Source organism: Vicia villosa, linkage group LG2 (genome assembly GCF_029867415.1).
Source record: "Vicia villosa cultivar HV-30 ecotype Madison, WI linkage group LG2, Vvil1.0, whole genome shotgun sequence".
NCBI classification, from domain to species: domain Eukaryota; kingdom Viridiplantae; phylum Streptophyta; class Magnoliopsida; order Fabales; family Fabaceae; genus Vicia; species Vicia villosa.
This window is the reverse complement of record NC_081181.1, coordinates 199,384,153-199,444,516: the sequence shown is the minus strand read 5'-3', so window position 1 is coordinate 199,444,516 and position 60,364 is coordinate 199,384,153. Positions and strand designations below refer to the sequence as shown.

General features: G+C 33.0%; 1 protein-coding gene and 1 long non-coding RNA gene across 4 annotated transcripts; one reads left to right on the top strand and one right to left on the bottom strand.

The window, feature by feature from the left end:
* Positions 1–18,656: 18,656 nt before the first annotated feature.
* LOC131653550 (protein HIRA-like) lies at positions 18,657–24,213 on the bottom strand. 2 transcript variants are annotated; one of them, XM_058923723.1, is made up of 10 exons: positions 23,799–24,213; positions 23,092–23,367; positions 22,669–22,920; positions 21,997–22,394; positions 20,876–21,887; positions 20,348–20,558; positions 19,982–20,222; positions 19,689–19,811; positions 19,308–19,425; positions 18,657–19,174 (listed from the first exon to the last, which is right to left on the bottom strand). In XM_058923723.1, the coding sequence occupies exons 1-10, from the start codon at positions 23,904–23,906 to the stop codon at positions 18,935–18,937; spliced, it is 2,979 nt and encodes a 992-aa protein (XP_058779706.1). In that variant the 5' UTR covers positions 23,907–24,213; the 3' UTR covers positions 18,657–18,934. The 2 variants fall into 2 exon arrangements, with proteins under 2 accessions (XP_058779706.1, XP_058779707.1); XM_058923724.1 differs by lacking the exon at positions 23,799–24,213 and having other exon boundaries at positions 22,669–22,923; positions 23,092–23,229.
* A 13,548-nt stretch (positions 24,214–37,761) lies between these two features.
* On the top strand, positions 37,762–39,564 carry LOC131647913 (uncharacterized). Of its 2 annotated transcripts, XR_009297996.1 has the most exons (4): positions 37,762–37,892; positions 38,035–38,250; positions 38,779–38,862; positions 39,197–39,564. It is a non-coding gene; the product is annotated as an uncharacterized LOC131647913 (long non-coding RNA). The 2 variants fall into 2 exon arrangements; XR_009297995.1 differs by lacking the exon at positions 39,197–39,564 and having other exon boundaries at positions 37,815–37,892; positions 38,779–39,163.
* Positions 39,565–60,364: the final 20,800 nt, after the last annotated feature.

Genomic DNA, 60,364 nt, shown 5'->3' with positions numbered 1-60,364 from the left:
GAATGAAAAGATGTGTCATAATGAGAACTTCTCACAAAGTGAAAAGTGTGTGAATAAATAAGAGAAGAAAAAGGGTATGCTAGAGTTAGATACTAGCACTTCTTTGTGATAAGTGCTAAATAATTGTGAATTTTAGTGTGAATAATTAGCACTCATCGGTTTAATTCGTTTGCTTTTCATCAATAAACCTAAACTTTAGTGTATATTTGGTATAGTTTACGTTATAGTGTATACATTGCATTATCATGTAAATATCATTGAGTTTTATTGTTTTTATCTCATTTTTTGTACGTATTCAATGATATTTAGTCATTGTAATATAGAGAATTGAATAAGTTTTCCAACGCTTTTGACCGGCCGTAAATCGGAGTTACGGTTCTTGAGTTATGGTGAAAACAAGAAATGATTTTTCTCATTGTTATCAAATTCGCCAGGTGAGCTCGGAGAAAATTTGGTTGTTTTTGTGCTGCATTTTGGGTAAGTGACAATTCTTCGGGCGAAATATTTGGATGTCCAGAGAATTTGTTTGGGCAGAAACTTTTATATAGAGTTTTAGAACACATTTTTAGGTTATAGTGTTAGGGGTTTTTTGTTTTCCAACTCCATCATACTCATTCTTTGGTAGAGAGGCTTAGAAAATAACAATGGAGGTTGCATCTTGATGATATGGAGTTGGAGATGCATCAATGCTTGAGACATCAACATGGGTGTTTGTTCTTCTTCTCTCTTCTCTTTGTATTCTTCATTGTTGTGGATTGTATGTAAGTTTACTTTGATTTTATGTATACCTATTGATCATGGAGTTGTATAGTATCTAATTTACAAATCTAATTGATGTTTATCCTTGTTTTTGCTTTGTGTTGGGATTTGAGTTGCTATAGACATATACTCTTCAAATCTTGTTCTTGGATGATTATCTATTAGGTTCTAGACTCTAAAAAAATATTTAGATCTAATATTCACATGGGTATCAATTCTTAATGCTTCGTGTTGTTTAGTTGCGTGAGACATCGGCGATGAGATAATGCGGTATAAATATCATCAGTGCTCTAGACATGGACACTGATGTGAGGGATACGTGATGATATTGACGAGTGATTTAGGTTGCGTACAATTGGTCAGTATGTTTAAGTAATTTACAGTTAGAAGAAATACAATCCTGGCGAGTTCTCTCCTCTCCAAAGAATATATTTATTTATTTTCTCGTATGTTTTACTTTTTGCATTTTACGTTTTTAAAATAATTCAAACCAAGCTTAGAAACATAGTGACTATTGACCGACATTCTTTCCCTCACACTAATCCCAATGGAGAGGATAAAGACAAATACTTACTGTTGCTTGCTGCTATACTGCATCAGCACCTTGTTTTCTCAACTGGAAGTCCTTACCAAACAGTTAGCTAGGGCCACCATTGTTCCAATAATTGTTTGTCTAATTCAAACGATGTGATATGATTTTTATGTTGAAGATCATGCAAATTTCAAATATGTACCAGAGGGATATGAATAAGTGGTGCATTATGCTGGAAATTTCTCACAAGGTAATCCTATTTCTAATAACTATTTCTCAGATGATGTCAAAAGGTTTATTAGTTTGTCATGTCAATGCTTATTGATAACTATTGCAAATAAAAACATATGTAGAAAATCTCTCAAGAAGAAATTGAAGATTAGTCTTTGTAGTTTAAAACATTGACAGTTGGTCTCTGTTGTGTGTTTGTAACCAGTTTGATTATAGTGGATTAAGTCCTTGTTTGAGAAGGAAAAATCACCTTGATGGGTGGACTGGATTAACTTCTTTAACAGTGAACCATGATAAAAATAATTGTGTCATTTATTTTTGTTCTTGTGTTCTTTATTTTTTCTTGGGAAGAATTTATTTTAAATCATGAAACTCAATTCAAACCCCCATTTCTTGTGTTTCCCAACCTTCATCGATCTATGTGCTCGCAGTGTGACAATTAGTTGGTTATGTTCTTGAAAATTGATGAATTGGTTTTGAAGATAACTACTTTGTAGTCAAATGACCTGAGGATGTTGAGAGTTCTCTTTGACATGGGGAGTTGAGTTTAATTGTCAAGTAAATATTATGATGATGGCAACTGATCAAGAATATATCTCAAGCCTTATTAGACAGAAGATTCAAGTTTCAGTTAAAGTGCTAAGGCATTATTGTATCGTGCAAGGAAACTTGAATATAAGAAGTTATGAAAGTGTGAAAGCTCGCTTGATCCTGTCTTAGGGTATTCGAGTGATCAATTAAAATGTAAAAAAGGTCAAGAGTAAGTCTTGAAGTACTATGAAAATACACAAAAAGCACATAAAAAATTTTAAACCCTCTTTGTAAAATATTTGTTTGAAGGTTTATGAGCAAAGCTCGTGTAAAAGCTATGTTTTTTGGTTCTTGAGCTTAGCTAGTGTAAAAGCTATATTTGTATTTATTGAAGGTCCGTGCGAAAATCCTGTAAAAATTTCAAGTGAGTTTAGTGGAATTCTCAAGAGGAAACTCATGAGGGAAATGGTAGGGAAAACGGTTAGGCCGAAACATTATAAATATGTAGTACACTCTTTATATCTCTTATCGCTTTTAAAATTTCAAGTGAGTTTAGTGGAATTCTCAAGAGGAAACTCATGAGGGAAATGGTAGGGAAAACGGTTAGGCCGAAACATTATAAATATGTAGTACACTCTTTATATCTCTTATCGCTTTTATTTTCGTTGTTTATGTTATTCTTGTTATGTATATCTCCTCATATCCATCTTTTCTCTTTATTTTTGCAGAAATATCTATGGGTGTTAATTGAATTGAATAAAAGTATCTTAAAGAAAAAAATTTAATAAATTGGTTTCAATTTTGAATCAACACAATTCACCCCCTTGTGTTTGAAATCACTTGGTCAACACCTAGAGGTATTGTGGCTGATTTTCATAATGCCAATAGGGTGTTGAGCAAGCGACATAGAGATGCTGTTTTTTACAATGATCGCAGTATATTTCTAGCACGCGTTCAACATGGTAGGGCAATGAACTATACTGCACGAATTGAGGGTGAGATGACCATTTATTTCTTTATGGGTTGATTTTCTTTATTGTTAGGCAAGGATGTTGTGCCTTAGGAATAAGCATATCATGTCCGCCATTGGAGTGCAACAAGGCTCCCCATTAAGGTCTCTATTTTTTCTCTTGTGTTACACCTTCTTATTCATAAGACTAGAACTAATTGCAAACTTTTTCTTCATGCTTGGTATCTTAATAATGTGACCATCATATGAGATTTAGTGTAGGTGTCTAAATCCATTGACATCAATTAGGTGTCTGGTCAGGGATTGGGCGTTGAATTGAATATTCATAAGAATGATATTTTTTGGCCTTCATGAGATGATAGTGAACTTCAATGTGGTGGCATAGGTCGGGATGGTGTTCCCTTAATAATAAGAGGTCGGTGGTGGAGATAAAATTGATCAGTTGTTAGTGTAGATGGAAGTTTATTGAGGAGTTTTCCATGAAGAGAGTTTTTAGAGATGTTGAGTTAATGCATCTTCTCCCACGGTTATTGGATCCACATAGTGAGATTTTTCTAGTTTGATCATGTATGTGTATCACCAAACTTTTTTGTCCTAAGAATGTTTCCACCTATTCACGTGGAGGAAACATCTATTTGATTTGATAAAGAGTTGCTGAAGGAAGTTGAAGACATCATGCTTGGTAGAGGTCCTTTCATCAGGGACTTTCAATAGAGGGTGATTTCTTTACATATTAGGTTTAGAGGATTAGGTTTGTACTCATCATTATAGGTTTCCTTGTACATTTGTGTTGCTTATAAGTTCATATCTTAGTGTTACAAGATCATATGTTGAGAGACAATGAAAGACATGATATGAACTCCGATTTTGTCAGAGTTTTGGATGGTCTTAGTGGTATTATTCTAGATTTTAACATTAGCAATTTTACAAGCAAAACATCATTCCCCTTAAAGCCCAACATGTTTTTGCGAGTACCCTTTTTAGTAAAAGTGTTCATGACATGAGAGTTAAGTTTGACTAAATCACATAACAGAAAACAAATTTTTATTGCTTAGCTAGTGTAAATGCTATATTTGTAGTTGTTAAGGGTTCATGGGCAAATATTATAAAAAGCTCGAATGGGTTTAGTGGGATTCTCAAGAGGAAACTCTTAGGGACAATAGTAAGGCAAATGGTAATGCCGAAACTGTATAAATATGTAATGTACTCTTTATATCTCTTCTCTCTGTTATTTTCGTTGATTATGTTATTTATGTTGCACAACTCTCTTATTCTCCATCTTTTTTCTTTATTTTTGCGGCAATATCTATGAGTGTTAATTGAATTGAATAAAATTATCTTAAAGAATTTTTTTGTAATAAATTGGTTTTCATTTTGAATTAACACAATTCACCCTCCCTTGTGTTTGAAATCAATTGGTCAACACTTAGAGGTGTTATGGTTGTTTTTCATAGTTCCAAATGGGTGTTGAGCAAGCGCCAAGGAGATGCTTCTTTGACTATGCTCGTAGTATATTTCTAGAAAGCTTTCAACATGGTAGAGCGATCAGGTATAGTTCATGAATTAAGGGCGAGATGACCATTTATTTCTTTGTGGGTTGATTTTTTTGTCAGGTATGGATGTGTTACCTCAAGGATGGACATATTATTTCATCCATTATAGTGCAACAAGACGCTCCATTAGGGCCTCTCCTTTTTCTCTTGTGTTACACCCTCTTATTCATAAGATTAAAGATAAATGAAAACTTTTTATTCATGCCTGATATCTTAATAATGTGACCATCATATGGGATTCAGAGGAGGAGACTTAAGCCATTGACATGATTTGGGAGATTTGTCAAGAATTGAGCCTTGAATTGAATATGATTAAGAATGATATTTTTTTGGCCTTCGTGAGATGAAATTGAACTTCAATATGGTGGCGGAGGCCGGAGGAGATGTTCCCTTGTTTAATAAGAGGTCGGTGTTGAGGATGAAATTTATCTATTGTTATTTATGATTGAAGTTTATCAAGGACTTGTCCATGAAGAGAGTTTTTTGGGTTTTGGGTTTAATGTATCTTCTTCCATAACTATGGGAATCACATAGTGAGATTCCTCTACTTTGGTCGTGTATGGGTATCACCAAACTTTTTTTTTGCCTAAGAACGTCTCCACCAATTCACATGGAGGAAACATCTATTCAGTTTGATAAAGAGTAATGGAAGAAAGTTAAAGATATCATGGTTGGTGGAGGTTCTTTCATCGGGGACTTTCAATAGAGGGTGTCTTCTTTACCTATTAGAATTGGGGGATTAGATTTGTACTCATCATTATATGTTTCTTAGTACATTGTTGTTGTTTATAGGGTCCTATCTCTGCTGTTACCATATTATATATTGAGAGAAAATGAACGATATGATATGAACTCATATTTGGTTAGAGTTTTGGATGGTCTTATGTGGTATGATTTTAGGCTTTGACCTTGGCAATTTCACTAGCGAAAACATCATTCCCCCTAAAGCCCAGTATACTTTGGCGAGTACCCTTTTTAGTAAAAGTGTTCAGGACATGGAAGTAAAGTTTGACATGACCACATAACAAGAAACAATTTTTGGTTGTTTGCAAGCACTACATGCTCAGAATTTTATCCTAGCTATTCCAATTGATGAACTAGGCCTGTCAACAATAAAGTACAATACTATTCTTAGATATTTTCTTATTATTCCCTTATTTTCTAGTGACGGGGTTTGTCCTATTTGTTGTAAGGTGTGCTTAGATATATTTGGGAGCATAGTTTGTTGTAGGGAGATTTTCGGCTTCAAAAACCAATATGACTTTATTGAGGATATCATGTTTAATATATTTCAACGGACGAGAGTATCTATGAAGAAATAGGCACCCGTGAATTTCTAGAGAGATCCATGGAAGAGATGATCGCCACTTAGACCAACATAACTTTTGGTGTACAAGTCGGTAGAGAAATATATACATGCGTAGACTTCACTAGAGATTCCCCACGTGTGAAACTGAGAATGTAATTTTTAGTGGGACAAACAATCCTCAAAATTGTTTCAAATAAAGTCGTCAAATATAAAAAGATATTATGACAATTAAAATGCTTTCATGACACTTGCATTTAATACTTTTGGCTTCCTAGCACAAGAGACAATGAATCTTTTACAGAGAGTTCAAAAATTCATACAAGAAAATATTGTGTCTCATAAGTGACAAATGTAATGTTTAACATGATTGATTTTGTTATAAAAAAAAATACTAGTGCAATTCGTTGCACGTCTGCCTTCCATTTTATGTAATTTTTATTATTTCAACTATACATTAAAATTCAAGTTAACTGTAACATTTGTAATAATTTATAAACAAAAGTCAAATATTTCAAACTTATTTAAAAAGTTTAAATTTGTGTATTTTTTTAAAATATATTTTATGGGAAGATGTAAAAGCAATTTTAATTGATTGTTGTTTATAAGAAAAGGAAAAAACAAATTAAATATAATTCATGTTTAATTTTACCTTAAAAAATGGGTTTTTTTAAAAGAATAGAATACTTAAATAAAATAAAATTGATATTTTTTATTTATAACTTGTAACAAAAAAAAATGTGTATTTTTTGCTTATAAATTATTACAAAAGGAGTAAATGATAAAATAATTTTATCAATATAAATTTAAATAAATATTAACTAACTTTACACTATTTAATAATACAATTTTAAAATATTTGTATTTAATTGAGAAAATAATATTTTGTTTTCATGAATCAAATTATCTTGGTTTTATGAAAAAATGAATTATCTTTCTATATATCAATAAAATTATTCCTTCAAACAATTTGGTATGGAAGGGTGTTCACTCATACTCTCTCCTATCTTTAACATAAAAAAAAAATGTTTTTTAAATTTAATATATCTAATGTATTTAATAAATTTAAATAAATTATATTGAAGATCAGAAGGAGTATAATTTAATATGGCTTGTACGGACCAAGCTCAGACAAAATAATTACGAATAAATAAGTCTGAAGAAACACAATAATGTAATCTGATTTTACAAGTTCGAGTTAATGTCCAACCAAAAATCCATGTGGGAGTTAGATTTCTAAATGAACAATAATTGAAACAAAATTAAATAAATGATCATAATACTTTTGGAAGAAAATAAATGCCTGGAGCAAAGAGACAGAACCTCCCATCTTTTTTGAAGATACATCTTCCCTTAAAATAGGGGATACAAACTGTACCCCAAACTCATCAATATTAACAAAATAAAAAGAAATAAATATCTGATATAGGTTTGGGTCCGGATATTATAGCAAACGTAAACAGGTACGGGTGTCACTACTCACTCCATTACTTGAATATGGCTATACATACATACCAACTTATTGAATACAATATTTTATAGTATTATCAGGCAAAATACTTTTTTTCTTCGGAAAGTTTACTTCAAAGTTTATTTGGTCTCTCAATTTAAAAAATATTTATATTAGTCTTTTAATTCTTCAAAATATTTTATTGTAGTCTTTTTAGTCTAATTAGCGACGAATTTAGCGGTTGATTTTGAGTTTTTCCGTCGCTAACTAGACAAAAATACTAAAATAAAATATTTTGAAGAGTTAAGAGACTAATATAAACATTTTTTAAGTTAAGGGATCAATATAAACACTTTAAGTTAAGGGACCAAAATGAACCTTAAATAAATTTACGGAACTAAAAATAGTATTTTGTCTATTAATTACTGAATTAAAAATGTGCTTTATCTATTAGAATTGGGAGAAGAAGTGAGACTATTGTGATTGAAAAAGTGTGTATCTTAATAATAGATTTAGCCATATCCTTAAATTTTAAGGAAAATGTGTTAGAGGAGAATATGGGCTCGAATGGTTATGAATGAGAGTTTAATGGAACTTTTTTTAAAAGAATAATTTAAAAAAAAATTAAACTAGAGTTTAATAAAAATAGTTTGGCGTAGTTGAATTTTTATGCAAAATGTATGAAATTAAATTGATCTTGGTATACACTTAAACCATAAATAAAATGAACAAAAGATGGATAGACTAAATCAATCAATGATTTAACTGACCTAAATTCAGTTTGCACGAAATGTGTAAATAAAAAAAATTCAATTGAATAAAGATTGTACTATTACAGTTTTCATATTTAATCAAAAGTAAGAATGTTTAGGATCTTAATCTAACACATACCTAATTTTTATACATAAAATCACTATAAATGCAGTAAACCCTAACAACATGTAATTTATAAGAAAACATTAAATCTAAACATACAATTCTAAGCAAAATATAAAAGAGAGTGAATGAGAGATAATACGTCAGATTTATAGTAGTTTAACATACCCGTCCTTGATTTGTGCCTACTCCTCTCTCCAATCTGGACTTCATCCTTCCAAATCCATGAATTCTGCTACAAGCATATATTCCACAACCATTACTCCTAAATCCCACAGTTTCTTTGTATGAACCTTGATTTGTCTCAAGATAATAGAGACTTAAGCTCTTTCTGTAGAAGATTTCACATAGCTCTACCAAAGCAATCTTGAAGAAAAGATACTCCTTCTTTTTCTCAAATGGATTGTCAACCTTAGCCACAGCTACACAAAGATGTCAGCCTAAAATCTTTAATTTTTCACAAAACATTAATCACAAAACATTAATCATAAAACAAACATCATCACACATATCTGACATCCTAGGTTGAGAAGTTAATCCAAACTACAATGGTAGAAGTTATAGGTTAAAGATGAAGAGAAATTTTGGTTGCAAACTTAAAATAAAACTCAAAATGCATTTTGAACATTTAAGAGAAAAGTGGGTTGTATGTTATAAATAATAAAATCTTATGAGTGGAGTTTTGGAAAATGATTTTTATACATGTTGGAGATAAGACACATAAATGAGAGAAAATACACACTTGATCTTAGTCAAGAGCAAATAGTATGAGTCGAGTCAAAAGAAAGAATGATTTAAATCAATAATTAAAAACTAAGAAAAACTGCTTCTACGAATCGAACCAAGCTTTTCATGATTTAAGTCATGTGATTAGAGTCAGACAGATCAATGATTTGAATCAAGATTACATGACTAAAGTCCAAAACTTTCAATCATTATTTGATTTGAGTAGAGGCTTTTTATGATTTGAGTCAAAACCTCTATAATTTAAGCCATGCCTTTGTGTGATTTGAATCAAACACTCCAAAGCAAAATCCTGTTTTTTTTAGAAGCCATATTTGATTCGAGTCACCTTTTTCATGATTCGAATTAAAGACTTGAAAGCAAATTCTAAATTATCACAATTAACTTGATTCGATTCATCCAATTCCCTTATTCGAATCACACTTCAAAATATTCAAATTTTACTAAAAATAAAGTGTTGATATGAATCCAGACTTGACACGATTTGAATCATGCTCTTACGTGTTTCTTGATCAAATCCTCTAATTAATTGACTAGAAAATGTGAAAAACCTATTTAGCACTAAACCTTATACTGTGCAACTATGCGAGGAAACTCGGTTATGACAAATAACCCAAAGTTATGAGGGATATTATGAGTATTTTTGGCCTTTGGATACTCCTGATTGTCAGAGACTTGACTCAGCCTTAGTCTAGTATTGATCATTACTATTTAGTATGTGGACTAGATTTGAGTCGTGAAATGGACTTGGCCTTTCCGTAATAGTCCCATGTTTTAAGAGAGTATTTGTTTCAAGGATTGATAAAAGACTCCCAGGAATAAGTTACCAGGGAATAAAAATACGAAGATTTAACTCCCATGTATTTTTTTAAATTGTATTTGGCATATAATTTGATGTTCCTTGGAAAATGAGTAGTTATATTATTTTTCAAAGAAAAAATATGTGAAATTTCATGGGAATGAACATTTCCACCTTCTTCTCATGGAAATAAAACCATAAAAATTATGGAAGTTATTTTATTTCAAGGAACTTTTATTCTTCGGAATAATTTTTTCAACCTTGTAACAAACATGGGAATAACTATTTTCCACCCATGTATTCTCGGGAATATAATTTCTAGACTTGAAACAAACGCCCCCTAAACTTCTAGTATGAGGGATTGGAAAGAGGAAATTTTGACGTTTATTGTTTTAGATTTAGTTTAAGGCTCATTCTAAGGGGGCACGTGCACGTCATGGGCCTTCGACAATGGGGTTCACGTCTAACCGTAACCATACGAGAATCAAGATAGGATAATGAATCCTTAGGTTAATCAAACAATACAAGAAAAATAAATATTTTACATGGATAAAAAATTGCTAGCAACATAGTCAAAGTCTCTAATATTGAAGGAAGCAAATAACCTTCATAAAGTTGGTTGTCGTAAAATTTATGTTATAGGGGTAATACCTCTAACAGTTTTATGAGAAGTTTGTTGCGAGTGGTATCCTTCATCAACTTTCTAATCAAAAGCAGAACTTGAATTGACATATTATGTCAGAGATAAAACGGTGCAACTTTGCGAGAAGTGAGTTATAAGGGGTAACCCCAAGTGAATTGATATATTATGTGAAGGATTACCCTGACATATATTTGAGTAGAAAAACTTGACAAGGGGTAACACTTGGCAGCTTTCTAAAATAAATAATTTTTGTATATTTATATTTTTACTTAAATATATAATAAAATTATTTATAATAATATAATATTAAAAAAATAATGAATTAATATTTTATTTAATTTGTAAAAAAAATTGAGATAGAATTTATATGATATTAATATTGAAACTTCCACATAAAAAATAATAAGAAAATTCAAAAAATATATTCTAAAATTAAAATATTCAATTATTAGTTATTATATAATAAAAAGTGACAATCAATCATCTGAAATATCATACTAACTCGTCTATCTATCTACTATGTGCTCTTTGTCTGTCAACTGCTCCAAGTCAGTCAACTCATCCATATCCACCAATTGCTTCAGATGTTTTGTTCATTTGTGATAAAAAAATGCTAAAACTCGCAAAATTTGTTCCATCTCTCTGTCTTTTCATATCCTTCATTTATGTATTATGTGCTCCCACACTATCCAATATTTTTTAACCATTATTGTCATTTTAAGAATAAGTAATGGTGGATGTTATGGCTCTATGTCATGTGCGGGTTAAAATCTTTGAGGTTTTGATGATAACAAATGAAGAATGCAAAGTTATTCATAAGCATAATCAAATAAGAAACTATCAAAAAGAAAATTTGATCAAGTTTTAATTGATGAATAAGTGATTTCAAACACAAGAGGGGTGAATTGTGTTATTTAGAAATCAGGTTTATTTTAAAAAAATTGTTCTTAAAAATATTTCAATAGAGATAATACAGGGTAGAAAAAGAAGAAGATAAAAGTAAATAGCATAAAACAAAAAGACACAGATAAAGAGTGCATCAGAGATTTATATAGATTCAACTACTACTTGGCCTACTCATATCCCCAAGAGATTCCTCTTGGGAGTTCCACTAATAATGAATCTTAAGCTTTTAAAGATTTATCCACAAACCTTTTACTTTAATAAGAGATTTTACACTGGCTAATCTTCAAACCAAACAAAGTTTTTCACAAACTGAGCTCACAAACCAAATAGAGATTTTAACTAGATGATCTCGAGAACCAGACAAAAATTTTAACATGTAAATCTCCAAAACCAAATAAGAATATTAATCAAGAAAATCACACCATCGAATAAGAACAAATGCAGCACCCCACCAATATAACCAAATTCTATGGGTGTTTAAATCCAAATAAAAACCGCAAACCTATCCAAAAAAATTGCAAAAAATATAAGTTTATTGGATGTGTTTTGATGTCTTTTTGTGAAAACCGCTTCGTTTGAAACGGATTTCGGATTAATTTTTCAAAATCGATCCAAACCAAATTGAATCGCGTGTGTATATTTTTATACATATTTATTTTTTATTAGTATGATATGTGACGTGAATTTATTATTAGATGATTACTATTTTTTAAATAATATTTATTAACTTGGTTTAATCTATTTATTTTTATTAGTACAACCATAATCGATCACTCTCTTTTTCTAATATTAACTTTTATTATACTACATGTTATATATTATGTCAAACCCATGATTTATTAGTATTTATATAATATCAATAACAAAATAATTTGTAATTTGGATATCCAAAAACCGATCCAAATTAAATTATAAGTAAATTTATCTTTGGATTGGATGAGTTTTTGCCTTAAAACCGATCCAAACCGAATCGCGAACACCCCTACCAAATTCTCACAAGTATTTTCCACCATTTTGGCCTTAAGACAACGCTGTGAAGAAATAGAAAAGATAAATTAGGAGAGAGTATAAGTGAAAAAAAATAGATATAGATTCAATTTCTAGTGTCAAAAATGAAATGAGGAGAAAATATATATTTACATGAGAAAAGATTTCTTGAAAAGAAAAAAGATTCATAGACTTTTTAATGATCTAACTGATTAAATCCTGGGGTTAGTTGGCTAGGCTCTGTTTGGCATGTCTATTTTTGAGCTTATAGCTTATAAGCTCATACAATAATAAAAGACCTGTTTGATAACGGTCTTTTCATCACGGGCTTATAGTTTATTTTCCAGACGCTATTTTAAATAGCATTATAGCTTATAGCTTATCATTTTTTCTTCCATTTTTACCCTTATTATTTTAATTAAAATCCATTTTTACCCTTTATAATTTATTTTAATTTAAAATAAAATATTTACATATTAAATGTCTCTTATGTTATTTTAATTAATCAACTAGTTGAACCGTTAATTTTTCCAAATACTTCAATTAGCGTATCAGTTGTAAGTCATCAGCCATAAGCTATCAGCTAGCTTATTAGTCAACTGCTATTTTTACCAAACAGGGCCTAGATAAGCTAATTATAGAAAGTTTTCAAAAAGTGTTTGTGACTGCAACTTATATGTTTGAATGTTGATAAATTGAACATAAACTTTAATTGAAACAATACAAAACTGTTTTGGAAGAAGAAAACAGATAACATATGTAAGAAATGACATTAAAGTAAATGCTTTTATATTAAAAAGAACTTAAGGAATTTAAACAGAGGACACAGACTCGTGGATTTTTTTCATAAATTGTTTCCCTCCGTGACTTTGATACTTGTGTTCTATAGAGAATACTTGATAAATTTTGTGACCCCGATTACATGAATGAGCCTTCATTATATATTATTACGATGATAAGCAACAACAATGGTTATTTCTATAGAACTTGACACGTATCTTCTTGTGTGGGGATTCACTTTTCTAGTTTGCTTCCACACGTCTCCAATTTTTAAGCTGTTGCAAACCCACTATCACTTTGATATCTGCCTTTGAACTCCTAACTTCCTATATCGAGAGTTTTTGATTGATTTCTATAGTGTTATCGAGACATCATTTATTTAAGTGGATCTTAGGATTTTCGAGGTTTTGGACATATTTTGAAGAGAGTGTGATCCTAATCTTGTGGATCTGTTCCTGAGACTCTTGCAAGCCAAGCTTAATAAGTCAACCAAACCATCTTGATCGACGTATCTCTATTGTCGAAGACTATGTCTCTTTATACTTAGTTAATTTCCAAACGTGGTTACCATCATTCTCTATCGAAACCTTTTGCTAGAATTTTCAGGCTAACACCACCATAGTCACTTCAAATTGATGCAATGCTTAATACTTTTTTCGTTTTGGATAATCTTGGCTAGTTTTCAAAAAGCAGTAAATGCGTATCTTTTCAAAGATAAGAGTAATGTACATGTATAGAAAGATTATTCATCTATAACTACAAAGGCGTGGAATGTTCCACCAAATCTTTTGGTTATGGATGGGCCAAAAAGATCCATGTACAAAAGTTGTAAGGGTCGATTCGTAGAAATAATATTTTTTTCTTTAAAAGAATCCTTAACTTGTTTACCTTTTTAGCATGCATCACATAACATATTATTATTTAATTGTGAGTTTAGAAGACCGATTACTCTTTTCTTTTAGACCAACTTATTTAAGTGGTCCGTGTGGATGCGAGCTATTATCCTATGCCATAGCCATGGTTCATCCTTGTTACTCGAAAGAAAACATCATTTGGAGGAATTTTGTTTAAATTCACTGTGAGGTATTTCTACTTCTTAAATTATTAATGGTGGTTTGATTTTGATTTGATAACATTGCATCCAAAATAATTAAAGGTTACATGTTTACCTTTGTTACATAATAGACTAATAATTAGTAAACTATGCTTTAAACCATCAACGAAAAAAACCTCCTTAATTATTGGGGAACTTACCAATGGAACCAATACCAATGTTTTTCCTTTGTTGTTGTCACGATATGATATAAAACCTACCTTTCTAGGAGTGAAAGAAGAAAATGTAGATTGGTCTTCAATCATATGCTTTGAACAACCACTATTAAGGTACCACTTAGCATTTGATATTGTAAAGCGGTATTTCATAAAACATTTAGGTCTTAACTTTAGGAACCCAAATTATGTTGGGTCCTCTAATGTTAGTTTGATCAATGTTTTTATAGGGTTTCTTTTGATAATCATAATTACAAGAAATATACATGTTTCTCATTTTCAATCTTGATGCTCTTTATGGAAATGAGAAGGACGATAACCATGTTTAATTTCACGTCTCTTCTTAATGAAACAAAACAATGCAATATGTTTCTGATGTTTTCTGTTTGCAGTTTATATAAAGTATGTAGCTTGTGTTTTGTTATTTTGTGGTTTTATTCCATGTCTCCTGGTTTACTGTGCAGAGGGTGTTTTAGCTAAAATTTGCTAAAGAGGAAGATTATAAGGTCTTTAGTGTTGTGAATGGCAACGGTTTTGGTAAAATATGTTACATTTAATAAAAATATGTATCATTGACAGATGTTGGACAAGATATTGTGACATCCTAAACAATTGTTATAGCAGGAACTGAATTGCTGTTATTTGTCTTGATATATTTGATTTGATTTTGTGAGATTCTCAATGAATATATCTCACTGATTTGAGAAGGTCAAGAAGATTATATCTGGAACAATTGATTTGATCTCCAATTATGCATAAGTTTTTAAAATTGGATATTAAGACAATTTAGGAAACTTGTGATGTTTTGCTCCAGGATTCAAGGATGTTTTTCTTCATAATTGGTGCAGCCCTCAGCTTGGGATGTTTCTCCAATCTCAATCATTGTTGCCATTAGTAAGGTCAGTCATTATGCTATTATGTTTCTCATTCAGTTTGTTGTGCATATGGTCCCTCAATAAAATCCATGGTGTTACCCAGCAGTCATTCAACACATATATTCTTTTTCCATTACTAACTCACCACACTACCATATTTCTAAGCAATGAACAATTGTTGACTATGTTTTTCCAAAAACTGGACTCATGCATTTTAGCCTCTCCAATACCAGTTTATGAGTTTGATCTTCGATATTTAGCTCTTAACACCTTGCACCAAAGGTCTTTCTCTACCTCGCTAATTTTCCAACTTATTTTAGCTAGACAAGCTTTATTCATATTTTTCAACTTCCTCAAACATAACCCACCTTCCCTTTTTGGTTGGTTTAGCAAGGTCTTCCCGTTTTACAATGTGAACATGTCTCTTACCTTCTAAAACTCCTCGTATAAATTGCCTCTAAACTTTCTGAATCTCTTTTAAATGGCTTTTTAGGACCATATTACTCATCATAAAGCAATTAGGTATGGCTTCTAGAACTGCTTTAGATAAGGTAGTTCTTCTTGTCATAGATAATTGCTTAGACTTCCATAGGGTAAGCTTTCTATTGACCTTGTCAATCAGGTATTGGTAATCGCCAACTCTAGGACTCCTTCCTATGACAAGAATAGCAAGATAAAGCCCTAAGTTACTAATTTCTCTAAGGCCCTCCACTTGCAAAATTAGATTCCTATTCAGGGATTCATTATTTTTGAAAGAAAAAATACTAGGCTTGTCATAACTTATCCTTTGTGTTGATATTACGCGGAATTTGTCTAACACTCCTTTGATAAACCTCATTTGCTTTTCAGAAGCTTTACCAAACAATAATAAGTCATCTGCAAACATCAAATGTGAAATTTTAGGATCATTCCTACCAGCCTTCATGCACTCCCACTTGCCATCCTCAACTGCCTCCAAAATCATGTGAGATAATTTCTCCATGCAAAACACAAACAAGTAAGGTGAGATTGGATCTCCTTGCCTTAAATATTTTTTGTGGAAAAATAACCACCTTTCTGACCCTTCCATAAGATAGATACTTTCACAGTTGTAACTGAATCCATGATAACTTGCCTCAACTTATCCGAAATAGTAATCTCCATGAGAACCTTACTCACAAATCTCTGATTCATCATATCTTAAACTTTGGCAAGATTCACTTTCATCACAAAATATCCTGATTTTCCTCTACACCTATTCATACAGTCAACCGTCTCCTGAGCCACTACAATATCATCTTGAATACTTCTATCAGAGATGTATTCAGTTTGGTAAAGGGATATTATCTTGTTTATAGCCATCTTGAGCCTATTCACAATGGTTTTGCTCAACACTTTATAGATAATGTTGCACAATCCTATAAGCCTAAATTGATTCACCATTTGAGGGTTTGTAACTTTTAGAATCAGACATGTATTAGTATAATTTAGCTCTTCAATACTAGCTTTAGGAATCAGACATGTGTCAATATAATTTAGCTCTTCATTACTAGCTGAGTTGCTCCTCGGGGCTTGAACATAGTTACATGCATACATTAGGTCCTTGCCAACCCCCCCCCCCCCCCCCCCCCGAATTAGCCATGGCACCCCCAAAAATGCATGAAAGGACCAAAATGTCCATCCAAAATCATTTATCACATTTTTTCAAATCTGTGCATAGCACCGGTTTTTCCAAATTCTTGGGAGATACCGAAAATTTGAGGACCTTATCAAAAATTTCGTGAATACTTGTAAGTTTTCGATATTTTTATGCATTTTCCGATACTTTTTACCAGAAATTTTGAAATTTACAGTATTTTGTACCGGGAATTTCAAAATTTCCGGTAACTTTATAAATTCTTAAAAATATCGTAAATTTTGAAATTTTCGGTATTTTGTTCAATACCGAAAATTTTGAAATATTTGGAATTTCTTATACTTTTAATTTCTGTTGAAGAGAAGAACGTTAGGTCATTCTGTTGATATATCTACGGAATATAGAAAATCTTTTTTTTCGTTTTTCTAATTTAATTGTATCTAATTCGACTTTATTTGTATTACGCAGACATTATGGCCGACCAGGAGGATTGCACAGCATGCATCAACAGCAAAACATAAGTTTCATATTCAAACAAAATAAGACCCCCAAAAACCATCGGTTGTATGATGAAATTAGATTCAGTGCAGATCAGCTACAAAGTTTTACTAATAACTTATGTTAAATGTAATTTAAAACAACTAAAACTTTTTAGCTGTTTTGCACTGAATCTATTTTCATCATACAACATATGGTAATGTGTTGGTCGACTATGCTCCGGGAGAGTTCAGTTATCTTGGATAACGTCAACGAAGTTATGTTTTACAGTTGATGTTGGTTAGGCTTTTTTGGGGGCTTTATTTTGTTTGAATATGGATTAGAACTACTAGTCTCATCGATGTCAGTTTGAGACACTTTTGATGTCTGTGTTTTTATTAGGTTGATGTAATTTTATTTTTATTATGTTTGACACTATTTGTAAGATTTATAAGATGTTTTCTTTTCGTGTACTATATATACGATTACATTTACATTACACTACTATGATATAGTGTGGAAAAATCATGATGCTTATGTGTGAACATCTTTTTTATTGCATAATTTTTTTTGGCTAGTACATGTTTCGAGTAGATAACAAACACCAAATGACAAATAACAAACAAACATAATTAACAAACATCAGATGACAAACAACAAACAAGCATAAACAGTACTCCGAACACATGAAAACCAAGGCACTACCGGAAGACTCTAGACGAATCAAACACTTCATTATGTTAGCAAAATCTCAACCGTTTAAAAAACAAAAAATTGAAACATCCCGGAAATTTAGGAATATTGAAATTTCCGGTATATCGGAAATTTGAAAATTCCGGTATACCTGAAATTTCAATATTCCGGTATACCGGGAATTTCAAATAAACTAAATTTCTGGTATGTTGTACCGGAAATTTAAAATTAACTGAATTTCCAGTATTTCGTACCGGATATTTTGTGATGCATACCAGAAATTTGTTTCGGAAATTCTTTGTTTTTCACATTTTTTAATCAGGGAAAAATTGAATTAAGAAAATTGAGGGGTGGCAAGTTAATTTCTCCAAGATTTTTGGTAAAATCTAGTTGGAAATCCATCAGGGCCTAGTGATTTCCAAGGGGCCATCTCAAATATTGCTTGTTTTATCCCTTCTGATTCAGTTGTTCCACCATATGGCTCTCAGTGCTAGGAAGAATGATTTTGGTTTGATGCCAATCTTCCACCTCCATATGTAGTAATTTAGACTTTTTTTATAGTTTTTTTAAGAACAACTTATCATGTTCCAAATGTACAAGAAAAACAGCACAATCAACCATTAAACAAAAATTAACAATAAACATTGGATACAACTATGAAAAAAAAAAACTCCAGTTTATTTTCCTTTATTCAACATTTTACAAGAAGCAATTTCCAAGTTGATGGAAGAAGGTGGAGATGTGACATTTAGTGCAATTTCTGCTATTCCTTTGGAGTGTGTGTTAGTGCTTTCAAGACGGCTTTTATTGCTTTCTATAAAGGGTGCTTAACCATCCTATATTGATACACATGGTTAGAGAGCCTTCTTCCTTTTCTCATGCATCTTGTTTGAACATTTTCGAGTTGATTTTCTTCTACTACATCAGAAAGAATACTTCTAATCCAGTTTTGCTTGAGCACTGTCCTCCTTACCGGCTGCTAGTGAACTGCTCTCGATTGGTTTGGTTGCTGGTGGAGATGACTTTCGGAAAACGAGATTCAATTGGTCTTGATTTGTATCAACTATGTCATACTCAGATAACAGGTCCATGAATTCATTAAGCAATCTCTGGACTTTTCTGTTTGACGCCATCGATGGAAGAATGTCTTCTCTAAGGAGCTTGTGTTTCTTCATTCCCTGCAAAGATCAAGCAAAAAGAGTGAGATCATGAAGCAAGTGCAAGGTTTGACCCATCACGTAGGTTTTGCGGGTCGATTAAGATTCCAGCATCGTGCTAAAGAAATGTGTTAAGTTGGAGCTTAAAGCTTACAAGGACCAAAGGATTCCAAGCTAAATTATTTGAATCTGAAGATGGTTCCTCAGCCATCCCTGTTGGAGGTCCAAGGAAACTCTCACAGACTTCCCGTAATCGAGATTCATCAGCTTCTCTGCAATCATTTCATAATCATTATTTAGTCTGCAATAATCCATAATCATAAAGACAACAAGATATGCATGTATATGTAATTACAACAAAGTAATGAAACTATTAATTGTAACAATCTTTTGAATGTTTAGCCAAATTAAATACACTCACTAATATTTAAGCAAGAATTAAGAAAACAAAGTGATTGTGCATGTTTAATGTAAGAATAATAAGGTGCTTAAATTGCACTAGGAAAAATCTAAACAAAAAATCAAAGAATAATACCTTGTAAGAAAGCGTATGTAGGACAATAGGCATTGGCGATATTCATTGGGAGATCCCAAAGCCAAGGAAGAAGCCAATTGAGCTTCCAAATGAGCACGTGTCTGCACTCCATCATCAGTAACTCTGTCAAGATATTTGTATTAAAAGATGAGACTAGGAACAAATGTACCAATGACAAAAATTGATGTAAGGAGGTGAGGTCAGATGAGGGAAAAGACTATACTACGGTTCAATTAGAAAAATGGAATATTGACTACAGGCGGTGTAAAAAATAGATGACAATCAATACACACCTTGTCCAACCAGGCTTTCGAGCCAAATATTTTCTAAGATCAACCTGTAAAGCAGCCAGCTCACCACTTTGAATCGAACCCAAACTCCAAGAGCTGGCAAAATTGGATGCAGGGAAGCAATCATCTGCAACCCTAAGCCAACACTTGACACTCATGTCAAATAGGAAAGCATGGCGTGTGGCCAACACCACAAGAGGGGAACCAGATTTTGATAGCTTTGCAGATATAACTTTAATAGTCCCTGCAAAGATATGGTAAAATTCAAAAAGATCAGAGTCACCAAATACGATGAAAATTATTGAGAAAATCAAGGCAAGTTGCTCTCATATCTAACAGCTGTACTGTTGTATATAAAATATATGATACCTGCGTCTTTAGTGGATGAGTTTGGACTTGAAGCAACTAAAGAAGTCAAAGAATCTTGAAGGAGACAAGTTCGGTTGAATAAATCCCATAAATAAAGGGATCCCTTTCTCGTCACCAGCATCAATGTCCAGCACTCGTCACAGTCTACAAATGTTGCAGATGACCCGGTCATCATGGTAGGCATTGCTCGTCTTCCACACTTTGTGTAAATCTTCTCAAATGGATGCAAAAAACAGAAAGTGGAGATAGCATCAGATCTTCACCCATATATTGTGCCCATAGTTTTAAAATCTCAAAGATCTAGAACCATGTACACCTTACATTCTATACAAATTAACTATTTTTCACTCCAAACTCAGAAGCAAAGTTATTCGAATTGAGACTTAAATATCAACAATGGCTGTATTACAACTACCACAACTAACTATGCAACCACAACCAACAGATTTATATCAGAAATATTGACAGAAAATATGTAGTAAAAAGAAGACCATTTATACACATAATAAATGCAGAAAAGCAATTTACCTGCAGACATCCATCATCACACCCAACTGCCCAGAAATTTGCATTGCCAGCTAAAACAGTGACTTTTCCAGAAATCCTATCAGACCAAACTGTTTCAGCACCCCTTGTGCATACAATTTCTGTTTCTTTCATCATTGACGTATTTCCCGGCCCTACAATTTCATTTACAGTGTGTTCTCTTGGGCGCGCTTCCAAAAGAATAGGTGGAGAATCTTCTCCTCCTTTCTTGTCAAATACTCTAATAGAAAGTTTAGCATTACAAGCAGCTAAAGAACTAGAGCTCGTTGAATTGCTCAACTGCTGAACATTGATGCTTCCATCACCAGCAGAATCCGGAACTTTCTCAATTATCAGGCCCTCGGAAATTGTGGCCCTAGCTGTAATCCCGGAGCGTTCTTTTGAATCTGAATGCCTGATATGCTGTCCTCCCAATGTAGTTGCTCTCATGTCATCATCATTAGATATAGTTCTTTCAGAATTCTTTCTGTGTTCAGAAGAGACAAGAGGAAAACCAAGTGCTTGCGGAGCTGCACCGGAAATGTTTTCCTGTTGAACAGGCACTCCAACTACTTCCGGAATAATCCTTTTACGGCCATCAGCGCGTCTATACTCTTTTTGCTTAACGGGCCTAGAAACTTGAGATGAGGTTGTAAGCAAGTTTGATTTATCCTCTACGGGACCTCCGCTCTTCTTATCACTATCAACTTGAGGCTTGGCATTCTTTATAGTATCCCCTGCACTAACACAAGCCTTTAATGCTGTCTTGTTTTGTTGAACATCAGAAACTACCTTCTTGCTAGATGTTTGTTTGGTAGAAGCTGCTTCTAGAAGTAACTGCGCCGGACTTTCTGCTAATTTTACTTTACGACCACTCACATCACCGTAACGACTTCTCTTCAACTCATCTAGTTCAGCATCACCTAATATCTGACCAAGTTCTTTTACATCAAAATGAAATTTAGCTACAGATCCCTCCAAGGAACATGCAAAAAGTGAATATCCATCAGGGCTCCTGTTTCAAAAGGGGAAAAGAGTGAACTCAATCAGAGAAATGATAAAGTTACAAAAATAATATATGGCACAACGTATCAAATGCAACAATTGGAGATGAAGAGAAATACCAGGATAAATCAACAACACTTTGAGTAAAAAAATGCTTGGCTACAAATAGAGGACGGGGACTTGCAGTTGTCCATACTGTTACAGTCCGATCCTGACTTCCAATGGCAATTACATTGTAAGGTTGTGGTTCTGTGCTTCCAGTCTTGGAAGCACCGTTGGTCCATCCGGCAGGTTCAGACTTCCCTTCTTGAGCATTAGATGAACTCTTTCTGAACATAAAATGGTTGAACTTCACCACAATGATCGGAGCATTGTGTCCTAAGAAATCAAATGTTGCCGACCATTCCCCTCTCTCAAGAACAGGAGCAGAATGCCTCGGCTTCTTGAAACCATGAGTAGTGGTAATGAAATGACCACAAGGAGACCACCCAAGCCGCCTGAAAAAGGTTGATCCAAGCTGGGAAAAAAAAAGAAGGAAATTTTGATTAGGAAATAGAAAGTTGAATTGGATCAAAAACGCTGAAATATAGTTTAATTGGTATGCAATGTCAATGTAAAAAAGTTTGACACATGCATCCGATCACATCTCAGTACATAGATAATTATGGAGATATTTTAAGAACTAGCATAGGAAAATGCCACAATGATGAAATGCAATTAGATGCATGTGATTAAACTTTTTACAGTGACAGTGCATATCAATTAAAACCTTTAAAAAATAAGAAACTTACTGATTTTGACCAATGACCATCTGTCTTATGAGCAAGACTCCAATCACTAGTTCGCCAAATAATTACAGTTTTATCATCCGATTGACTTGCTATAAAAGAGCCAATAGGATCCCAAGCAACACCTTTAACCAGGCTAGAGTGGCCCCTTAGAACAGCAGTGCAAATGCCATTGCTCATATTCCATACATGGATAGTGTTGTCCAAACTCCCACTTGCCAAAGAAGAATCATCAGGAGACCAATTAAGATCCACCTACTTTAAGCATGAACAAATAGATCCCAAGTTAATGATGATAATTGAAATGCAAAAGCATTCTGATAAAAAGCTAGAGGTCTGTTTAGATAACAAATTTCCAAAGAGAGAGAAAAGCCGGCATTGAAATTAATTGGTTGAAAGTTGAAAAAGGAAAAGATATTGCATTACCACATCAGCAGAGTGCCCTCTCAAAGTCATTGTGACTTTCCAGTTTTCGATATCCGGAGGCTCTCCACTGCCAAATTCTGTGGTTCCTGAACCAGGCTTTCTCTCGTGAATTAATATCGCCTGATCATCAGACCCTGATGCAACAAATCTTCCATGCTTGGCCCACCTAACACAATTGACAGACCCAAAGTGATCACGCATGGTCGCAAGAAGCCTTTGAGAAGAGTCGTAATTTTCTGCGTCCGTACTAAAAGACTTCATATTCCATACGCGAACCTGCACAAAACATAGCTGAGAATGTGAATACCTGGAAACTAATTCAATTCAGTATTGTCAAATAGCAGCCATAGCATAGCTGAATTTAAACAAATCACTATTATTCCGCGATAAGTTATAGTTCTGCAACTGTGATACACTGTTTAGTACAAATTGTTGTCAAACAGCAGCTAAACCAACATTATAGCACTATATCTAATACAATATGAAATGTGATTCACCAGGAGACACACCATGAAAATGTGGTTTCTTAAGCTAAATTGTCCATCTAGATTAATAACTGACAAACAAAAAAACACTTACTTTACCCAGCAAAACAATGTTTAACAAGAAAGTATACATGAAATGCAAGTACACATTCAGAAAAATAGGAACACTCTCAGTGCATCAAAGAGCAAAAATTCAAACATCTTGAGAGCAAAATTTCATACCTTGTGGTCACCACCACCAGTGGCAAATCTGAGTCCACCCGGTTGAACATCAATGGAGAAAATTTGCATACCCTCATGTCTTACCCAACTGGGTTTTTCAGCAATCATTTTCCCAGAAAAAAAAAATCAAATTTTTCACAGTAAAAATCAAATTTTTTCTTCAACAGTGGTTGTAGCAAATTCAATTCCTTTTATTTTCTATGAATAAAGGGGGTTGAATTTGAATTTTCGGGGAAGTTGAAGAGGCTTAGAAGTTCATCCACTGTGGTGAAAACCGACAAGATTCCTACGCAGATTGGTCGTAATGATTTCTGTCAAAGCAAAGAACTGTAGAAACCAGAATCTAAATTTACTGAATTGGACAATGTATACGAAAAAGAAGGGTTTATCTGTTTTCTTGAAAGAGTAAACAAAGTTACAAAACTATAGTCTATAACCCTAAAATAAAATTGAGTTTTTTTATGTGAAAATATTTAGAGAATATTCCAATCTACCCTTTTATATTTTTTAGGTATTTTGACAAAATTTTATTTATGTCTCCTGTTTTCGAAGATATGTAAGTAATTTTTTTTTTTTGTTAAAGCTTCGTTTATTCCGAAGCTACATCTAGGGAAGTAGTTTAAAATAGTGAATGTTGGAAAAATTCAAATTAATTCAGTTTATAGAGTTTTCCGTAAATGTACCTCTGGAACGTCTTTAAAACTTAATGTTTCGTAGATGTACCTACGAAACCTTTTGCTATATTTTAAACCAACTATATTTCACTCCAAAACTACAATTTTTTTATTCAACGATAGAATAATACAGTAAAAAGAGTGCAGAAATTAGTGTAACGTAAACTCAATGGTATATAGTACATCAAATAGTGCATCATATATATCATCCAACGGATAATATGTCATCTACATAATCAAAATAAAGTATATCAATGTAATAAAAAAACAAACATCAAAATAATTCTGCTATATCACTATTGTGTATGTCGGACAACAACTGCATCCTCTCTTCTGCCTCTCGTGTCTCCTTTGTCGGCTCGTCTGCCTCTACCATCTACTACCCCACATGTCTTGACATAATGTCTACGGTACAGTAGTGCACCCCGTGCCACCCTCATGATATCATCCAGTATACGTTTGTGACCAGACCCCTTAGGGAAGAAACTACCGTCGATGCTTGCCTGCGTCATCTCAAGTATCTCACGACAGCGAGGAAGCACATCCTCAGTGTGGTCCAATTAAGATTGGTGCTCCTGCAATATCTCCTGATGAGTTGGTCTGGGCGGTGATCCCTCTGCAGTGGGGATCATGTAGGGGTGTGACACAATGAAGTACCACGTGATGTACTCATCGGCGCAACTCTAGTCTGACTCTGCTCTAGTCGCCCGAGCCTCGTCCAGAACCATGTGATGGTCATAGTCTGCAAAGGCCTCATATATATGTCGACGAGTCATCGTAATAGGAGCGGAGACATAAGGGTTGCAAGGTATCGTCTGACAGTAGTCAAACTGCCGCATGACGCGCTCCGGAAGTTAGCGAACAATGATGGTCGAATTGCATGCCATCCATCCAGAATATAGTGCAATGTCATCCCTCAGGCACGTCTCACGTGAGCAGCGTATCAGTCGTAGCAGGTGTCCTCGACAGCCATGCGATCCAGATATACTCTATAAGGTTCTGGCACCTGGTTCCTTATAAAGGGGATGAAGGCACGAGCATGTTGCATAGCCTTAGTGTAGCCATCCACCTCTCCCCAGCCAATGATCATCGGGAAGTATTGAAATATCCAACCCTGAAATGAAAATAAAAAACATGGGGATCAAACATTATCACAAATATAGAATGAACAACTTTGAGAAAAAGTATATGGATATAAGACTATTACCACTAATAGTGAACAGTTGTCTGCCACAGTCCTGATCTTCTGCAGACATCTCTCTCTCTCTCTCAGTCTCGAGTAGTTGTACGTCAGCGCTGTCGCCCCTAGTTGTACTCATGGATCCGTGTGGGATCCAAAAAGTACCCCAGGCAAGCGACATTCTATACGTAGAGCTCGTGTCCACAAATAGCCGAGTGTCGATCAAAAATAGGAAGTAACACATAAGCACTCGTTGTCGGTGTATCTTCACCTCAACTGGGTCACTAAGAGCCTGTGGTGCCGCAAGTAGCTCCTCATCATATCTATGTGTCAAGAAGGAAAACCTCACATGCGCATCGCGGATCTTATCCACCTCCTCAAGCGCTTCGAGTGGATCAGCCCTGAACTCCTCAATCAGAACCTATCTCGCTTCCTCCTTCATCATCATACTGTGACAGAGGAGGATACTCCGGATAGGTAAATGGAGTAGGCATGAGATGTCATCCAAAGTAATAGTAATCTCACTATGAGGCAGGTGGAATGAGGACATCTCTGGGTGTCATCTCTCCGCAAATGCAATGAGCATCCCCGTTGTGTATAGTGGAGTACCCAATATGACATAGGTCATCCAGACCAGATGCCCTGAGGCCATTATGGAACCACGACTCCTCAGGTTGCTCTATAGCTAATATCTTCCGCCAGTGGTTATAGAACTTCTGGGGCACCTATTCTAAAAATTTTCAAAAAAAAAAAACACTGTTAATAACAATCAAAGTTAGAAATAATAAATTTCCACTGAAGACAAAAAAGTAATAAGTCCAAGAAATGTTATCTCTATGTTCCAAACATGTCTGGCGGTATGATCAGCGTACCCTGTCAACATGGATAAATCAGAGGGACCCCCTGGGTAAGCCTCAGGAGGTGGCACAGGAGCACCAGCATCAGCATCAGCACCCTCATGCAATGGGTCAATACCATCAAGAGGTGGCACAAGAGAACCAGCACCATCAGGAGGTGGCAAAGGAGATGCAGCATCGAATGGAGGTGACACAGGAAGAGCATAAATATCCTGATGACGTCTGTGAGTGGAGGGCGCCTGTGAAGTACCCTCATCATCATCTCGACGCCTTCGGGATGAAGAAGTAGAAGTGGAAGTGGAAGGCGTGGCCTCAAGTGTCCCCTCTGCTAGAATAGAGGTGTCAGCTACCTCTAGAACTATTTGGCTCCGTGCACTAAGCCCTTACGCTTTATTACAAAATATTTGGTACAATAAAAGGGACCGCGCTAAGCGGGCTCAAAAATTCAATTTTGCCTCTGTAATGAAAATGGTAGCACGCTCGAGACTGAGCTTAGAGGGCTCTGCAGAATTTTCTTTCTTATTGCTCTAAAATTACGTATTCGAAGTCGTTCCTTCGACACTTTATTACTCGAAGCTCCAATATGCATCAATACCTATAAAATGAATAAAAAATGGTTAAACGGTACATAAAACGAATCAAAACTCAAGTATACTATTATTTATACAAAAGTTGGGGTTTTACTATAAAAACCAAAAGAATAGAATCCATAAGTGCCACAATTATAGACTCAAAATAACGATATTTTGGCACTTATCAACTCTCCCCAACTTAAAATGTTGTTTATCGTCAAACAATGTTAAACAACTGAAAGAATCAAAAGTAATAAACCAAAGAATCGTGAATCAACAAGTTTCGAAAAACAAAACCAAATGTATGGCTTAACAAAAAATGTACAAACAAAGTAATACTTACCACAATCCTACAGCAACAACATGAAAATGAAACGAATCCTAAGTATAAAAATCATACCAAGCATTCTAAAACAATACAAGCTCACATCATGAATCACACCTAGCACAAATTCATCGAGGGATGAAAAACACACAAAAGTGAGGGACTTTGACACTCATCCAATAATCTTGTAAACAAAAGACTAAATTATGCATTCATCCAAATCATATTGAAAATACAAAAGAAAGAATCACAAGGGCTTTTCAAGGTTGTAATGTGGCTTGGTTAACAAACAAGGGATAATTCCTAAGGCTAATTGAAACAAAAACTTGCCTAAAACTAAGGGAGTGATTAACTCACAATGACTCAAGCACAAAATTTCAATCAAGCTTTTTCCACAATCCTAAGTTGTCGAACCAAAACACCATACTTATTTGCACAATTATGTGAACTCTTTTTGTTTTTGTTTATCAAAGCTTTTTAAATTTTTCTTTCTTTTCCTTTCTTTTTCACTTTTTTTTTAATTTTCTTTTTCTTTTCAACCTCTTAGCAACAACCAAATAAGTGAACAATCATTGCTCTCCCAAACTTGAATTCAACCAACATCAGAGTGTGAATACTCCCTACTTTCTAAGACAAGGTAAAAATTTAAACTAAAAATTATAGTTGAGGGTTCAAGAAAACAAAGATCAAAATTTATACAAAAAGGATAACTAAATATTCATAGACAAGCATCAAATTCAAAAGCAACATGAAGATTGACGAAAAGCTCAAAGGGGTTAACAAATGATCACACACTCACAAGATGAATTAACAATTTGGTTATGGTGGTTGTGCTCAAAATGAAACAAAAATACCTTGATCTTTTTCATGTTTTCATATAATCAACATAAATATAGATTAAACATAACAAAATCCAATTAAAACAAAGATTTTGGCCTCCAACATATATGAACAATGGAAAACTTCCTCACATTTGAGATTTGGGAACTAAAGTGATTCAATCAACAAGCGAGTAATGCAAAAGAGTGAATGGTATGGTAATTATACAAATGAAAAGTTTCCTAAACATGTTATGCTATAGAAAGAGATAAATGAGTACCTTGAATGATACAACTTCAAAAATATCATTACCATACATCCGCAAGTTAAAAATCTCAATCTTGAAAAATCACCTCAAAAATCTTCGATTAAACGAACCAAAATTTGAGTCTAAACAACCAACAAAATAATTAGAAAAAATAATACTATTATCTACTGCTAAAGAACATTGGTGAAAGTGGGAAAACGAGGATCAAGTGGTTACACTGGCACCAAGGGAAAGAGGGGAAATTTTTCTGAGCGTGCTAAGCGTTGGAAAAAAATCAGAAAGGGCTCTGATCCTCCAGCCTCAACCAGGAGTGGAGCGACATTTCCTAAGCATGCTGAGTGGTAGCAGGAAAATGCAGAAAAATCATAAAGGTTTTGATCTTTCAATGTACACCTCCACTAACACGTAACCTACAAATACATAAAACAAAACTTACAACCGTTGAGGTGCCTCCCAACAAGCGCTTGTTTTACGTTATCTCGACGCCTTTATTGTGCACAGATAGTAACTAACTCTCATCATGCCATGGTGATGTCTCACCGTGCAAACCTAAAGAAAGTGTCCTAACCAAACACTTAACAAACGTTACGGTTACAAATATATACAACACTTGGACGAACATAAAAGAAAAACACAAATATACAAGTAAGAAAACAAACATATATATATATATATATATATATATATATATATATATATATATACACACACAAAGCACAAAACCATGAAAACTATTGTGATGCAATTCTAACACAAAACACCATTTCCTGGCAACAACGTCATTTTGTTGACACGGAAAAGTGGCAAGCAAAAGATTTGGAAGTATTACTCCAGGAATTATTGTGTCCAGAGAGAATGGTCTGATTAGAATGTCATTCAACGGTTTCCATGTTTTTGAGCTCGGGTTTAAAATGAACAAAAAGTAAAAAAGTATAAACAGGAAAAATAAATACATTCTTCGGAGAGAATAACTTATCAGGCATGAATAGACACTATTCGTCACAAACTTAAACCTATCGATAAGTTTCACTCAACCTACAATACTCGTCATTATCATCACGTATCTCTTACATCATTGTTCATCTCTGAAGCACCTACGAGACAAATCATAACCAAGGTTATCTCTAAAGCAAAGTTGTGAGAACATTCGTATTCTCGCGTCGGCTATCTCTCGCGCGGAACTCAAACACAGAAGCATTAAGCTTCAACACAAAATTAATTGTTAGCTATAAATCCATTTATAGAGTCTAGAAGCTAACTGAAATCTATCCCTAATCATAATTTATGAGGTATATCTCTACAGCAACACAAATCCAAACATAAATACAAAAAGATCAGGGAAGATAACAATAACGATTTGTAAAGCACGATTTATACAACGCCATGAGCGATAAATATACATATTTTTCAGATTAAATATACAAACAAAACCAAGCAAAAGAGAAATACACAAAGAGAAGAGATAAACCAAATATCTCACGGATTATCAGCTCTGATTGATGAGAAACCCACCTCCGATCATCCAAATGCACAACCTAATTATTGTTTTTAAGATAATCTAACCTAAGAATAAAATTGATGAATTTGGGACAAAAAATCCCCAAAGACATAACCTAAAACTAAGTTGAAATGAGAAAGATATATGCAAATTTATACAAGCGCGGGCTCACTGGGCCTTAACTAGGATTATCCTAAGAAAATACTTAAGTTGATGAATATTGAAGGGCTTAATATGGAAAATGTAGCTAGTCATTTGAATAAATTTTGATTGAGACTCAAAAGATTAGATAAATAGTGTAGAATTAATGCTACATTAAATTCTTCTACTAGTCCTTATCTGCAAATGGGTTCAGTAAGTGGAAGAAGGTTCATAAATATTAAATAATACATTACCATAACGGTATGCATCATCATCATATGTATCTAATCAATTAGTTTATCGACTAAACACGCTGTCTGGTTTGAACTTTAGAAGGATAAGTTATGCATCAATTCCTTTGTTTTAGTCACAGCACAACATTAATTGTTACCATATGTTAATGATTTCTTCAAATGAAAGGTCATGTTTTTTACCCGACTTTCGAACATCAATTGGAAGAAATCAATTTTAGCTAAATAATTATCTAACTAGTAATATAAAGTTAAATTTAATTGAGGATCCAAAGGCTTTTACAACTTCTATCTTCCAAGGCTTTAAAGTTGTAGTTAATAATGCAAGTAGCAATTTCCTTTCTTGTATTCAAAGAAATCATCCATTGACAAACATAAATAGAAGTTCCCTTTCTTGCATCGCTAGAAATCAATCATTAACATATAATTTAGAAACATTTACAAACCACTTTTCGGTTTGAAGTGTGTGTTGTTAAAACACAATCACAATCTCTGAACAACGTTTTGGATTCAATTGGAAGTGAAGATCATGTGAAAAAAATCACAATCTTTGAGAAAATTTCTTTGGCCACCTCCCAACCTTCTAGTCCACCTCTGGTGAAAAACCCAGACTACCCCTGACTTCGGAAATGCATTTCCGAAATACAAGAAAAAGGTGTTTTTGGAGATGCATCTCCGAAAGCGCCTTTTTTTTTTGAAATAATTGTCTTATTTCAGAAGTTCATTTCCGAAAACAGCATTTCGGAAATGAACTTCCGAAATAATGCGCGTTTTGCAGATTAAGCAAAACACTCCCCTCCCCCATTCATTTACCCTAATTCAACATCAAACACAACCAAAGGAGAAATTTTGTGCAAACGCACTTCCAAGGCTGCATCAAAGCTCCAATCACATTGCTATACTACATTCAAAAGCCCTCAAATCACTCAATTTGTAAGTTTTGAATTTGTTAGATCCATTATTCAAATGCATGTTATTTAGGTTTTCAATTGCATAAATGATATATGGGTAGGTTGTTAGTAGTATTTAGGTTGTTTAGAAGCATTTTGAGTTGTTTTTAAGTCTGGTTTTGGGGTCTGCCATGGAAGTTGCAGAAAACTTCATCGCAGGGTGTTTCAGAAGTTCATTTCCGAAAACACCTCCATCCCAGTTTCGGAAATGAACTTCCGAATTGTATCAGAAGTTCAATTTTTTTAGTTTTTTCTTTTGTGTGGCATATTAATTGATTTCAATTGTTTACAGGAACATGTCAGGCAACCAACCAACACGCATCAGACAGGGTAGGGAGACCCAAACTGCGTCGGCTAGACGCGAGCGGGCGGCGGCGCAGCTGGCGTCGACACAGGGACGGGGGCAGGGCCGGGGACGACGTGTGCGAGTTCCCGCGAGCGAGGGAGAGGGTACATCTGCTTCAGGATCTAGGAGTCGGCTGGCTCGGGTATCTTCTTCCCGCCAGCGAGAGGAGGTGGAGGAGGATGAGGAGGAAGTGGCGGCAGTGCCCTACCACGAGCCGGAGGGGGTACCGGATGTTGACCCTCCAGCCGGGGAGGAGGATGAGCAGGAGGACAGCTATCCGGGAGGGCCCTTTGACACTTCCGTGCTGATTAACTACCACGATCACGTCGCTCGGCGTATCTGTGAGGGAGAGGTATTTTTTATAATTTAACCGTTTATTTGTCACCATTTTTTATAATTTAACCGTTTATTTGTCGCTTATTTAATATATGTCGCTTATTTGTTTTTTTTTGTAACAGAAGAGAGAGCCGTTGCAAATGGTGAACCACGCCCGGAAGATTTTCAGTCTGTTTAAACCAGCAGCTGAGTGGTTTAACGACCATGTGCGAGGTTCAGGGCTTAGCGGGCTCTGTATGACAAGGTACACCACCATCAGCACCGGCATGCAGGGGGCATTTGTGGAGCGCTGACACAAGGAGACGTCCTCTTTCCACTTGCCGGTTGGGGAGATGACGATCACCTTGCATGACGTGCAGTGTCTTCTCCACCTGCCGATTAGGGGGCCGCTGTTGCACCACTCCCGGATCCAGAGGGTCGAGGCCATTGAGTGGATGACGCTCTATTTGGGCATGAAGCACGAGGTTGCTCACTTTGAGTGTGTCACGACATCTGGGCCTCATGTCCAGTTCACCACACTGAGCTGCTATTTTGAGCACCACCTGGACGCGGCGGCCGATGCCGAGCAGGCGGGTGACGAGCTATTCACACATTATCACCGCGGCTGCGCTCTCCGGTGTTGGTACATGCATGTGGTAGGCGTTGCATGCTTTGTGGACAAGAGTGCAAGGTACGTCGACGTGACCTACCTCCGCTACTTCATGGACCTGGATACCGTTCACCAGTGGAACTGGGGGGCAGCTACTCTGGCATACCTCTACCAGAAGCTGAATGAGGCCTCCAACTGGAGGACGAGGCAGTTGGTCGGATCCTGCACACTACTTACTGTACGTTTTATTTTAATACATTATCGTATTTATTTATTTATTTATGTTTCGTATTTATTTTTAATACATTATCGTGTTTCTGTTTCAGAGCTGGATCATCTCCTACTTCTCCCGCATCCACGGCTTTCACATCGATCCTGCGTACGTGGACGCCATGCCCAGGGCCGCCAGATACGTTCTCCATAGGGGGAACGATGCGATGGGACCATACAGTGGATACCTGGACCGCACGATGCACGACGACGTCACCTGGAGGCCGTTCAGCGACTACGCTCGGATTGTCCCCTTTGACGACATTGCTCTATATTCAGGCTGGCTGGCATGCGGGACCGGCATCATGGTCCGGTATCTCCCTGAGCGGTGCATGCGTCAGTTTGGATTCGTGCAGCGAATACCCAGGTCACCCTTTGAGGCTGCTCCCGACACAGTGACCCGAGTGCAGCTCACTGCCATGTGGGAGGACTGGCAGCATCATGTGGTACCGCAGGAGTACCGTCTCACTCGGGTCACACAGGACTGGCACAGTGAGGAGGGATACGTCACATGGTTCTATCGGGTGTCACATCCTCTGCTGAGACCCGACGTTCCCGGCGCTCCTAGGCCAGCACACGAGGAGATCCTGGAGAACCAGCAGGCCGAGGATGACCACGCCATTGATCTCATGCCGATCTGCCAGCGGATAGAGATGCTTGGGCGGGACGCGTTGGATCGAGGTATCGTTGATCAGGGCGGTCCAGAGGCAGTCGCCGTGATGGAGATGATCGTCACTGATGCGGGCCGTGCGGCGACATACAGGCGGCAGAGGAGGTCCCAGGGAGAGAGGGTCAGGCACACACAGTAGTGGTCGGGTTTATTTATTTTTTGTTTTCGGATTGTATCTTTCGCACAGTATTATTATTATTTTCGGCTTGTATATATTATTTGGATTTGATTTATCATATTAGTATTTTCAGTTTATCTGTTGCTTATTTTATTTGGCGTTTGCGTTTAATTAAAAATGTGAGACTGTTAAGAAAAAACATTAAAAAAAACACAGTTTCTGCATAATTCGGAAGTTCATTTCCGAAACCCCCCAAAATCTGAATAAATGTGTTTTCGGAAGTACATCTCCGAACACACCCCCCATGAGGTGTTTTCGGAAGTTCATCTCCGAAGACACCCCCCATGAGGTGTTTTCGGAGATGCACTTCCGAATTGTGAATTTTTTTTAAAAAAATCAATGCTTCGGAAGTTCATTTCCGAAGCAGGGGTATTTTGGGTTTTTCGCTGGGGGTGACCCCCATAGGGAGGTGGCTAAAGAAAAAACCATCTTTGAGCAATACTTAGGATTCAATTGGAGGTAAAGATGTTGTGAAAACAGAATCACAATCTCTAAACAATACTTAGGATTCAGTTAGAGGTGCATATTGTAACGCCCGGAAAAATAATTATTTTCTTAATTTAGTCATTTGTGATGTTTAGTAAAATTTTCGCTTTTTGGGATGATTTAGTCAGTATTAGTTCGGGATAGCGGATCGATATTTAATCGAAAATTTTAATATTTTTAGTATTATAAATCTTAATGAGTTAATATTTAGCGTTTTGGGAATTTTCCGAGTAATTAAGATTTGACCGGAAATATGAGACATTGAGTTATCAGAGGATTTTATCCGTATTTATTTTATTATATGGTTATACTATTTTATTTGATTTTATTTGGTGTGTTAATTAATTAATTGATTGTTAGATAATATAATAATTGATTATATTAATTAATTTGGTGTATATATTTGTGTCTATTTAATTATTGGTGTTATTTAATTTAGTAACTAAAGTAGAAGTAATAATAGATTATATTTAATTGGGCCTATTTATTAGAGTTAGAAGTAAATAACCGGTGTTATATTTTAGGCCCACTATGTCATAGTTAGTAAGGGTTTGGAGAGTGAGGGGTGACATAATTTTCTTTCATTTCACGGAGAGGGAGGAGGCTGAGAAAGGAAAAGAGGAAAAAGGGAAAAGGGGAAGAAGAAAGGGGGGCTAGGGTTTGGAGGAGGCATTGAAAAGGTAAGGGGGAGAATCCCTATTATTATGGGTTAGTATAATTGGGTTAACGGGTAAAAACATGTTTAGGAGTAAATCCCTAATTTTAATGGTTTTGAAATTGTTAGATTTTGATGATTAATATTTAATTTGTGATGATTAATTGTGTTTGAAATTGACATATAGGTGTTATATATATTATAGGTGTATACATATGAAATGGTGGAAATTAGCTTACTGTATCATATTGTACTAATAATATAGAAAATGGTATAGATATAGATATATGTTATTTTTTCCTCTTACTGTAGCGATGCACTTAGAAATTGAAAATGTTGTTATATCCACCTACTGTAGCGATACATAATTGTGCAGTTAGAAATTGAAAATGAAAAAAAAAAATTGTTATATCCACCTACTGTAGTTAGAAACAAGAAAAATAAGTGATGCTATATAATTTAAACAGTCCCGTATGACTGAATAGCCGAATTGAGCGGTATAATTAGTTGTCCGAAATTTAATGAAAATTTACGTGGTAGTTAAGTTTAATTAGTAGATTAACATGGTGGTGTTATTTTGTTGAAAATGTGATATTTACGGACCGACCGAAATAGTGTGAATTTGAATATCTTTTATATTAAATATTGATTTTGGAATAGAAAATGAATTAGAAACTTGGAACTAATGTAGTGTAATTATTAATTGGCTAATTTAATTAATAGTTGAATTAATTTCAATGAGTCTAATTGATTGAATATATACTTGGAATTGGATTAATTATTCGGTTTATCGGTAAATTACGGTATCTTGAGAATTTGACCGTAATTGTATTTTTGGTCAAATACTAATGAATTGATATTTGGTTTGGAAGTCTATTCTTATATTTTGTTGGCAATATGAATTAACATGAGATAGTATGATTTACTAGTGTTAATTGTATTTTGTGAATCATAATTGAATATTGTTTCTATTATGTAGATTGATATCAATGTGTTGTGAATGTTGTGTACAATTTGATATATAATTCATAGAGTTGAATTATTGTTGGTATGCGGTAAGTTAAGATTGATGAGATAATCTTAATTGCATAGTTGGTTGGTAATTGTACATTCATTCATGGCATAGTCGGCTTTATTGTGGAAGCGGTGAAACTGTGGGTTCACATGGTAATAGACGGTGATCCTTGAATGGAAATAGACGTAGAATACGTTGATCCTTAATTGGAAACATACGTGGTGGCTTTAATCTTGTCCGGATCGGAAGCGTGGCTTGGATTCTAGATATTAAATCGGAAAGCGGTGAAACGTTGGGTTCACATTGCGGTACCACATGCATAGTGTCACATATCTTGCATTGAGTCACATTAGAGTTATGCGATAATTGAATATGTGAAATTGATGTAGTTGTGATATGTGTATGAGTTTGATAATTGAAATAGGTGATGTTTGGATACATACTTGGTTAAATGTGTGAATACTTGGTTACATGTTTGGAGGTGTATTTAACTATGAACAAAGAGATAATATTTTATTAATTAAAAGCTTAGTTAATAGGATAAATAAAAATAAAAGATAAAATAATTAAAATAGTAAGAAATTATATGTGTCCTCAATTTTGTCTCTAAAAATTGTTAAATAATTTAATAACTTTTATATATAAGATTCGGATGTAAAAAATTGATAGTTGCATGGTGAAGAGGAAGGTAATATAGAATATATATATATATATATATATATATATATATATATATATATATATATATATATATATATATATATATATATATATATATATATATATATATATAGGGGACGACTCAAGTGAGAACACTTGGTTATTATGAGAAATGAGAACAATGAATCACGACCATTAAATTTGATTTTAATGGACATCAAATTTAATGGTCGTGATTTATTGTTCTCATTTCTCATAATAACCAAGTGTTCTCACTTGAGTCGTCCCCTATATATATATATATATATATATATATATATATATATATATATATATATATATATATATATATATATATATATATATATATATATATATATATATAATAAAAAATAGTAAGATGAGAATTTTGGCAAGTTTGCCAAGTGTCATGATTTTAGGTGTTATGCTATTTTTAAAGTTTATATTTTAAGCAATATTCCTATTTTTGTTTTAATTATTTAATATTAGTTTTTATTTATTTTACTTCCACGTAATTAGGTGTCATCCCATAAATATTCAATGTAAATGTAAATTAGGATACATTACCCCTTTCACTATTTTCTTCAGTTTCAATGCATAATTGAAGGGTTATTTCAAATTCATTTCTCATTTCCCAAATTTCTCCGTTTTCCCACACAATACTCTTCCAAATTTATTTCTCTTTCCTGAATCTATCCCGATCCTAAACCAATTTCAAATTAGGTTTCAAAATATTTTCAATCAACAATAATTGTTCGACGGTAGAGCTTCAATTGCATTCACGAATCACGATGCAATTACTTGAATGTTGGTTTCTCATCTCCCAAAACCTAATCAGTGCATCATCAATGTTAATTTAAAGGTTTATTCTTTCAACTTTTTGTATTTCTTGCTTATTCTACATGTATAAATATGACCTATTTCATCTCCAATTCATCATCCCCTTTGAACCCTTACGATTTTCTGTTATTTTACGATGGCCGCTGCAAGACGCGATTTTGTTTCTGAGATCACACCGGCAAAGGAATCATGGGATGTTGTTGTTCGAGTTATTCGATTGTGGTTTGTGCCAGACATAAATTCTGCTACTCTATTAGTGTTGTTATCTATCTAAACACTAAACACATTAACCTTAATTTCTTCAATTTTATTTTTGTAACCTTTTCGCTTTTCTTTCGGTTTTCCAACCCCTTTATTAGTTACTTTGTTTTGGTTTTTCTATCATTGTTATTGCTGTTGAATTTTATTTCCCCTTTTCATTTTTGTTGGATAGTGCAAAGGAAAGAAATATTTGGATCCTTTCGATATGGCATTTCTATTTTTTGGTGGGTAGGTAATATCGCATCTATATAGATAGTTTGTGTTGCAACTTTACTATTATGTATTTGTTGGTCACATGATCTTTAGAGATTTCTACCAATGAGTGCAGTTGCATTGCTTCACTTTAAACTCTTTGATTTAGTTGTGTTATGTAGGTTGGGAAACATTTATGAATGTTGCTTTTGGATGGATCAATGTGAAGGACGTTGCAAATGCGCATATTCTGGCAAATGGACATGCTTTGGATAATGGAAGATATTGTTTAGTTGAAAGAGTGATACATTTCTCTAAACTGAAATTGATGGAAACAAATATGGGAATGCTCTTATATGGCAGGATAATATCTTATCTGGAGTTCTTATCGATGAAAAGTAAGATATTATCTTAGCTAACTTACAAGTGTTCTCTCTAAGGAATTTGCAGAATATTTATATATTGACATGGAATTTTCTTTATTGAGTTTCATGATTCATAGCTTTTAGGCTACAATATGTGCCTTATTATTAATGTAAATTGACATCTAATAATTGGTTAATTGGTGTTTCCATAATTAGCTATTTGGATGCTTTCAAGGTTGTGGGATTAACATGTGAGAATCATCATGTTGAATTGTTAACCTCATGTGATATTGTCATTCTAAAATGTGATGCTGTCATGATCATAGTAAACAACATATCTTCCTTAAAAACTATTTACTGTGAATAGAACCAAAAGACATTTAAATTCAATTTGGCTTTAAATACTGCAAAGAAACTAAAGATTTATGTGCTTAACTTAAAAGGTAGATCAATATTCTAAAATTTTTCAAAATACTTGAGATTGTTAAGAAAAGTCATTTGATAGGTGATGTAAGTTTTTATTGACTCATAATTAAATGACCTTATCAATATGTGTTGAAGGAGACTTCTTGGTGCGGTTATGTTGGAGGCATGCACCATAATCGAATCTTCTTTGACAAGTATAATCCAGGTTATTTCGGTAAGGTCGGTATGCATTACTTTTACAAGCTTCGTAACTAATTTTATTCTCCCATTTCAGGTTCATGTCATTTATTTTCACTTCAATATTGTTTGCATCTATAATTTCTCTACCCGTGTTTATTTACTGTTTCACGTACTGTTATTGGAAATAGTTTAATAGAAGCAGTACGTGGACAAACATGAATATATAGCATAAGGTATCAAATTGAAGGGTGTGAAAGTTTTAGTGCTTAATTTAAGTATTGGTCGACTGTAAATGAATAATCATATTGTTTGGCCAAAATTTGATATTGTTTATAATGTCAAATACATCAAGTTTTTTTTGTTTACAGTACAGTTAGTTGAGGGGAAGTGGGTTATCAAGGGAGCAGTTGATGTAAACACCGGTGCAAACCCTTCTGCCAAAGGTGGAGAAGATAAGGGTGTTAATGACACTGTTGTTAGGGTGGTTGACATTGTTGATGTATTCAGACTTCAGTAGCAACTTCCTTGAGAAGCAATTTGTTTTGTTAAGAAGTATATTAAGTTGTTGACTCCCAAAATAGATACTGAGAATCAAGAGCACTTCAAACCTTGGCATAATGATGGTAGCTTGATCTTTTCCTACTACAAGGATAGTGCTGCTGATACAACATTTCTTTATTTTGCTCATTCTTTGAAGGAGATAAGTGTTAAGTGTTGTATTGCGCTTGATTTTCTATCTCTCCTAATTTGTCATGTTTTTGTTGTTCTAAGTTATTTTGAGAGTTGGAGTTAAGACTAATTTGATATTTTTCTAATGTTGGGATGGTTTCATTCCCATTTCCCATATAATTTAATCAGGTTGATTATAATTCATAAAAATTTGATTTTAAATCTTTAAAAAGAAGCCACATGTTTTGTGTTTCAAGATTTATTTGGTTTGTGTAGAGGATTAAAAAAAAATATTAGTTATAAAATATTGACATTTTTTAATGTATATTAAAGAATATTTAAGGTGTAATCAACTATTATTATTATTATTTAATTGTCATTTGAATATAAATATATTTAATAATGATGTTTTTTAATTTAAAAACAAATTAAATATATTAATAAGAAATATATTTCACAAAAATGGTGGTGCCTAAAAAATGCAATTTAAAAATTAGTGTGTATCATAATATATATCAGTTTCTCAAATTTATCAAAAATATAATAATTGATAAATAGTTTAATTGAAAAACATATACATTAACAAAAAAAATGTTTTTTTAATAAAAACTATAAGATTAATATGATTCATAATTTTTTTCCATTTTTTTATATAATTGTACACGGGATAATAGATATTTAAATAATAATTATATATAAAAAATGATGGTCACCCTTATAAATATACGATAAACTAATAAATTTTTATAAAATATCAATTTAAATATTTTGAGAATGAATTTCAATAGCTTATGTTAAATCTACTTCAATATATTTTATTGATAAATGTGCATTGTAGTAACTATTTTATATTATATTAATAATTAAATTGACTCTAAAATTTATACTATAATAATAATTAAATTAACTTAATATTTTTATACCAAATTTTGATCATTAATAGTCTAAAACTATCATTATTTATAATGATAATTTTTATTTGTATGAATAAGTTTAATTATTTATATTTACATAACATACTATAAATATTTAAACTTTTAATTTCTATAATATCTTTGATTGGATTCTAATCTATATCATTTTATTCACAAAAATATATAAATATATAAGTTTTCTAAATTAAAAAAATTAATTTCATATAGATTATTTCTCAGAAATGAAGGTAACCTTTAAAATGAGATCTTATTTATTTATTTATTTATTTATTTCATGTCGAGCAACTTTAAAAAAGATTTTTGTTTTAATTTATTGATATTATATATTTAAAGACTAAATAATTTTTTTGGGTAACTTACATAAAAAAAAATTAACAAATTCTATTCTTTAATAAATAATTAGACAACATGCTTCTAAAATAAATATATTTTTAACAAATAATTATATTATAATTGATAAAAGATTTAAAAACTGCAAAAAAAAATTACTTTTTAAAAACATATGTGGAAATATTATGGATAATTATAATAAGATAAGAGGGTATATATTTATCTCTATTAGAATTAATTGCCTTATTTGTAAAAAATTAAAATAAATTATTTAATATTTATGATATATTTTATTTTAATTTTAGACATATGCAAATCAAATAAAATAGAGTATATTTTTTTATATTGTGTTGTTTTACTATAAAATAAATATATTATTCATAAAAGACCTAAAAAGTACAAATGAGTTTAAGTTATAAACTAAAGACAAATTAATATTTTATGTTGCATTTTAAAATAAAAATTAATTCATTTTAAAATTATTTGTTATTTTTATTAAATAAAATTTTAAAAAGATTTAGCTAAAAACATTTTGAAAAAAGATTTGAAGGAATAGGACGCTCCTTCCCCCTTTTGTAGGATAGTTTCTATTTTATTTTATTTATTTATTTATTTATTATTAATTTAATTTTGTTAATAAATTTTAATTATTAATTAATAAATAAATCATAATAACTTTGGATTTAGTCTTTTGTTTTCCTTTTAAAAAATAATAATCAAACTTTTTAGAACCCTAAGCTTCCCCTTTTAGTATTTTGATTAATAAATTAGAAATGTCAAAATTATTTTATAATATACAAAAATTTTAATAAAATAAATTTTTTTATGTACATTATTAATAACAATAACATTTTATCTATACAACAATAATCTTACTATAATTAAAATTTGTACATTATAAGTATATTTAAAATATTTTTTTACTTAAAAAATATTTAACATGTGTCTACCACGGGTCTAACTACTAGTGTATATATATATATATATATATATATATATATATATATATATATATATATATATATATATATATATATATATATAGAGGACGGTTATATTTACTCCAAGAGTAAGTTATTATAACCTACTCCACATCTTGACCATTAATTCTTTTCAATCTAATGGTTAAAAATAATAAAAAAAAATAATAATTGAAAAGGAATAAATAGAATAAAATAAAAAATTAAGAAAAAGGTAAAGGATATAATTACAAACATACCCTTAAATTTGGCGCTAAAATTGTTAAGAGACTAAACAACTTTAGTATATTTAACTAGACGTTTACCCGTATGATGCACAAATAAGCTTTGTTAAATTAAAATTATTCATAAATATTATAGTTTAGGGGGAATATTTAGAATAGATTAAAAGTTTATGAATGATTTAATACTTTACCTCTTATAAAATATAACAATGTACTCTAATATGTTTTGGTATATTCCCTCTCTGTTTTGTGTTTCGGTTTTCTTTTTTTTATATAGTATCTTATTCAAAAAAAATATTTTTAATATAATTAAAAAATTGAGAAAAAATAAAACAAAATTATTGATGAAATTTACATAGTGTAAAAATTGTAAATATAGTATCACTCTTCTGATTTTTCATTTTTTTTATATATAGTCTAATCCTAAAAAAACGATATTTTTAATGCATCAAATATAATGAAATTGAAGATATTATTTAAATAATTAATATCAACCAACAAAAACATTTATTTGAAAACTTTATTAATTATTGTTTCTTTTTGTCAATAGTGCTTTTAACAATTTATTGCAAAGAAAAAAATAAATATACAGATGAAATAATAATGATTAAGAGTCATATTGAAAAAATTAAATAACTTTATAAAAAATAAAAAATATATATTGGTTGTGCCTTAAAATGATAATTAATAGAAAGGATATCACATACTTTTTTATAAAATAATATTATGATGTATCTAACCAGTGAGATCAAATTTGATAAGAGAAGTTATTTGAAAATTTAAAAAAATAATTAATATATTAATAAAAATAAGAAATTGAGTTTAAAAATATACATGATTTACTTGTGGCAGTAGTTATTAGAATGAAAATAAAAAATATAAAATAAGTTAATGGTGAAATAATGAGAAAAATAAGAATAAATACACTGAAATAAAACTGTAAAGTTAAGAGTTTATTTACATATGACAATAACTACTACTTCAATTAAATCTTTTAGTCTAATCACTATTACAACACAATCTATTAAACAATTTAATTATTAATAAAATATATTTTGTGATTATTCAAAATTTGTACTTATAAAATATATGAAGATGAAACAATAAAGTTAAAAAATTATTTATATATATGTTTTGTTATTAATCAAATTTTGTACCTACAAAAATAAATATAACAAAATATTAGCAAATAATTTTAACTTCTTAAAATGAGATTGTAAAAAGAGGGAGAAAAATAAAATGAGTTAGTGATGATTTGTATTAACTTCTTTAACAAAGTGCTTTCCAATTAAATGCATTTGTGTGATGCTTTTATATGTACCTAAAATGAGATTGTAGAAAGAGGAAGAAAAACAAAATGAGTTAGTGATGATTTGTAGAAAGTATGAAGATAAAATGGTGAACATGTGGAGTGCGTTCTTTTTCATTTCTTCGTGAAGGAACCTATAATATATTAGTTTTAATAGTAAAATTGTGAGGTTATGAATAATGAAAATAATAGAAGTTATTTTTAATAAGGTGTATTGGAAGTTAATGGGATGAATGGAAAGTTAAAGAAAATATGAATTAATTAGTTTATAGTGTAAATTAGTGTAACTAAAATTTTAACACATTAATAATAATAATAATACAATTAATTGAAAAGGTGTATTAATTAGAAATGTGGGTATTAAAATTTTTTAATGAAAAGTTATTAAAAATTTAATTATGATAATTTATAAAAAATGTGATTATAAAATTTTGGCGAGAAATTATGATAGAAGAAATTGTAGGATTATTATAACATAGCTAGAAGTCCACCCGCATGATGTGCGAGAAACATTTATTAAATTATTAATAATAAGTATTATAGAAATATGCATTGAAGTTTAAATCAGTAGTTTAAAATATAATAATCATACAATATAATAAAGCTAGATGAGTACTTTGGCAAGTTTGCCACTTGGCACTATCTCATGCATTCTTTTATTTATATTTTTGCTATAAAAGGAAAGTTTCTTATAATATCTTATTATTATTTTTATATTATTTAATTAATTAAAATATTAATCTATTAAATATTTTGGTTTGTTGTGGCCCACAATGACATAAATTATTTCTACTTGGCCATTTGAAGAATTTCAACGGGCACACCTCCCTTTTACTCTTCCCCTAACTTTCCTATAGAACCTTTGAACGCTTCACATTCCTACCTTGATTTCTAAAACACCACAAGAATCAAAAGTCTTTTTCTTCATCTTCTTAGTCCACTCTTTCCACTGATCCCAATCCAAACCCTAATCCTACTCCATATCCACCGTCTGATCTTCCCAAATCCACACCTTCCTCACCCATAACCTTTGATTTCTGGGACGACGATGAATTCAAAGGTTTTCTGTCCGAACAACACCCTGACAATCTGTTGGAATACTTGGAATGATGATAATTTGGAGGAGGAGTTAGAATGATTTATTGACATTAAATGAACAATAAATGAGCACAAGTAAGAGCTAATATGGAGATGAATTTGAAAAGATTCATTTTAAGTCCCACATTGGAGGGAACACAAATATTAGTAGTGTATATATATTCCAACTTGAACAATTGTTGTTGGGCCCATGGGCACCTACAATTTTGTAAAGGAGTGAGGACACACCAAAATGCAATCACGACACGCGCGCACGCGCCGCCGTCCGTCCGTCCGGACGGCCGGCTCGGTTCGGTCTGGTCCGGTCTAAATGAATTAATTTTTTGGGACCCGAATTAGTGGAAATTAAATTTCATTAATTAATTAATTCGGTGAAAATTAAATACTATTATTTAAATAGTAGGAAATTAATTAATATTTAATATTAATTAATAACGAATCGGTGACGTGTCCTAAGACCAAGTCTTAACCTAAATATTGACTAGGTTTGCTTGTCCTCCATGCTGACCAAGTGAATAATGGCTATCTTGACTGGGCCGGTTCCACTCTCCCACTATATTTTCGCCCACGATTTAGTCCACTTAGTTGGATCTTTCTTTGCCTATAAATATATTGTCTTCATTCATTATTTCGGCACTCCAGAATTCACAACTGAATTCTCTCCTCTCTCCCTTATTCTACTTCATCTTACAAAATATTCTTTTCTGTTTTCGACTGGATTTATTCCAGATACTACGACTGGTTCTTAAACCATCTTTGAAGGTGTATCAATTAGACCGATTCATCACATGTGTAACTGTGAATCGTATTTCTTGAAAAGAGCTGTTTTATCCTGGAGGCGTCGTGGGTATTTTAAGAGCTGCTTTGCATAAATTTGGCAGTACCGTAAAACGTCTTAAAGAAAGCATACCGATCCGCGACTCAGCCGATAATTTCCTCTGTGGCATAATTTTCATAAACTGAAAAAACAACACAATCTCATTGCGAGAATTTACATGTCCAATCTGCAAGGTTTTTCGTTTTCTCTTTTCTTGTGTTCTTCAGTAATCGTACGCCATCGAATAAACCGTCTGTTTTTGTTTTGATTGAATGAGAAATTGTTATTCGATTCGATGATTGAATCAATCGATAATCTTATGCATATCATTTTTTTCTTTTAACCTTAGTTTTTTTTTTGTTTTTTTTATTGAACCAACCGTTAATCTTATGCTTATCGCTTTATTTTTTCTTTTAAGCTTAATTTTTTTCGTTTTTGGTTTTGATTGAATCAACCGTTAATCTTATGCCTATCGCTTTTTTTGTTTTCTCTTTTAACGTAGTATATTCGTATAGATTGTTTCCTTCGATTCGATGCATATGATATTACTTAGAAGAAGGTGAGAAATAGTACCAGACATTGCTTTCCATGAATCCAGGCAAGTGTTATTCATGCGTTTAGCATCGTCAGTGCTCGCTGATGAAGATATCGATGAAACAACCAGTTCTTGAAGACCTTAAACTTTCCTCAACGTTGTTGCTCTCGGCAACGTAAGTCTTATCCATTTCATTTCTTCATAACCATTAATCATAGTTTCTAATTCATCATATTGTGATTTCAATTTGGATTTTGATTTCGTAAGGTGCGATAAATCTATGGTTCTGTACAGTTTAATGGACATCCAGTTTTGGTAAGTTAGGTTTTTGAAACTGTATAATCTTAATTTTGTAGATGAAATGAAATTTGAAATGAAAGTGAGAATGCAGCTACCATAGCTCTAATTTGCATTGGTCTACAATAAGATACTTCTATGAGCAGCAAATATATTATATTGCAGATTGAAAATAAATCTTAGCAAGTTAATTAAATCTTTTCCAATTCACATAGATTAAAGTGGCTGATCAATGCATTTTTGCTATTTTGTCAGGATTGATTAATTGCATATGTATTTGTATGCTTTGTTTTATTTTCTACAGGTGCTTTAAGACATTCTTTGCAAGATAGGTTGTTTTATTTTTGTTGTCGGGTAGATGAAATGAACCAATAGTTAGTTTCTTTGAACATAATTTTGTGGATCTAGCAGGAATGAGCGTGCTTCTCAGGTATACGATTTTTTGGTTCTTCGAATACTGATTCATTTTCATTGAGGACTGAATCATGAATTGTATATGATGAAATACTATTAATGTTTCATGGCCTCTGCCATGCAGTATTGCAAGCTATTTTTTGTCGAATTCGTGTGACAGGTAAACAAAAGATGCCTATTTCTTCTTGATTTTGAGCCACACGACAAGCGTGTGTTAGTCAGTGTTACACCAGGTAAGCATCCTTTTGGTGGTCAAGATGTAGATGTTTCATTTTTGATTGAACACCGATGGAAAGTGTATCACCCTCAACCGCATTGGCAAACCTTAACCCTTCCTACTAGTAAGTAATAATCAAACCTTTAACATCTGCATTGATATTTTTTCTGAATTTTTGAGAATTTGATGCTTCAGGGATGAGAGATTTGCGAAGGAGGAGAAGTATGAGTAGTTCAAGGATTATTCCTATTTCTGTCACATTATTCATCCCCATCTAACGCCCAATTCATCTGTTATGGAGCTTGGATTTGGAAACTCACCAGTGTGGGATGGTTTGTATAAGGATGGAACAACCCATATAACTTGCATTGACCTTTCACATGTTGCAGTCAATAGTGTGCAAAACTGTTTACTTTCTCAAGGATTTAAATGTTCAATTTAGCTTCCATATATTTCCTTTGGTTTTTCAATTCATTCAATAAGATAAGATCAAATCAAATCTAACATAGCCCTTAGCATGCAATCAAGCAGAGTTAAATTCTCTTGATGGATAACTTTTGGCTAGGTTTGAAGAATTAACAGTTAGTCGTTGTGTCTTTTGTTAGTTTCTGCCTTTATTCTAATCTGCTTAAAATCAGTTGGTTTTTGACAATTTTTGTATGTACTCAGTAATTCATTCTTCATTTGATGCTAAACGCGGATAAGGAATTTCTCGCCCAAAAGAGTTCTCATCGAGACTTCTTCAATGTAAGGAAAGGTGATACTCATGTCCACCTCTCAGCATGCATGAACCAGAAGTATCTTTTAAGGTTTATAAATTCTAAGATGAGGAATGAACCTGACGAGGTAATAATTTTAATTTGTTTATTGTTGTATGCCAATATTATCTTAGCTTGGTTGAACATCATGATTTCCAAGCTTGGTTGTACAGAGCTTGCGGTTTTCACGGTGAAAGAAATGGATTTGGCTTTGGCGGCTGATCTGTTATCACTTAAAAGATTCTCGATTATTATAGGTTTCGGCTCCGCAGTGGAGTTGGCTTTGACGACGATAAGGTACACTCTACCAGGATGGATTAGTTAAAGGTAACATTTGAGCAGAGCCCATTTGTTTTATCTTATTTGGCGTCATGTTGATATAGCTCTGAAGAATATTAGTGTAAACAAATGTGTCCCGTATAATACTCCTGTTATCCAATTCTCCTCTTGGATGGGAGGAGATCGTGACGGTATACTTATCTTTCCAAAGAAATTTACAAATGAACATAATTTTTTTCGGAAGAAACAAGGCTTATAATGTAGTTATATTTTTTCTCTTACAATATGTCAAATGTGTACTACAAGTAATCCAAGGGTAGCCCCTGAAGCTACAAGGAACATGTATTTGATGGCTCGTATGATGGCAGCTAATTTGTACTTCTCTCAGATAGAGGATCTCATGTTTGAGGTAGTCGAATATGCCGGTGTCTACTGTGTTAATAAAATTTCAATAAGCAACAAGGAAATGGTTCTTAAACACTTGCTTTTATATGCTTTTGTAGCTGTCTATGTAGCGTTGCAATGACGAGCTTCGTGTTAGGGCTGATGAGCTCCATAAATCATCTAAGAGGGATGCAAAACATAATATTTGTATGTATCATTATGTTCCAAATAACACACTTTTAACATGGTTATTAGAATTTTCATAAGTTATCAAAATTTCAGATCAGCACTCATGAAATATTGGTAATAAATTTTGAAATTTTGCATAATTTTGGAAACAGGTTCCTCCGAACGAGCCATATCATGTTACACTAGGAGATGTGAGGGATAAATTGTATAATACACGTGAATGACCAATTGTAAGTGATGACCGACCAATCGCAGATGGAAGCCTCTTGAACTATGTCATAAGTCACTTTGTGCAAGTGGTGACCGACTAATTGCAAATGGAAGCCTACTCGATTTCTTGCGGCAAGTTTCTACATTTGGACCAGTTTCATATGGAAGCCTACTTCCATGTTTCTTTGTATATTTCCCCTATATTTTATTCCTTGCACCAAATGAGTATGTTTGAGAGATTTATTTTTTATAGTTTCTCTATCTTGCAGACATATGTCTTTTGCTAAATGCTAAGGCTAAATAACTTTTTCCCCATGTTGTTAGTTTTTCATTGTTTAATATGTTGTTGTGTTTGTGTTTATTTTAGGTTTTTTCTTTACCCACCTCCCTATGGGGGTCACCCCCAGCGAAATCCCCAACTTACCCCTGCTTTGGAGATTCATCTCCGAAGTAATTTTTTTAAAGATTTTTTAGACTTCGGAGATGCATTTCCGAAATGCATGAAAATTCAGTTATTTTTCACAATCAGGTAAGAAAACTATTACAGGACAAAAATTGTAATCGCATTGATAGTAAATTAGGAAGTCTCTTAATTATTCACCATTACAAGACAAAAATTGTATTCGCATTGATAGTAAATTGGGAAGTCTCTCACCCATTTTTCTTCCAATCACATCCAAAATCATTTTCGATCTTTACTTTGTTCCTCTACTCACACATTTTCTCTCTCTTGTAACCGCTTTCATCACAATGTCTCGCCGCGGTCGAGGAAACCATCCCGAAAATTGCCGGAGTCAACCATCTCCTGCACATTCTCAACAATCATCCGTCAATGCTGCAGGATCATCCTACTCCTACTCCTACATATGTTGCAACTCCGGTTGTTCGTCCACCAGTTGCAGCGCCGGTTGTTACTCCATCTGTTGCTGCGCCGGTTATTTCCTTGAGTTCGACTCTGATTTCCATCAAGAGCCTGACTGCTGAAGTTAAACAGAAGGCTACTCTAGAGTCGACTTCGTCGTCTCAGAAGGCGGTTAGGTTCCCTAGCCGACCTGGTTACGGTCAATTGGGAAGGAAAATTCAAGTTCGTGTTAATCATTTTCAGTTGCGAGTGGCTGATAAGGATCTACACCACTATGATGTAAGTATAGTTTGCTCATAAGTTTTTTGAACTTTAAGTGTATAGTTTTTGTTGTTGTTTATTATGTTGGTAAGTTACAATGTGGTATGGATTTCTAGAGGATCAGGACTTTCTAACCTGTTGCAGCGTCTCCTCCATCGTCTTTCTAACCTCATTCTTTTATCATCAGGATCGGGACTTTTCAAATTCCCACTCATATGAGAGTCAATCGGGTTAAACTTGACTAAAGCGCGCTTCATATATATGAATGTACTAGTACTCATTAACTGTACTCGTACAGTATCCTACAAGATATTTTACAACATGTTTAAATGATAACAACTGTGTTAACAAAAGGGCAACAATTTCTACACCTCTTGGTAAAAACATTGGATTAATAATCAAAACAAACCCTAAATTAGGTGTATTTTCACATTAGGGTTTCATGATCATGAGATTAATGTGAGGGTTTCATGATCATGAGAGTAATGTGAGTGGAATGTAAGAACAAAAAAACAGTAAAAGTAAAGAAAGTGTAATTGCCGGGAATATGAAAAGGAGGAGGCAGGTGAACAAGGGTTGGGTTTGGTTCAGATGTTGAGTTCAAAGATCGGGGGTCGACGTTATCAAAATGTTGACTCATCCTCACCTACCCGTGTTTAACAATATGTAACTTTAATCTTATGTAATGTGATCGATGTAATCTTCACCCGATTAAATAAAGCGAATCGTTCTTGTTTGTTATTTTTCTTCTGTCCAGACCTTATTTTGGAAGTGCATTTCCGAATTCCTCCAAGGGGGTGAATTCGGAGATGCACTTCTGAATACACCAATTTTCTGAAAAATAACTTTATTTCGGAGAAGCATCTCCGAAATCAATATTTTTCATTAAAATATTCACCTTTTCGGAGATGCATTTCCGAAAACACTTTTTTTTTCAATAAAAGTACGTTTTCGGAAATGAACTTCCGAAACAAGGAGTATTTTTGTAAATTCGCCAGAGGTGACCAAGAAAATTAGGAGGTGGGTAAAAAAATTTCTTATTTTAAATTAATTTACATGCACGATATGTATCCTATACGATAAGAAAATAAGAGTTTATTTGAATTAACAACAATATTAAGTTGAGAGTTAGAAAACATAAACACAATTTTAAGTTGTATTATATATGGACTCCACAGTCCAAATGTTTAATCTTATACATTTTTAATTAGTTCTCACAGTCCTCTTTAAATGAAAGCAACTGACTAAACTATAAAGAAAAGTATATGGACTCCACTAAACATGATTGAAAGTCAATTTGGACTAAAGAAATATTATATTTAGACTCAACAAAAAGTGTATTTGAGTTAAATGTATAGTATATTAAGGGTGATTACCGTTAGACCACACACGCACACACAGAATGTACAAATATTAACATTGTTGCATGAAAATTCATAAAACTTTGTGGAGCTTCCAAGTTCAACTTCCTTTGATTCATTTCATTGCCATTTAATTTTTTATTATTCATTATTATAATAGTTATTTTTATGATTTTAATAGTAAATAATTTTAAGGCTAAAAACCTTTTTAGAGAATTAACTTAGCCAACATTTTAGTTTAAGTAAACAATTTTTAATAAATAGTTTCTCAAATTCTTGCTTTTAATATATATATATATATATAAAGAAAATTCTTGTTTTTTGAATAAAATTAATTCTTTTTTTAAGTTAATTTTAGTGTATAAAAAGTCATAATTTATTTTTCTCAACCCACATGTCATTGATATCAACCTTAACGGTTGAAGATATGTTAGAACATATGTCAGTGTATTTTATGTTGTCTGAATTGGGAGAGCCCAAAAATTCTTGATATTTTATTTGTGTTGTTTTAGATTGTCTTTTTTGCTACTTATTTTTATTGAATTCTTTTGAAATGAGAGAACATAATTTAAAGATATGAATTGTAATTTTTTTTCAACATACCGAATTTTATCCCGTGCCACGCACGGGTATACACACTAGTATAAATTAATATTAATTTAGTAGTTTATATGTATTAAAAAAATAATAACATATATTCTCAACAAAATTAAAAAATAGAAGGAGTTTTATGAGGGTGTGAGCATGTGATATTGGAGGAGATATTTTAAGGAAAATAGGAAAGATATTTATATAATCTCAAATTAGGGTGTCTTACAGTTTTTAAGGACACAATCTCAAATGAGGTTGTCTTATAGTTTTTAAGAACACATGAAACTGTGAGTTCACTTTTTTAATGTATTTTAATTAATAGTATGAAACATAAAAAAATAACAATCTAGAAATATTATAAAAAAATAATATGAAAATGAAACACTATTAAATATAATTTTTTTAATCATAAATAATTAAAATATATTATAAGTTACTTTTATAGTTAGGTATGCTCTTATAGTTACCAGAAGGAGGGAGTCTCAACAGGAAAGTATAAAAAATCAAAGGAAGTTATATAAAAAATGGATTAAATATGTTTTTAGTCTTTATACAATTACCCAAAATGGCTTTTAGTCCCTATAAAAAAATATTGATTTTTAGTCCCTATAAAATTACTTTTGCACTCAGTTTTAGTCCCTATAGAGAGACCAAAAATGAGTGCAAAAGTAATTTTATAGGGACTAAAAGTCAATATATGTTTTATAGGAACAAAAAACCAAAATTGAGATATTTATAGGGACTAAAAACATATTTAACCCTAAAAAAATACTATGTATTCTAATTTGTTTTTAACAAATCCACCTAAATGTAATTGAAAAGAGAGTAGAAATTTTGATTATATAAATTAATAAATAAAGAACAATAATAATGACATATCATACAAAATTAAATTAAAATCTCATAAATTTCTATAAAAATAGTAGCATTATTCATCTAATTTATTACATCGTTACATATTAATAAATCAGCAAACAAAGACATATCAAAATCTAGTATCTCATAATAAATTAGCCAATAAAAAAAAAGTAGATTAAAAAGTAGTGGGATAATAACTTGAAGGTGATACACTTAGAAAAGGGGTTGAATAAATGTGCTACTTTTTGCGTTGAAAGAAATAAGACAATAAGAGATAAATAACACATTCTTAACTAAGGTTACCTCCAGTCCACCCTCCTCAGGTGATTTGCCTCTTTCCACGAGGACTTAATCCACTAATCAACTCTTGATTACAATGGTCCACGAAGGTATACCACCAACGTCTTCTTGAGATACTTAACCACACCCGCTTACTCAAGGAATATCAACACCTGACTTCTCTAACCACAACCCGGTTATCCAAGAATCAGGATTTTTCACAACCACTTGAGATACTTAACCACACTCGGTTACTCAAGCAAATCGATATAACAGTATCTTCTAAACAGTGAATTGAATGCTTCTAAAAAAGCTATATCACAAGTGTGATTTTTCACTAAGTTTAAGTACAGAGATATGATCTAAGAACTATGAATGAGCTTGACTGGGCGTTGCTGTTCTTAATCAGGAATTCTTCAGAACTTGCTTGCAGCTTGTATCAGAACTTTGTATCTGGCAGTGTATGTTCTTGTAAGTTCTTTATACAAGTGAGATATGAATGTGAATTTTTGTTTGAGCATTTGATAAGTTATTCACAATCTATACAATTATGTACATTCACTGATTGTTGTATGTGTTTCAAGTTTTTTCTTTCTTCTTCAAATGATTTCCTTTTTATAGCCCTTGGAAGAGTCGAACGTTATAACCTTGGCTTTTGCAAAAACGTGAATCTTGCGTGTTGATATGGTGATAGTGTGTCTTACACGCCTCTTGAAACTCGCTCCGTATTTAATGCTTAGCTGTTATGTGATCATTATGTCTGTCATAAAATCTTTACATATCTTCATCTCATAATTTCCTTCAGACTTGCGTGATTTATTTCCTTCATAATCTTTGCGTATGATCTTATCTTCTGAATAGGCTTGTATTGCTTGATTCTTCGTTGTAGCATGACTTTCCATTCTTAGTAACTTCTGTTGAGCTAGTCTTTCCTTTTCTGGATAACTTCTAATCGAGCATTTCTTCTGATTAAGCATAACTGCTTTTCTGCATTTCTTCTATTAGAACATTTACTAGCTTTTCTTCTTAGATTTCTATTAGACTTTGTAAGCAGATATATCAATCTTTGTTGTAGCTTCTATTTGTCTTTGTAAGCCTTGACTTTCTGATCAGAGTTTATTTCCAGCGGTTGGTGCAGTCAGAAGTTGCTTCATATATTGTAGCTTCTAAAACTTCAACGTGACTATTTTTTGACATGCTTCGATCATTTTCCGCTTTCAGCTCAAGTTCTGATGCTTCTTCTAAAATAAGAGATAATTGAATCAGAGTATCATATTCATCTAATGCAACACACTCTTTATGATATATCATTCAAAATTCATCATGTTTTCATAAGCACTTATACAATTTTATCTTATCATGTATACGTTCTTATAAGCATCTGTGCAAAGTCTATCATAACATGTATACAAAATTTATCATGTTGTTATCATCAAAACATTATCATATGATTAGAACTAATCTTATTCTAACATAACTATGACATGAAATTTTAAACAAATTTCATAATCTTATTATTGATGCTATAACTTAATGTATACACCTCCTATACAATTATCTTCTAAAAGTATGGAGTAATGTTGTATATCAAAACAAATTTCATCGTAGAATACTAACAACTACTCCCTCCGTCTCATATTAAGTGTCCCATTTGAGTAATGCGCGGTTTTTAAGAAAATGATTGAATGTGTTGGTTTTAGTAAAAAAGTTAATGTCATTTACTAGAATACCCCTATTAATAGTAGTTGAATAACGTGAAAGTTAATAAATAGGGGTATAATAGTGGAAAAATAATAATGATTGATGCATTGGAATTGTAAATGGACAATTAATTTGAGACAAGGAAAAAGTGCAAATGGGACACTTATTATGAGACGGAGGGAGTATAAAAGAGACAAACAAAAAGAATTGGTGAATATTAGAATTGATGAGAAGATTTAATGTGATATTTATCCAGATGCAACCTTTAAATGGATAATTTGAAAATTTCAATTCCTTGTTTCTTTGTAATTTGAAATTTCAATTCCTTGTTTCTGGTAAATAAATCTATAAAAAAGAAACATGAGGTAGATATATTTATAGGTCTAAAAAAATAGTGTCTTCTCTATTTATAGTTGGAAATTTGATTGGTCTAAAAAAGTAACTGCATTGCATTACTGAACAGCGTGGAATGAATTAATATAAAGGTGGTGTTAACCAGTGCCCTCAGGACACTTTTTAAGGATACTATATAAAAAAAAATATTCTTTATAAAAATTAACATTTTAATTTCTATTAACTTTTTTTCATGTGGGGGATGAATTTGATGGATTTTTTGGTGGATGAATTATATGGATTATGTCTTAATGGATTCAATAGTCACCCTTAATTGAATGTAATTTTAATAATAATAATAATAATAATAATAATAATAATAATAATAATGATAATAAAATAATTTTGTTTAAAAATTATAAAAAATAGGTAAATCAGGAGATTCTTTTCATTTGTCTCAACTATTTCTTCTCATTTGTAAAAAAAACTAGTCGGTACATCCGTGCACGGATTTATTAAAATAATTAATAATAAATGATTTGTATTTTAAAACATTAAAATAACAAAAAATATTAATAATTTAAATAACTATTATATAAAGATGATTTTTTTATTTATATAAATAAAAGGATGATTTTGTTGATAAAAGCTTATTCTAAAAAGTGATTATAAGATAAAAACAAAAGTATCATAGATATATATAAATTAAATTTTAAAAAATAGGATAGTAACTATAACATAAAATTAAAATTTGTGTATGATAAAAAATGCAACAATGATCTTTATGTTATTGGTGGAAAATTTGACATGAAAATTTTGGTAGAAAAAAAACTGTAGAATTATTATTTAGTGTGATGATAAAAGCTGTAGGATTATAATTTAGTATGATGATAATGTTAACAATTGTAAAGATATAACAACATAGAGAAAGAGAAAGACCCTTTAACTTAGGGTTTCAATAGAATGAACAAAAAACTAGAGAATAAGGGTTACACCAGAGTATAAATACTATAGGCTAGTAAAGTACCAAACTATCCTTACAAATATATAATAAATAAATATAATAATAATAACTAACATCTCCCCTCAAACTCAAGATGCATTAGTAGGAAGCATCGAGAGTTTGTCAATCAAAAAACGAAAATGTTTAATGGAATGCGTCTTCGTAAACAAATCAGCAACCTGTAAAGCGGAAGAGACAAATGGTAGAGTAATTATCTCATGCCGAAGATGATGACGAGTGAAGTGACAATCAATCTCAATGTGTTTCGTACGTTCATGAAAGACCGAGTTGTGGGCAATTTGAATGGCACTCTTGTTATCACAATACATGGGAGTTGGTTCAGAATGAATGACACCCATATCAGAAAGTAACCAACGCAACCAAACTATTTCAGTAGTGGTGGATGCCATAGCACGATACTCAGCTTCTGTAGAAGAGCGAGAGACAACATCTTGTTTCTTACTCTTCCAAGAAATAAGAGAGTCTCCAAGAAAGATACAAAACCCCGTGGTAGACTTACGATCTGTGGGGTCGCCAGCCCAATCAGCATCAGAATAAGCACGTAGTTCCAATGAGGAATATGAGGGGAAAAGAAGGCTTTGAAACTGGGTTCCTCGAAGATAATGACATATACGAAGAACGGTTGCCCAATGCACTATAGTAGGAGAGACAACAAACTGACTAACAACATGAACGACATAAGCAATATCTGGTCTAGTAATTGTAAGGTACACCAGGCTGCCAACCAAAGTACGATATAAGGTGGGATCTGGTAGAGGAACGCCATCAGATGGAGCATACTTCACATTCAACTCAAGAGGACTATCCGCTACTCTAGTATCAGAAAGGCGAGTCTGTTCAAGAATGTTGGAAATATACTTAGATTGAGAGAGAAGATGACCTCTAGGAGAGTAAGCAACTTCAATGCCCAAGAAGTACCGAAGAGTACCTAAGTCCTTCATCTCAAACTCTTTGGCTAACTGTAATTTCAAATCATTAATTCCATCCATGTCATCACCTGTAATAATCATATCATCAACATATAATGAGAGTAGAATACGACCATGATAAGAAGTCTTGACAAACAAAGCAGAATCATGATCACTAGAACGGAAGCCAATAGATGTAATCACAATGGTAAACTTCTCAAACCAAGCTCGTGGAGCTTGTTTCAGACCATATAATGCCTTCTTCAGCTTACACACTTCCCCTTGATTATGAGAAACACCTTGTGGGGGTACCATATAAAATTCCTCTTGAAGATCACCATTAAGAAATGCATTTTTAACATCCATTTGAGAAATATGCCACTGACGAACAGATGTAACTGCAATAAGAGTGCGAATAGTAGTCATCTTAGCAACAGGAGCAAAAGTTTCTTCATAATCCATACCATATTGTTGAGAGAATCCCTTAGCTACAAGACGTGCTTTGTAGCGCTCAACTGATCCATCTGACTTAGTTTTGATCTTGTATATCCAACGAGGCCCAATAGCACGTTTTCCAGGAGGAAGAGGTGCTAATTCCCAAGTATCTGTTTTATGCAAAGCAGAAAGTTCTTCTGCCATAGCCTGCTGCAAAAGAGGGTCAAGAATGGCCTCTTTATAGGAAGCGGGCTCAGATAAACTGTGGATAGAGGTTAGAAAAGAAGCAAAAGAAGAAGAGTAAGTGGAATAGACAAAATCAGGTAATTTAGTAGACTTACGGTCACGGGAGGGATAACGGGGAGGTGGAGGATCAACATTCGCAGGAGTTTCTTGGGTAGCCGTGGGGACAAGAGGGATGTCAGTATCTGGAGGATCAGTAGTATCAGTCCTGCAATTCTCAAAACTACAATCACTAGAAATATTATCATTATGATCAAAAGGATCGATATGAGTGAATTTTGAATTGTTAGTAATATAAGAATCAGAAGAAAGAGAGTAAAAAGGAATGTGTTCAAGGAAAACAACATGACGAGAAACATACAATTTCCTTGCACCAGGATCATAACAACGATAACCCTTTTGACCATCCCCATAACCAAGAAAAACACATATAGCAGAACGAGAAGATAACTTACTACGTTCTACTTGTGGGCGAAGAACAAAACAAGTAGAGCCAAACACTCTCAAAGAGGAATAATCAGGGATAGAGTTATACAATTTTTCAAAGGGAGACAAACCTGATGTGACTGACGACGGGATTCTATTAATAACATGAACAACACTAAGAACAACTTCACCCCAAAATTCACTAGGAACTGAAGCAGACAACAAAAGGGAGCGAGCAGTCTCAATAATATGACGGTGTTTCCTTTCAGCAACTCCATTTTGTTGAGGTGTATCAGTACAAGATGTTTGATGAATTGTACCATCAAAAGCAAGCAATTCAGAGAATTTATTTGAGGTATATTCACCACCTAAATCACAACGGAAGCACTTTATAACAACATTATGTTGAGTCTTAACCATAGCACGAAACATACAATAAATGTCAAAAAATTCAGAACGATTTTTCATAAGGTAAACCCAATAATAACGAGTATAGTCATCAATAAACGAAACATAATATCTAGATCCACCTTTAGTAAGAAGTGGTGATGGACCCCATACATCAGAGTGAACTAAGTCAAACGGTGCATATGTAACGGAAACACTTTTACTAAATGGTAAAGCTGAAAATTTAGCAAGTTTACAACCACAACAATCTGAGATATCACTAGTTTGTAACTTTCCTAAAGCTCCAGTAGAAGCCAAATACTTTAATCTAGAAGCAGAGACATGTCCAAGACGATAATGCCATAAATAAAAACTAGAAGACGAAGAATTCAAACGAAAAGAGGATAATAAATCAGTTGTGGAAGTAGAGGTTGAGGCTGCAGTATCTGGGACTCTCAACTCATCCAAAACATAAAGTCCCCCTTGTCTACGGCCTATCCCAATCAGCCTCCCGGAATGAGGATCCTGCACACAACAAGAAGTGGAAGAAAACATAACTGAGTAACCAGAATCACACAATTGACTAACAGAAGCAAGACTCAAAGTGAGGTTAGGAATATAATAAACATCGGAAATTGACATATTAGGTGTGGAGACAGAACCAATGCCTGCTAATGGCATATTAGTGCCATCAGCAGTCATAACGGACATAGATGGTGCTGTATTCAAAGACACAAATGATTTAGCATCATATGTCATATGATGTGATGCTCTAGAGTCTAGAATCCAGATAGATGGAGATATACCTGAAACACAAGAAGAGTTCAAACCTTTAATAGAGGAGGCAGACATGGCACGTGACTGAGTGGAAAGAAGCTTTTGAAGCTGCTCTGCAATATCAAATATTTGAGAAGTGGTTTCAGATGGGTATGCATGATCAGAACTAGAACCAATGGTAGTAGGAGCGGCAGCAACAACATTTGATGATTGACTTTTGAAGTTTTTCTTATTTGCTTTCAACAATCTGGGACATTGTGCTTTCCAATGACCTTTCTCCTTACAAAAAGCACATTCATCAAGTCCAAGCCCAACTCTACCTTGAGATTTTCCTTTGTGAAGTGGAGCAACAAAAACAGATGGAGGAGTGGAGAGGACTCCTTTATCTAAAATCAAATTTGAGTGGGGCTTGAGTCTAATTTCTTCTGCCAACAATTCATTAAAAACTGAATCAACATTGGGAAGAGGATTACGATGTAGAATACTCCCACGAAGGCCCTCAAAATCATCCCTAAGCGCCATCAGAAATTGAACCAAACGTTGCTCTTCTCTTTGATCAGTATACGCTTTGACAACTTTCAATTCAGTCAATTCCATAAGAGCCAATTGATCCCATAAATTACTCATTGCTGAATAGAATTCCTGAATGGTCATATTATTCTGTTTGAGAGCTCTAATATCACTCTCCAACTGATAACGTTTTGCAAAGTTAGATTGAGCATACAAACGTTTCAGATGGTCCCAAACCTCCTCAGCAGTATCATACTTTGCTAGTTGCACACCTATTGACTGAGAAACTGAATTATTTATCCAAGTAAGGATCTTCGAATTACTAACATCCCATGTTTCCAACTCTTTTGCATATTTTGCTTCATCCTTTTTATCGGTAGGTTTAACCGAGGTTCCATCAACATAACGCCACATCCTTTTTCCTTTTAAATTTTTTTTCATCACATAACTCCAATAAGGATAATTTTCACCATTGAGTTGGACACTAACTGATTGAAGCGAGTCATCTTTATCACTACTCATTATAATTAACTATGAGATAACCAAAACACCACAATTGAATAAAGTATCAAATAAAAGTTATCAAAAAAAAAAGAGAAAAATTGGCAGCCAAATTGAAGAAATTATATAGTTGAATGACGTACAACCTTATATATAATTACCACACTTTCACTGTAGTTGCAAATTGGCTACTAAATTGCAATTACCACCCTTTCACTGTAGCTGCAAATTGGCTATTACCAATACCACATATTATAATGATTAGCATTAACTCACAGTCGCCGTAATTGCGTTCAAATTTGCTTGATGGTGCTTGCAAAATCCAATAGCTGTCAAGATCGGTAAAATTGTTGCAACGTGAATCACCGTCAAATTCCAATAAATTTGCACCGTCAAACTCCAACAAATCACAGAAAAAAAACGTTACTCCAAGCCGTAA

Bases quoted from the DNA above. Each gene is read 5' to 3' on its own strand.
- LOC131653550 (XM_058923723.1), bottom strand. From the start codon at position 23,906: ATGATTGCTGAAAAACCCAGTTGGGTAAGACATGAGGGTATGCAAATT. The intron at 22,921-23,091 runs GTAATGCAATAT...TGCTTAAAGTAG, and splicing joins GAGGGCACTCTGCTGATGTG to GTGGATCTTAATTGGTCTCC. The intron at 19,175-19,307 runs GTAAGCTTTAAG...TGATCTTTGCAG, and splicing joins CTTGGAATCCTTTGGTCCTT to GGAATGAAGAAACACAAGCT.